This window comes from Microtus oregoni, unplaced genomic scaffold (assembly GCF_018167655.1).
Source record: "Microtus oregoni isolate MIOR12 unplaced genomic scaffold, Mior012 000020F_ref0000438, whole genome shotgun sequence".
NCBI lineage: Eukaryota > Metazoa > Chordata > Mammalia > Rodentia > Cricetidae > Microtus > Microtus oregoni.
This window is the reverse complement of record NW_024543079.1, coordinates 10,005,726-10,077,814: the sequence shown is the minus strand read 5'-3', so window position 1 is coordinate 10,077,814 and position 72,089 is coordinate 10,005,726.

Below are 72,089 nucleotides of genomic sequence, written 5' to 3'. Positions count from 1 at the left end.
TGGCTCTTTAAGCAAGGCACTCCTAAGGTCAAGCCCTGTTGTACCTATGTATTTTTATATTAATCTCTTCTTCTCACCAAGAGAATCAGGAGTTGTTCATTTGCCATCTTTTCATCCTTCAGAGTATGTTGGATTCTGAAGAAACTTGCGCTTACTACTAGATGAGGAAAGAGAGGGGAGCAGGAAAATGGGTAAAGAACAAGAAAGAAGCAGAATTCCTACTAAACATCCAGTGTGCTACTGAAGCCAGCCCTGCCTATTAAGGAATAGGGCGGGTGAAGAGGGCCTGATTGCCAAGGCGGGGATGCCAAGGATGACAGTCTATGCTTACCAGTTACAACAAACACCAGCCGGCCATCGGCTATGTTTTTGTTTTTGATCTGTATCTGATAAATGTGGAGTACATATTTACTGGAAGTATAAATGAAGCATTCACCAAGTAGACCAGCTGCTGCATTTCAGAAAAAAAAAAAAAAGGTTTCAGTAAATTGCCAAGACCTGGGATCCTATCAAGTATGTTCTCTGACTAGGAGAATTAAGCTGGAAATCAGTTTTTAAGAGAAGATAAACAAAAATCCCAGAATTCTTGGGAAGGAAATATTTATATTTTAAATATACTTTGCACACAAAATGAAAGCTACCTGTTTAAGTTTATAAGTATTGACAAATACATACACTCCAGCACCTCCCAACAAGCACTTTTCCCTAGAAATTTAGCCAGTGCTTCAGTTGACCTGGTTGCTGAGACTGAGCATGCAATATAGCATCCATAAGCCTGGTGTAATGTTACATTACATTGGTCCTATTGAGGGTCATTGGAACTAATTAGTCAGTAGTCTGAGCCTTTGTTTTGTTGAGTCCTATGCCTCTGCGTGAGTGTGTCAGCTTGTTCACCCATTCAGCAGATAAGTGAGATTTAGTTTATCTCCAGTATTTTGTAATTATGAATAAATTCAAGAGCAGGATCATAACTAAAGTTGTGTGTCTAAGTGTGGATTCAACTTAATAAACTGTGATTTGTTTCACAATGTAGCTGGTGCTATTTTTGATTCTTATCATGATGTATGGAAATCACCTTAAGTTTATACCCCCATTTCCTGCACTTAAAAAAGACCATTTTTTTTCTTTCTGCTCTGTTTTCCATTCGCCTTCTAATTTTCATTTAATTTGGTTTCAGGATTCAGAATATAAAAGTTTGTCATATGTCCATGCACATGTGTGAGAATGTAGAAGTGTCTCATTGCTTATCCTACTTGGTGCTCTCTGAGGATCCAGGATTTCTGGATAGTGTCTTCTGTGATTTCATTAAATCAATTACACATGTTAATAATACACTGTCTCGATCCTTAGATAATCTATTTTCTTATTTTTCACTCTTATTATCTTTTCTCCTCATTGAATTTTCATTTTGATAACTTTCAGAAACTATTAGGTCCAGTTTTGTTATGTTCAACTTCATTTTTTTCATTTTTAAGATTTATTGCTTTCTGATTATATATAGCATTGGAAATTGAACCCAGAGCCTTGTGCATACTAGGAAAGCATTCATTTTTAATAATTTCTTCTAATTTACTGTCTTTATATAGCTGTCAAGTGTACTCATAAACTTATTAAAGATGTTATTGATTTATGATCTCCCAACTTTTACTTTGTAGCATTTTTAGTTTTTTTGCATCATATTCATCTTTGTCTCGAAACATTGGTTCCAAGTGTTCAGATGTGTTCCCCATTGTTAGCATAAGACTCTTTGATACATCAGTAGTGTTTGTTTTATATTTTGGAGCTGTTTTAATATCTGAATGATATTTTAGTCTGCTGTTGTAATATCTGAATGATATTTTAGTCTGCTTCTCTTGATTATGTATTGCATAAACAAAAGTAAATTAAGTGATGTGAGATTCCCTTCTGTATGCTGTGAATACTATGGGTTAATAAAGAACTGTCTTGGTCTGTATAGGGCAAAAGAGTAGAACTAGGTGGGGGAAACTAAACTGAATGCTGGGAGAAAGGAGGTCTGCCAGAGTCAGTGAGAAGCCATGTAGGACCATTGTAGCTGGACAAAACTTTACCTGGTAAGCTACAGCCACATGGCGATAAACAGATTACTAGAAATGGGTTAAATTAAGATATGAGTTAGCCAGTAAGAAGCTATAGCTAATGGGCCAAGCAGTGACTTAAATAATATAGTTTCTGTGTGATTATTTTGGATCTGAGCATCTGGGAACCAATAAGTGGCCTCCCACAACAATTAAGTAGTATAAGAATTTCATAGATGAGGCTACAAGGGTTGGTATGCTCAAGGCCAGACAGCTGAGGAGTGATAGAATGAAGTCTAGTGAATTTCAGATGCTGATTTCTGTCCATTCAACTGTGGTTCCATTTAATAATAAACACAATGAAACACTGATGGACAGATAATCAAAAGACTTGGAGCTCTCAAGTTCTCAACTGTCCAGTCTTCCAGGAGATACGGCTCGGGAGAACCAAGTCTTGGGACACAGCTTTGTTGGAAGCCATTTGAGAACTCCCATGTTCTGGTGATAGTGAACTTATTACAAAACAAGATAAGATAATAAAGATTCAGACAGTCACTGTTACTGTGATCAGACTTGCTCACCTGGGCCAAGTCGCACAGAACAAGGAGCAGTGAGAGGCTCTGTAACCTTTGCTACAATTCACAGAGACCCCTACTTCACCCTGACTCTTTGATGGAGGAAGGTCATTGGTTAATTAATAAAGAAACTGCTTGGCCTTATAGATTAGAACATAGGTGGGTGGAGTAAACAGAACAGAATGCTGGGAGGAAGAGGAAGTGAGCTCAGACGCCTTAGCTCTGCTCTCTGAGGCAGACGTGATGAAGCTCCGACCCAGGATGGATGTAGGCTAGAATCTTCCTGGTAAGCACACCTCGTGGTTCTACATACATTAATAGAAATGGGCCAAACAGTGTTTAAATGAATACAGTTTGTGTGTTGTTATTTCGGGGCATAAGCTAGCCAGGTGGCTGGGAGCTGTGCGGCAGGAATGCAGCCTGCAGCTCATACAACAACTCTTCACTGGGAAAACATTTGCTTTTTTTGTTGTTTGTTTTTTCTCATGGAATAATCCTTTGTAACTTATGAAATAAGTTCTTTTATTTGTCTCTTTCTTTATTAAAATGAACAAAATTCATAATTCTGTTCTAATGCACAGGCAAGGATAGGCTGGCTGGCAGCCAGCATCCCAGCTCTGTAGGCTCAGGCTGTGGAAGGAGCTGGGATATAGACTGGACTCCTTGAGCTGCAAAGGCTCAGTCTGCTGTCTAAAGATTCCTCATAGATCATGGAATTTGAAAAGAGGCTCCACATAGCCAATGATCAGACACTTTTCCTGCACAACAACTCAAGTAGAGAAGAGAGAGAGTTGGACTCATGGTGTCTCCATAACACATAACTTGTCCTGACCAGGGTAAGACTGCCTCTCCAAGGGGCATTGTCTTTGTAGCTGTGGACAGACGCAGTCCCCACACTCCAGAGCATCTTCTGTTTGAAAGAAGGTCAGCAAAGAAGACTCCCCTGTTAGATGTTAAAGGTCTCAAACAAATCTGTATAAAATCCTCCCTGTTTCAATTCAATAATATTGTTCCTTAGGAAATAATTCAAAATAAGAATCCACATGGAAAGATGTTACTGATGACAACCTGGGTTTATCATATTAGGGTCCTGTAGATTCTCCTGAATAAAGTGTCCCATGGCAATTAATAAAATCAAGCCCTATATGGAGAGTACAGAAAAAGGAGAAAAGAGGAGTGAAAATACCAAGGTTATAACAGATGAATATTTCCCAGGAAATGAAGGTCATAAGCATTCATATTGCAAAGGTAGACTAAGCATCAAATAAGATAAGACACAAATGACCAAACGTAAGTCATTCTGCAACATTTCAAGAATTAAGAGTGAAGAGGAAGCCTGAAGCTTTCCAAGGTGTGGAATAAGCAGGTAAGAAAGGACAAAAATAAACAGACCTCATCCCTCAAACCGGTGACACGCTGTGAGATCAGATTTTCATACTTCACATAGGCACAGTGCATCAGAGATTCTTAAGTTATAGGAAAATCTTTATAGAAATAAAACCTAGCTGGGCCTGTGGCACATGTCTTTTTATCCCTGCCCATGGGAGGCAGAGGCAGGCTGATCTCAGAGTTCAAGGCCAGCCAGGTCTACATTCCGAGTTCCAAGTCAGTCAGACCTATACAGCAAGACTCTGTCTCAAAAAAGGTGGTAGGTATCTGCTTATAACATAAATAGAATGAATTTAGGATTCTCTACATAATATAATAGATGATACCATTCAGAGATATATAATATGTGGCTGTGGTATAATCAACAAATAAAGGGAGGGACTGAAAAAAATGACTCCATTGCTGCAGTTCTTGCTTTACAAGCAGAAGAATCTGAACCCACTTGCCTGTAATCTCAGTGTTGGCTAGGTGGGCACTATCAAATCCCAGGTCTCACTGGCCAGCCAGTCTGGCCTAATTGGTGGACTCTGGACCAACGAAAAAACCAGTCTCAAAGGAGGTTGATGATGTACTTGAAGACAACACCTGTGATTGCCTTCCAGACCTTCATGTGCACACTCATGTACTCCTACATATGCACACACATGTGCATGCACACACCAGATACAAACATAGATAGGCTGGAAAACACATGTAATTTTCTGATCTACAGAAGTGACAAGAGTGTCTTTTTTTCTTCTGTTTACCTTTGCCTCTAGTTTCTGCTGCATATCTTGCCAAACCTTTGGACTCTGCACAGTGGAAGCATTTCAAGCGCATAATAAAGACCTACACAGTGCCTGAGGAGTTCCTTGAGTGCTTCTGGATAGAGGCTGGATGTCTTTATGGTTAGAAGGGTGGCTCTTTTAGTGCCCTCCCTCAACCTCTGGGAACGGCATTAGAAACAGAGGAGACAGCAGATGGGTAAGAATTTGCCTAACTATTTCTGTGGTGTAAGTCTCCCCACAAAGTCTTGTGAGTGACAGGGTTCATATTCTTCAGTTTGTGCATTATTTACCCCGAGAAGGTGGCAACTCCAGGGGTATAGTGCAGAATCTTATACACTTATTCGGACCTTTTGTTAAGAACCTCTATCTCTGGCTATTCACCTGTAAGTTCCTCATAATAAGCATGTGAACACAAATGGGAAGTTCTGTGAGATATTATATCCAATTATAGGTTTAAAGGAAAAAGTTTCAGAGTACCTAGCTGAACAGAAGGATAAGCAGCAGGCTGGGATTTGCAACTGTTGTTGGAGAGAGGCCATTCTGGAGGGACTAAGCCTCGATTCTGTGTGCTCTGTGCTAGTTATGGGCTCTTAGTTGTCAAACTGCTAGATGGTGTTGGAGATTTGGTAGCTGGTGTGGAAAACAACATATACATTTAGCGTCATAAGTATGGGCTCAGGATAATATAACCTATGAATATGCTAAATCCACACCTAGTTTTAATTTCTGTGTGTGTATATACACATACAGAGAAAGATAGGGAGTCAGAATTTAAAAGATTAAACTGCAAAATAGAAGTCGAGACATTATTAAATGAAGGTGTAGAGTGAGCTATTGTATGACTATGTGGTGGTGACCTGTGGAATGTTTCATAGGAGGAGAGCTGTGACTCCAACAACAAGAGTACCAGAATCTCCAAGTCATGCACGGTTTCAACCTCTGGGTCCCATAACCTCATGATTACAAGGGAATCATCCCACTCTTCAAACAAACCATCAGTAAGCACTGGAATGTAGTAAAGATATTTTTAGATGTGACAGGCCTTGGGAATTTTAGGTATTTTAAGTCACTATTGTGATTTGAACGGTACAAATTAAAAGAACTTTCCACCTAACCCCCAAACTGGTACCCAATTAAGAAACAGATCAAAGAAGCTGGACGAATAAAGTTGTCTTTATTGCTGACAGAACTGAGCTGAATCTTTACTAAACTCCAGATGGGCCCCAAATCTGGCGCTGTGAAGAGCCTTAGAGCTGGGGAGTAAGTAATACTACTAGAATCACAACATGGGTTGTCTCTAGGTCTACAGGACTCTAGCTGTCTCTTCAAGGTGGGTTTGGTCATGAACCATGTGTGTTTCAGGTCTGAAATGATGCAGAATGCCAACAGCTATTGTCAGCCAATTAAAAACAGAAATCCCCAAAGTGCTGGAACCAAAGGGGCTGAAAAGTTCCTTTTTTCTGTGTTATTCACTACAAAGATGGAACCTTCTTCACTGGGAAGCAGGGAGGAAGAAGGAAGGGTAGAGCAGAAGCATTTCCCCTAGTCTTTCTCCTTCCCAAGTGTGCTTCATGAACCTGCAGCATCACCAGGAACTTGACAGGAGTACAAACTATGGGGCCGCCCAACTTAGAAGCCTGTCAATCAGAAAAGCAAGGGTGACTCAAACACCTGAGTTTTCATCAGCCCTCCGTGTTTTCAAGCAACAACCACTGTGCTAAGCTATGTGGTGACAATTTATTTTCTTTTCTGGATATTTGAGACTAAAGAAAGCTTGTTCTACCTACCAGCCACCATCCCATTCTGAGAGTGATTTGAGATTTACTAAACACAGTCAGGACTCAGGATAGTAAGGGCTAAAGTTCCACGGGGATGGATGTTCCATAGTGAGCCCAGGGATCAGCCTGCTTAGAACAGAGTCTGGAGACTTGGAGACATAGAAGGAATGGTTTGATAGTGGGGTTAACACAGCTGAGAACAGTTTGTGAACTTCCAGTAAAGCACAGAGGGAGGAAAGGGAGGAATGGGAAGAGAACGAATGACCAAGAATGAAATAGAGGGTTAACAGGATGTCTCGTGGGTAAAGATGCTTATCTCCAAGCTAGACAGCTTGGGTTCCCTTCCTGGGACTCACATTTTCCCCCTTTCCCTCTCCTTCCCTCTCTCCCTACCTCTGTCCTTCTCTCTCTTCTTCTCTTGCAACATTCACATTTATCATTTAAAAAACTGTAAAGGAAAATTCATTTCTTTGTGAATAGCATTTGATGTTTGGAGAGATCATTGGTACTGCTTTGTGAATTTTCACAAAATCTTCCATGCCTTGGGGCACAGAAGGTAGTGTTCTGAACACCCACAAATTTTGTTCCAGCTGGGGGTACATGTGACGTTCCAGACACTCTACAGTTTCTTTGTTGAACAATAATGTCTTCTGGTTATTGAGGGGAAAAGATACCAATTCTATACTTCAACACCATCCCCAGACTAACTGCAACCAATCTTCATGTAGAACTTGGAACTTCCTTAGAATTTCAGGCAATTCAGAGCAAAGATCAGAGAAGCAACCCCACCAGTCACTAGTCTTTGATGGAAGATAGAACAAAGGGAGCTATTAGATATCCTCATATTTAGTGTTTTGGTTAACTCTTATTTTTATTATTTCCATTTGTTTTTTACAGAGCTCAAGGATAGAATCTAGGATCTCTTGCTTGCTAGACAGTCTATCACCCAGTTACACTCCTAACCTCTATCTGTGGAGAATAGTTGCCACCGAACTCAAGTCTAAAGACCTGCTCCACTCATGTGCCCAGAACACATTTCGTAAGTTTATCCCTAAGTTCTATTTGGATTCCTCATATAGCCAGAGTTGATATTCAAATACTTGCATCTTGCCTTTTTTTTCACTTGTCCATTTCTTTTCCACATCGACAGTTTAAGTAACAATGTGTCGAGATCTGATCTGACATGAAGAAGGTATTCCTTATATTCTCTTAGGTTCTGTTGACTCTAGTCTTTGTTCTACTCCCTGAGTGGTAAAGGTTTGGGGTGATTGGAAGCAGTTTTAAGATATGGGTTCAGATCCACCTCTCCATTCAGGTACTGAGGGCAAATTATTCTCTCTTCTGCCCTCTTCTAAAGTTTAATATAAGCTTAGGCAGATTGACCTTCTTGGTTTAGATTGATTTTTAAAAATGGGAACACTCTGCCCTGTGAGACACAGACCCACTTTCTGTCTTCATGGCACAAAAGCTCAGGTGCTGAGATGCATGCTTGGAGTTACTAATAGCTTGAAGAAGTTTGTCCAGGTAAAGAGAGGAAGCGAAGAGCCCAAAGAGGCTAAGTGTACAGAGAACAGAGAGGGTACGTGATTGCACACAGAGAACAGAGCAAACATTGGTTAGAAAATAGAAAAGAGACTACTCAAAGCTATTGAGTTACACTCTTACAAACAAGTAAATGTTATGGCAGAGAAATTACATCTCAATATGGCTGCTTAAAACAGAACAGATGGGCTGGGTCAAGAGGAACCGGTTTGTGCAAAAGGATTAAGGCATCAACCTCAATAAACCTTGGAACAAGTATCAGCTGCAATCAACATAGTTTTTATATCAGTAATTTCGAGAGTACCGAAAGCACATGCATTGTGTTATTATCTGGGATTATTAAATTTTGGAACGGGGAAACTGTGTTTCTCCTTCATGAAGCCCTTATCTAGCACCACGGATCGAGGACTTTATCAAGGGGGAACATAATTGCTGAAGGTTTTTGGAAAACTCGGTCAATGCTGATCCTTAAATTAGTTCCATAAAAGAGAACTGAAGGCAGATGTTTACTTTAGCAAAGAACATAGATGCTTTGCCATTGTTGAGCGGGACTCAACCTTCTCGGCCTAACTAACTAAATTGGAATGATTATCTGATGTCTTCTCAGGAATTCCCAAAACAGTATTTTCAGGGCAGGCACCTGCCTTCCATGCGGGAAAAATTATAGGATGGAATAAATCAGAGCCCTCAGGGGCAGGAGATGCACAGAGAACAGTGAGTTGCCAGCTGGCCCAATGTAGCCACAGCTTGTTAAGGTTGGAAGAAAGCGGCTCAAGGGTAGGAAATCATCACCTCTCTTCTGAAAGAAGGCTAGCAGGAGGGTGAGGATTCGCAGCCTCATTTGGAGGGAAACATATTTCGAAAACGGCATTCCAGGAGGAGGTGTGGCATTGGACACCAGGAAGCTGTTTCACAAAGTTTTCCAACTGCTAGGTCACAAGCCAGCCTCTCGTTTCCTGAGAAATTTTATGGCTTTGCTGTGTCCTCAAGGGTTCATTGCTAGAGACTTAATCCCTGGCTGTTGGTGCTATTGAAGTGGCAGGGACCATGAGGACTCCAACCTAATCTATGGGTTATTCCCCTGATGAATTCATACTGAAGGGGCTATAGGAGGTGAGGCCTAGTTGGAGGAGGTGGATCCTTAAAGGAATGTCTTTGAAGGATCTCTGTTTCTGATCTTCTCTCTCTCTCTCTCTCTTTCTCTCTCTCTCTCTCTCTCTCTCTCTCTCTCTCTCTCTCTCTCTCCCTGTGTGTGTGTGTGTGTCTTTCTCCCTCCCTTTTTCTTATTCACCACACTGTGAGCAGTTTTCTTCTCCCAGAGTCGTGTCTAATCAAGTCCCCAGTAACAAAGCTTTCACAGTCCTCTGTAACTGTGAGCAGAACTCCTTGAAGTTGCTTTTCCTCAGAGATTCCCATCACAACAACAAAAAGTTCATGAGGGAAGGCCATGTTCTCAGGTGTGACTCCAGACAGCAGAGGGAAACCTTATCCTAGGATTGTCCTATTCGGGAAAAATATTAACAGCTCAAATATTTGGTAATTCCCCAGGAATAATGAAGGTGCTACCATCAAATCTTTACTCTAAATCAACCCTATACACACAATTCCAAATACTCAGAGACACATTTTAATACACACACACACGTGCACACACACACATACACACACACGCACGTGCACACACACACACACACAAGAGAGAAAGAGAGAGAGACAGAGAGAGAGACAGAGAGAGAGAAGAGACAATAGGGGGTGTTCAGTGGGTGCATAGTTACATCATTTTTTAAAAAATTTAAGTTTGATGGAAACTCTGAAAGCAAAACCACAACCTTGTGTGACATGTATACAGTCCCTACCTCCTGCCCCCCGCCCCACAGACCCTCTCTTCTTTCAGAGGTAACCCTTTTCCATCTGGTGGGCATCTCCCTTACCGTTTATATATATTCATATATATAAACATATATAGCAATGTAGAGTTCTCTGTGTCCGAACAGTTTTTCATAAACAGTAGATTAGAGAACACATTGTCATGTACATTGCTTTTAAAGGTTAAAAACAATTCGTAAATCTTTTGGCCAAGTAGTGAACTTATCCTCACCGTGGGTATGTCACAATTTATGTTACCATTCCCTTAATCATAAAGAAATCTGCCCATCCCATTTTACTATCCATTTACAATAAACAACTCTAAAGTGAAAATTCTTGGACAAACCCTTGGGCATATAGTTTTTCTAGGGAACAAATTAAGCTGTCCAGTTTCTGGGTTATAGAATAAGCACACTCTTGATTTTAATAAATACTGTTAAAATGCCATGCTTAAAGACTGTGTCAAATTAGACACCCACCACAGCCTTAACCTATTCTGGGAAAACTGTTTTGGATGGTAGGAAATTTGAAACCTCTACATCAGAGTTCTTGGCTTCGGAGGCTTTGTGCCACAGGCGCTCAAATGTCCACAGAAACCTTCCTCCCAGGGGGCAGGGAGTCCAGACTCAACCACACTCAATGCAGGTCAGCAAAGACCATATGGAGGACCTGATTCTCTCGCAGGACCCAAGGGAAGGAATCCTTATCCCAAGCCGTTCTTTTTCTTCTTCCTCTGAACATTATAACCAAAGTAAAACTAAAACTTCCACTCTTGATTCTAGAACTTAAAGGTGGGGTACTAAAACCATAAGGAGGGAAATCCATCGAGATTTATTTATTTTGTGTGGATGCCCTTGCTTGTCTGCGTGTGTCTGAAGGCAGACAAGGGCATCAGATCCCCGGGAACTGAAGTTGCAAGGTCATCGTGAGCCCCCTAATGTGGGTGCTGACAGCCGCCCTGGGTTGTCCCTTGCAAGCGCGGTGTTCACCAGCCGCTTTATGGGAAAACAATAAATTCTTAGCTGGTGAGAAACTTCAGCTAGACATCCAGATGGTGATCTTTCTTCCCATGTACCAGAAATTTTCTCTAGCTTTCTTTCTATCTTAATGACTTCCCTTCAGCCCAACCTAGTCTCACTTTTTTTTTTTATGTCCCCAAAGCAAACAAGCAGGGAACAACCACAAGCAGGGAACAACCACAACAAAACCTTTTAAGTCACATGACTGTTTTAACTCTGGGGTCATGGGGAAGATGTGTAGACACTAGTTCCTGAGTCCTGACACTGTCAGTACTGTTTGTTTGTTTGTTTGTTTTATAGCTTTCTAGATAATTCTACAGTGCATAGCCCAGGCAGAGAGCATTGTTTGTCTGGCCTGTGTGACATTGTCAGTGAACTTGCTACAGGAGCAGATCGACAGACTCTTTCCAAGAGTTACTGAGTGGAATGTTCTGGGCAGGTCCAGCAGTCTGTCTCAGCAGAGCTTCTATTAATATTGATGCATATTCTGGCACAGGTTCTGGGATCTATACATATAATTTGATACCCTTTACCACTAAATACTGTTCTACCATTGTGGGACACTGACTACCACGGAAGAAGAAATGAAGGAAACTTCTCACTGGGAAAGACTAGGGGAGCTGATGATACATTTCCTACTGCCTGGCGGGATGAGAGTAGGAAATAAAATCTACCTCTATGCACGTCTATTTCAAGAAAGTCCCTCTGCCCTTCTCAGAAGGAAACTGAACATCCACCCAACAAGGGTGTCGCTGAGAACGCAGAGATGTGAAAAGAAGTTCGTGGCAGCAGTGGGGACTCTGGGGGAGACACACCTTGGCAGACACAAGACGTGAGGGCTCTGTGGCAGCATTAGAGGGTGTGTGCAGTGGTATCTGACAGACAAAGAGAATTCTGAAGAACTTCCCCATACTGATGTGGATTAGAATCTGTGTAGATGTAAGAGAGATGTTGGTGTCGTTGTGATATGACTCAACGTGGTGCTTTTTATCATTTTCAGATTCAGGGCATCATGTCAGGTGTAAAGAAGGTGAGGTGGCTGTCACGTGGATAAAGGTTAAGCATTGATGTCAAGTTTACCTGGGCTTACATCCTACTTCCACTACAGAATATCTATAAATATTGCAAATTTACAGAACTTGCTCTCTGGAAAGTCAATTCTCCCATCTATAAATTACAAGGTAGCAGAACCTGCCTGGTTGATTTGTCTGACGAACACAAACAGGGCTTGGCACATGAACGGGCAAGCACTGGGGCTTTCATAAACAGGAGCCTCTAGATTGTACATAGTACCATTATTTAGCCAGCTACTTAACAAATAGTTATTGGGTACTTACTCTAACCCAGACACTGGTGGGCAATCCCAAAACTAGACTGGTGGAAAAATTATTTGCTTAGGAGCTAAGTGTCCTATCCAGGAGACAGGCATTATAGTTATCACACAAATAAATACAGCCTCTCGGTAGTAAATGGCATATAAAAGGAGCACAAAGACGGACGAGAGAAAGCAGGGTGTAATTCAGGAGGAGACATGGCACAGATTTCCGGAGAAGGTGTCATTTACACAGGTGTCTTGATGGGTAAATTAAAGTTGAGGAGCCCAGGGAAAGCAAAGTCAAAACGGTTTCAAATAGCTTGTCTAAAAGTCCTGTGGCAAGCAGGGACACACACATGCACGTGCATGCACACACACATACACACACACACACACACAGGAAATGGTCGATGAGCACTGAGCTCAGAAAGCAAAGGGGGGAGGTGTGATTCAAGATTCATTTGCAAAGAGGAAAGAGGCAGACCTACCCATGGCCTCATCTCCTCGCCTCCTTGGTTGTGCACAGCAAAGCTGTTGCTAGTGGGCTGCTGCTGTGCTTTTGTATTTACTGAGTATTCCACTCCGAGTCCTCAAGATGAGTGGCCTGCACATAACTCAATAATGCAGTGAGCATAAGGCCTTGGTTTGTTCTGATGATTGTAGTGCTGGAGACTCAGTATGGTCTTGGAGTAAGGGGTTGCCCCTTTGGGGTTGGAGCCCACAGCCATGAAACCATTCACCTCTTTCCTTGGTTCCCCCATTTGGGGTTTCAACAATGTACAGAGGTGGTTACCATAGAATTTTTCTGGCCATTGTCATGTTCTGGAAAGTTCTGAGTCTAGTAGAAAGATGAAATGAACCATCATTGTTTTCCATATACATTTCGCCATATTCTTACTTAGCTGGCTACTAGTTAGTCCTGCGTCAGCAGCCATTAGTACAGGCTGGCATGTTTTATCTTTATTTCCAGGGCCCACTGTTGTTGGAAGACTTTCCAGCACCTGGGGTGAACACGGCTTTTGATGGAAAAATGTCTCCCTCGGTCCATCCTTGTAGGAACCATATATTTCACAACTCAGCTCCCAGTCAAACATGCATAAACGTCCAAGAGAGGAAAGAATCGTGTAGAAGGACTATAGCTCTTAATAAAATCTTGAAAGATGTTCCATTTTATTTCCAATAAATCCTCTGTGAGTGTCACGGTATCCTTTCTTGAGACTCACAATTGCCTCCAACTCTTTTCCTTGATTGTGACTGCAAAATAATAGTAACCAACACATCCCAATCCATCTTTGTCTTGACAGTATGAGGCATAACTTTTATTTCATTCATTATATTATTCAAGCTAGTGTTTAATAAATAGCCTTTCACTGAACAGCTTCTTCATATTAAAGTCTGATAAAGTTTAGCATAAAATGTCATAACTTGCCTTACAGTATGTTTGTTTGAACAGTTGGTGTTCTACAGTTTTAGACTCTAGATAGAGCCAAAATTTGGGGTGTGGGTGACTTGACACAGAACTATGAGTAAAATGTAAATTTTAGAACTAGGCCCTCTGAATGTGGGTGGCAGTTTCGCGGCTTGGGTAGTTTGTGGGGCTACTAGCAGTGGAACCAGGATTTATCCTTAGCATGTGAACTGGTTCTTTGGAGCCCATTCACTATGGAGGAAGATGTCACTCATCCTAGATAAAAGGAGAGGGCCTTGGTCCTGCCTCAAGTGATGTGAAAGTCTTTGTTGACTCCCCATGCGAGTCCTCATCCTCTCTGAGAAGTGGATGGCGGGTGAGTTGGGGGGATGATGGGAGGAGCAGGAGGACAGGAGGGAGAGGGAACTGAGCCTGGTATATAAAATAAGATTGTTTTTAAAATATAATTTTAAAAAATTCCAAAAAAAATTAAATAGCTGTCCCTGTTTCAGGCCCACCCCTTCCTGTGTTACCTAGAGGAAGTGGCTTTCCCTCTCTGAGCATGTTCTTGTTTGCACATCGTCACATGAGTAACTACAGATAATTGCACACTTCAAAAAGAATCAGGCCCACAAGCTTAATGCAGTGCCTAACCAGTCATATACGCCCATCCAGTCGTTTTAGTGTTTCCTCCGGGTTTCTAATCTAATAATGGCCTCAGGTCCTTCTCTCCACTGACAGCAATATTGCCATTGTTATGTACTGTGCACTGCTGAGGACTTCATATGAATTATCTCCTTAAACATTTCCAATAAATCTCTAAAATTGTTGAGGAAATCAAGAGACAGAGACATTCATTTCCTGGTGCAAGGTCCCACGGCTTGTGTGCTGTGGACTGACTGTGGGAATTTTGTCTTCTTTACTGTAACCCTGTGGGCAACTGACTGAATCACAGCCACAGGCCAGGGCCTGGACAGAATGGGGGCAGAAGAGCGCCTCTTTGCTCTGTGGGCCTCTTCAAAAAAGCAAGCAACCCATCTCAGACACTGGTCCTCGAGGCTTGGCCACTAGACCAGGGCTGCCCCTCGAGAGTCATGTTTATCATCTAGGGAAATATTAGAAGCTGCCTGGAATTCGGGCTCTAGCAACTCTCGTTCCAGTAGGCTGAAGAAGTGAGTGACCTTCCTTAATTGTTGTTAAGTGTTCTGACATTTAGTTTATTTATACTAACTGGCCCCGGGGATCTTCTGGAGGCTCCTCTATGGCACTCCCTAAGCCTGCAGGTTTTGAAATCCGTCTGTGTGAGTGGTTCGTGATGTGACCTTGGGGAAACCACTTGGCTTTCCAGTTCACTTATGTCAGCATCTCTGTTACTCTCACCAGTAACATACAACAACATTGGCCAAAGAACAAGACTGGAACAAGACATGTTTGCATGACTTTTCTTTTTACAAAGAATCTTTTACCATAGCCCACTTACATATTAGTACTTTGAGAGAATTTTACTTAGGTGATCAAAGTATATTAGCTCCGGGAGCCCTCAAGGAAAATAATTATGTCATCTAAGGTCGCTCATGTCACAGGATAGGGTGCACTGGAGTAGGGTTTCAGGTTCACAAACACATATTGGCCCCCAGCATTAGGGAAACAAGAGCCTTAGGTGCTCCCTTGGTCAGGAGTCTCCAGCTCTTCCTGTAGAGGTAGCTCCTGACCTCACAAGCCAAAAGCCAGTGTCTTCAACAAATCCAATGACTATTCTTAAAAAAGGACCTTTTATATCTTACAGTTAAAATGTTTTATAAAGTCTTTTTTTTTCTTTATTTATCCTTCCTAACAAAAGAAAGGAACAGCTAGCTTTGGTTATAGCTTCCTTTCTTGTCTAGGGCCAGAGGGTTGAGGCATGAATTCTGGAGCCAGACCACCTGGATTTACGTTATATTTGTCATATTGCAATGCCATCACCTTAGGCCAATTTCTCAGACTCTCTGTGGCTTAGTTTTCTCATCTGTGTGAAGGGGGTAAAGATGTCACAGGATGCACCTGTCAACTGACTGAAACATGGTTCCCAGACAGTAAGAGCCAGTTATTGTCATTATTATCACCCCTCCTACATTTTCTTCTTTCTCCTTATTTAGGGGAACATGTCCAGTAAGTACCACCATTCCTCAGATCCTAGTAGCGTGAGTCTCTGCAAGGATGCCTTTCTATGGTTTTCCTGAGACTTAGCTACTCGCTGATTATCTAAGGGTCTTATCACAAATACAGATTCCTAGGACCTTCTCCCACTTTGCTGACTTATGCCCTGAGAGTAAGCATTCAATATGTTTTGCCAATAGTTTCCTGGCCCATGAAGTTTAGGGTTCACTGCCTAAAGACTTCCCCACATCCTCCCATGGGATCCAGATCTCCAGGCTGGAAAAGGGATGGTAAGGGCAGATACCAAGTACTGAACCAACCGAAAGTCTAGTCCACCCTCAATCCTGTGGATGGTTTAAACTCCAGTGGTTAAACACACATCCCAGATTCCCCCAAGACCTGAGGAGGAGGGTTGACCGATGGCCGAGCAAACATGGTGTTCTAGTGATCCAGGGCATGCGGTTGGATTCAGAGAGGATAATTAATTCGACGCAGAGAATGAACTGGGGTGAACTTTGTGGATTTGGAAATGAGCGTGGAAAGGCTGACCTGACAGTGGGCAGGGCTTTCATCCAGCGCAGTTCAGTTTGGGGGATTTACAAGCTCCTAAACCCTCACAGTGAACAGCGAGCACCCCAGGGTGCAGCCGCTCAGGAAATCCTTAGATTTTCCTTTCCTTCAGCACACCGGGCTCCGTGTTCCCTTTCTGATAGATGCACTAAGAGCAAATATGTGAGATAGAAATAACGGCCTAAGATGACCACTTCCAAATAGTACCGATTTATGAGGTAAAATTTAAAAGCACTTTCTCTACTGAATCCATTTCACCAAAGATAAACACAATTGTTATTTTCTTTGATGTCCTTTGAGAAGCGTCTTAAAAATATATATTAAAAATGTCTGGATGTGGGAGCTAGAAATACATTTCGTTCGCATGAATAGAGTCTACAGTATTTACTTTGGGCAGCCACCTCACTGAGATAAATCATACCCTGAACCAAATGCTCTCTTTTAATTCCTAATGCACACTCCTATCATTTTATTATGTCTAAGCTGTCAAGCCCTTTTCCTTTCCATTCTGTAATGTCATCCTCTAAACCTAGAAATTAGCAATGAATGATGTGTCACTCTCATCCGATAAGGAAGGATACTTATAGATATAAATATCTCCCTTGTGAGCCAGGGAGATGGCTCGGTGAGCCCAGATATCTGCCTCCGAGTCTGATGATCTGATTTGATCCCCGTGGTCCACGTGGTGAAAGGAGAGGAGTGGTTCCTGGAAGTTGTCCCCTGACCTCTGAGTGCACACTGTGGCATATGTATACCCACACACGTACACAGACATAGTCAAACTAAATAATCAAGAGAGGAATATTTTTTAAAAAGGAATATATTTCTTAACGCACATTCAGTGTAAAGGCAATGCCTTCCACCTGCTCCCTAAACCGGTCTGATGTATCTGTAGACCTGATCAGTACACTGCATCATTGTTTCCTACCCCAACTCCCCCTTAATCTATGGAAATCTTCTAGAATAGGTGACACAGAAACCAAACTAAAACAGGGCAACATGATTGCTAGAAGATGCATCGAGCATCCTGCTGTCTGGGGCTACCCCAACTCACAGCTGGATGCTCATAAGAAGGTTGGAGAACTTGTTTTGGTCACATAGCCAAGCCTCAGTTTGCTCCCCAAATCTGCTCCATCCTAGATGTCACTGCTCATTTTGAGAGCATTCGGGAGATGTCTCCAGGGGCGAGCAGGAGGGCATCCAGAAGACTGAGGGCAGGCAATGATGTCTGGGTTTATAGGAAAATGGTTAGATAGGCTCTCCAACCATAGACTTGGAGACCTGCTATCATGTGTCAGAGAATTTGACAGTGGGGGAGTGCAATGAAGCCTCCTGAGTGCTTAGTGACATGGAGCCAACATGAGGTCACCGAGGCGACGCCATCGCTCAATAACCACATTTCCTTTCCCTGTGCCATTACCAGACTGGCAGACCAGGAAAATACCATAAACACAGGGGATCGTGAATTCAGAAGAATATTTTGCAAAAAAATCTCTTATGAACACAGGGTGGTGTTTCATTTAGTTGAGCTCATACTTAGAGGGTGCCAACAAACACATGTATGTCTGGCCCTAAGTGGGACACCTCAAGTGGCATCAGGATACTTTCATGAAGCTGATTTCAGAAAGCTGATTCTCAGGGAGAAAACATCAGAGAATTTTAGTCCTGAGGAATACAGCGGTCCAAAGAAGTCTGGACCCGGGTTGCTGGAACTGCACACTGATATTAGAACAAACCAGAAATCAATACATACGGTCCATGGTTAGTGATAGAGAGACATGGGGAGTGTCATAAAAGGAAAGGAGGAGAGAGCTCTATGCTGGTCATGTGGCATTACAGGCCATTTCTCTCAGGGGTGACAGCACCATCCCTATGACTACAGTTTGCAGTGAGCTTTATGGGGTAGAAAGGAACACTTACAGCCACTACAGAATAGCATCACTGTGTTTTAGACATAAAGCCTGTTCAATTGGAAGGAAGAGATTAGAATACTCCTCAGCAATCCCCAAAGATCATTCATTAATAATTAATTCAGTAAAGATAACCGTCCCTGTAAATTCAGGGACACTTTGGTGTGTTCGGGATACTTGACCAACTTCCTTGCTTTAAAAAGTAACTGGATGAGAGACTGAATGACAGTGATATTCGTTTAACCCACTCTGACCAGATGTCCGTTTACCCTGGATGTAGCCATGTGACCTGACCTGGGACAAATGAATTATATTAAGAGCCCCTTCTGATCTTTAAGAACCCCACAATGAAGACAATGTTTCACAAGAGGTGTGCATTTTTGTAGTCAGGATTGGATGATGGCGGCCGTGTGAAAAATGCACATTCCTGATGTACACTCTTAATTCAATAACAGCTTAACGATTCCCACATTCCTGAATCTGAACAGAAAATTCAATTTTCAGAAAGGGATGTAATAACCCTAACCTTGAGGAGGGAAGTACTTGCATGTATGTTTGTCGGCAGTGTTGGGTGAGGGCCTGTGTTCATGTGACTTGTCCAGCCTAAGGGCCTGCTGTGTGGTCCTGAGTGTACACTGTGTCACACAGAGTGCTATGTTGGACTTGGTTACTCCATCATCAGAAGGAAAGGTGGAGAACAGAGTTTCTCTGACACTGAAAATGTTCGCAGCCCAACCAGAGCAAGCTCAAGGATCAGACAGAGGTAAGAAGCAACTGCCATGATTGCTTTGTCTGTGATGCAGATGATACAAAAGAAACATCGATGTCTTCAGCACATATTAATCATACATAGCAATGGCTTTCAGGAGGACACTTTCATACATATTATGCTTAATGTCTTTCGTATATATATATATATATATATATATATATATATATATCCCATATAACCCTCTTCTGCTCCCTTCCCCATCTACTACTCTCTTTTTGTCCTACCTTCTCCTTCTTATCTCTATCTATCTATCTATCTATCTATCTATCTATCTATCTATCCAATTAACTAACTACTTTGATGGCCTAGTGAGTTTCACTAGAGTTGTTTAGAGTCTTTGATGATGGATTATTTACAGGAACATATGCTCCCTCCTAGTGGCTATACCACTCAAGAAAATCTTGCTGTCCTAGTGAGCATTAATTGCCCATAGATCCTCCAGGGAGGGCTGAGTCTTGCCTACTCTCTGTTATTATCATCTTTTGTGTCCTCAAGAAGGTAGGCTTCATGACTTCTTCCCTCCTAGTGAAGGAAGTAGCATTTTTGAGACTCAATAAGTTGGTCGGAAACAACAGTATTTGGAGTCAATAAGATATGATTTATACTTGTATCTGGGCTGCAATTCTTACAACTTTGTGATCTTGGTCTATAAACATGTCTATTGAGTCCAGGTGTCTTTATCTGAAAAATGGAAGAGTCAATAACTGTCCTCTAAATACTGGAATGTTGCCTCTGATATAACTGATATGTTCCATCAAATAGATAACAAATACTTGGGAGAGATAAAGGTGCTGGAAGATAAGTGTGGGATGCAGAAGTGTGAGGGTTGCCCTCTTTCTGGGTGGTACACCATATCTCAGTTATACACTAGTGGACTCCCGGTGAAGTCAACTCATCTATGCTCCTTCCTGTGATGGCAGCTTTAGTTTGCTCCTTACAAAACTGATTTCTCACGTCATGACTCACCACAGAGATGTTGCCCTTTCAATCAGTAGATGTGGTCAAACATAAGGTTACCATGGAGACGCTGAGCCCGAGAGGTAGCAAGATTTCAAGCTGAAACAACCATTGACTCTCAAAACTGGTATCCTTAGTTCTGAGGGCTGAATTTCTCGAGCTTCTCTAGTCTCCCAGGTTTTATTTATCAGTGGAGTCATGAGGATAGGCCTGCCTTCCCAGTGGGGTCTTAATCTCACTCACTTGCACCACTAAGAATAGCTTTTTGGAGTCATTCAGAGGTTGCCAGGAGAAGGTCAGACATCCCAGCATGGGTTTTCACCCAGTTCCCTTTCCTTGTGAGTGTGTCACATCAGTTTGAAAAAGACACAGTCTCACAACAGGGCCTCCCCCAAATGCACCCCAGAACATGATGAGTACCGTATTCAGCTCAACTTCACGTGTTCCAATGACTCCCGACCTACCAGGTGGCCATATGTTCAGGGTACTTCCATTGCCAGATGTATGTCAAAGTTTTCCTTTTTAAAATGTAATTTTCTCCAGAATTTATTGGCACCCCACAATGCTGCTTCTTGGCTGCAGAAGAGGCTTTTCTGCCATTTGGGCCTAAAATAGAATCCACACACAACCTTGACAATAATCAAAACCAAGGAGAGAATATAGAGCTATTTATAAGATCCCTCAAGGTGAGCTCTTCTCTGCGCTCCTGCTTTGATAAGCCAATCCACAGAGCTAGAGAGCGCGGTGTTTACAGTGCGCAACTTCCTTAAAAAGCTGGCGAAAACTGAGAGTGTGTGAAATGGTTGGTCATACCGATGAAGTTGATCACATAGAGTATCAAAGTTCCAGATAAAAATCACATATTGGAATTGTGTTTGCAAGTCACGTGGTGTCCTTGCTGTAATAGCCTTTATTTCTTGCTGATAGCACAGTTGACAGACACACAGCCTCTCCTGACTCCATGGTTGCTATGCCATGGAGACAGCAGTCCATATGAGAGCTGATGCTGCCTGGCATGGAGACGGAATCTCAAGAACTTATTCAACAAAAGCACAATGACTCCATAATATGGTGTTGGCACCCAGGATTACTCTGGGGGATTAGAATCATGTTAATTTTCTAAAATTTGAAACATCTTCATTGGGAGAGTTGGGACAATCAATTAACATCTGTTTCCTTCTCATATCCCGGAAGACAGGACAACAGCTCTGATAAGCCAGACAGAGCCAGTCAATCCCACTCTGAGGAGGAGAATGTCCACGGACTCTAGAAATCTGATGTCTGTTTCCATCCCACGGCTCCTCAAGGCTGATCTCGTCCTCCTTTTCCCTCTGATAGGCCACTCTAAGGCTGTTTCTCTACTATCTGCTACATGTGTTACTTGTTCAAGGGGTGCTGGACAGAAAAGCACTCTGCCTGTTCAGATCTGTCACTGGAAAATTGAACACGTTGAGACGAGTGCCCAAGTGAAGCTGACTGAAGAAAGTACTCGCATGCAGCCATGATTTGGACCTTAAGATAATGTCAGTTTGTACGCACGTTGTCTCTGCTGAGGACTGCACTGGAGATAAATTTAGGGGACTCTAGGGCAGGTCTGGTTGCCAGCTGGTGTTAGGATGGAGTTTTCCCTCCAGAGTAATCAATTATAGTTTCCCAAGACGAGCTCATGGACTGCTGCCAGCACAGTGGGTTGAAGAATCTGGAAGTTGGAACTCTTCCCCAGATGCAGGGGTCATTCAATGTACGTGTGGAGAAGGCAAGTCAGCCACACAAAAGAAACAGTGGCTTGATTTTATAATATCGTGGAAAAGATAGCAAAGATCATATACATAAATGTTTGCTTGCTGGGTACTGTGGAAAAATTAGGAATCAGTTAAGGATGTGGGTCCCAGCTATAAGCCTTCCTAATCGGTGATTAATAAGCAGAAGTTTTAATGGAAAAATATTTGTGTTCCAAGCACGATACCACTCAAGAGTGGTCCAGAGGTTGCAATCCAGACTCTTGCTTTGAGGAGTCTGCAGATCTAAAGCCACAGTCTAAAGAAATACAGAATATTAACTGATGGGGGAGTGTCATATATCAATCTGTTGATTTCATTGGTTAAGCAATAAAGAAACTGCTTTGGTCCATTTTATTGGTTAGAACATAGGTGGGTAGAGGAAACAGAACAGAATGCTGGGAGAAAGAAGCTGAGTCAAGGAGTCACCATGATTCTCCCACTCCAGGCAGATGCAGGTTAAGATCATTCCTGGTAAGCCAGCTCATGGGCTACAGCAGATTATTAGAAATGGGCTAGTCCAGGTGCGAGAGTTAGCCTAGAAGAGGCTAGATAGAAATGGGCCAAGCAGTGTTTAAAAGAATACAGTTTCCATGTAATTATTTCGGGGCATAAGCTAGAGCTAGCCATGTGGGCGTCCAGGTGCCAGGGACGCAGCCCCACCGCCCCTATTCAACAATTAACTATAATAACAAATGAAGCATACATGAGAATGATAATAGTTTTTTTTTTCTATGCAGTGGGTCAGGTATTTGGTACACATAGTTTTTTTTTTTCATTTTTATCCGTATAATTTTCTTTAATTGTTTTAAAACTGCCAAGTGGATAATAAGACACCCATCTCTCCACACACACTTATGAAGAAATAGTAATGGTAGAACTGTGTGATAAGTCACATACTGATTTAAAGGCAAATTTTAGGAAATACCAGCCAAGTCTCCAATGAAGATTAAAAAATAAAACATAATGTGAAAATAGCACACTGAAAAATATTACAAGAATTTTCAATTAAGACAGAATCACGATTCCCGAGTTTTCCATTTCTCCTCAAGCTCCTGTCTGGCTTGGTGTGGTTATAGTTCTAGTTGGCAAAAAGGCTTTCCAAAACTCAGACGTCAGTCCATGGTTTATTTGGCCTGAGAGATATGATTTTTTTGCGGTTAGGGTCAGTGATTGACCCTTGCTGATGTGGGTCTCCGGCAGGAGTTGTCAGGAGAAGCATCTCTTGCCTAGATCTGTAAGTGGGTTAAGGCAGAGTAGATGTGTGTAGCCAGGAGAACAGCAGCAGGGGGCCAAGTCTCAGATTCTGAACAGGAAAACCCAACTGGTCTCTGGGAGCTGGTTGTGAAACTCCGAGCTTGGAAGACCATTGCAGAGAGAGAGAAAACAGCAGCTGGATAGTGAGGCCGGATTCAGGATTGGCTGCATCCCTGCCTTCGGAAAGGGCTTGTATGAATTCTATGAATAATGATGTTCAGATGAGCAAGCTCCTCCATGACAGGAGCACAGAGTAGAAAGAGATGTCCTGGACTGCAGACCTTTGGCTAACAAGCATTCCAGATTGACAACCAGTATAGCCAGGACTTGGAACTCACAATGACACTTTTCTATCGCCAGAGGAAGGACAGTTGCCTTGCTCACTTATGTAATTCTGCCCAGAGTCCTAACCCCCTAAATATCTGACAGGGTGGGTTGTCAGCTCTCTGAGGGAAGGATGGACTTTGGCTTCTAGACACAGAAAGATTTCCTTCTCCTGGATCTCTGGAGGCTTGGCAAGAGGGCTTCACTAATTAAACCTTCATACATCCCCTTTTGTATCTAAGTCCCAGCCATTCACCTGTGCTCAATGGATGGGTCTTGTCTGCAGGAGGGCAACGACAGAGCACAAGAGTTTTCAGGGAGTGGAGGGTGAACGTAGATTTTCATTGGGTAAAATATAGAATTCCACTTACAACTGAGGGAATGCAAAAGCTGTCCAAATGCCATACTGGAAAGTATCCCAGTGGGTCCACCCCGAATGTCTCAACCTTACAGCCTGTTACAGTGATAGCCACATAATGCAGGGGATGTTTCTCCAGATACCGAGGTAATATAGAAAACATTCTTCCAGCCTCGGGAACATTCAAATGACAAGCCTGGAGATTTGAGGCTTGAATGGTCTCCTACTCTCACTAGCCCATTGACCTTTACACAAGAGATGGCATGGGGGGAGGGGTGACAGCTTGTCTCTCTTGGTCCCACCACATTCACAATCCCTACCACTTTCCCAAATACTGGTGGCCTCCCTTGCTCCAGCTCCACTCCCCACACGTAAAGGCTTAGGCACGGAGCCAGCTAACTTGCTTGACTATTGGCACCTTGAAATGGAAGTAAATCCCCTTCTTTCTGATTTATTATTTCCTGTTCTTCAAAGTAAAGGGAAAGCAGCAATGCTTGAAATATTTAAGCAGTTATTCACTCTACAAATCCATCTCTTGTCTCACCCCCAATTCAGGGGAATAATATTTTTTTCCCCGAGTTACATAAGGCATGATAGAAAGCTTTTCAGAACCTTGTCTACCTTAGAACCAATTTCTTGTGGTAAATTTCGAGAAAATCCTTCACAGCTTCCAAAGTAAGTGCCTGGGCTGTGGGAATAGGACTTAGAGTGTGAACAACTGCCTCTTTACTCCTGTGTGGATCTTACTAACCCCTCCTCTCTGCCCATCATATCTCAGTCTTCAGCTACAATTCCATCCCATCCAGTGCACTGTGAACTGGTAAAAGCTGAGCCATGTTTCAAACCTTGGGATTTTTAACTATAAAATCTCAGTGTTAAATCAAAAATTAGAAATGCTGTGGGAATAAGATTCTGTTTAGTAGGAACTGGGCAACTCCATGATCAGACAAACTGCGGATCTCTGGGATTTCTGCAATGGGCACCGACTAGCTGAACAAAGCCGGTGGTGATGATGCTACCATTCTAAGGTTTGTTCATGTCTTTGGGAACGAGTGTTTTGCTGTCACTAACTGACCCAAAGATACACATAGGAACTAATATAATATGCATATGTGTAACTCTGCTCTTATTGTGTGTCATAAGACCAAGGCAGTCTTTCTTCTTGCAAATGGCTGGAAGCTCTGGGTCTCCATCAGATATCTGGAACATGAAACTTTAGACTATGACTCTGGAACAAGATTGCTGAAATTAGGCTTTTATCCTCATTTTTGCCCTGTATGCTTCCTTAATGTGTCCCTTTAACAATTTGGTACCCATATCTGACATTAATCTGTTTCCTAACGCCTCATCCTTGACTTGGGTCTAGTCTCTGATCTTAGATCCCAAACCACAACACACAGCTAGTGATTCACAGCTTAGTTTCTGCCCTCTAACCTAAATATGACCAACTGTCAGCTACATGTGGCCTCCACTCAGAGCTACATTTTGTTTCTGAGGATGTTGATTCCACCCTAATCATGTCTCTTCATTTTATTAGTCCTTCTCTTCTCTCCCTTACACTCCCCTCCCCTTTACCCTTCTCTTTTTTTCCCTATCCTCCCTCCAACTTTTCCTTCCCTTCCCCTCCCTCTCCTCCCCTCCCCCTTTCCCTTCCCTTCCTTTTCCCTTCCTTTCCTTCCCTTCCCTTCTCATTCCTTCCTTTTCCTCTCCATTCTTTCCCTCCTCCTTTTCCTATTGACCATTCTCCCTTCCTTTTAATCAATAAAACTAATATATTAACTATGCACATTGTAGGATTTTGCTACTGTGATCAAAAGGAACTCATATGCCCACTCTCTGCTATGCACAAGATGTTAAATAAATATAACATTAAGCATCAAAATGAATGATACAATTAAAAATAATAGTTTCCATGAACGTAATAAAAATGATCAATCTTAGAATTAAAATTAATAACACTAGCTCTTTCGGCACATAACGTCACCCAGCCCAGACTGTCTGGGCACTGGGTCCGAATCCTTGGGGCACCCAAGCGGGCGGGAGTCCCTTTGTTTCTATCGCCTGCCTGCACCAAGCAGGGTAGGCGCTTTGTTTGTGACCTGCCCACCAGCACGGAGGCCGGATCTCTTGGCGCCAGGAGAGACAGCATTGGGGTGAGTTTCTGGCCCCGCGGTGCCAGCCTGGGAAGGGGAGCTCAGAGGTTCCTTGGCCCCCTATCCTTCTTGGGCTCTCTGCAGGGCCTCCACTCCCTGCATACCGCCTCTTTCTTCCTAGCCCACCCAGCTCCCATCCAGAACCCTCCCCACTTCGGCCCCACCGCCCTCTTTCGGCACATAACATCACTCAGCCCAGCCTGTCTGGGCACTGGGTCCGAATCCTCTGGGCACCCAAGTGGGTGGGAGTCCCTTTGTTTCTATTGCCTACCTGCACCAAGCAGGGTAGGCGCTTTCTTTGCGACCTGCCCAACCAGCACAGAGACCTGATCTCTCGGCGCCAGGAGAGCCAACGTTGGGGAGAGCCAGCGTTGGGTAGGTAAGGAGACCTGATCCGGTAAAAGAAGATCCATAAGGGAACATTTGGAAGAAGAGATGGGCAGACGCCAATGATGGAGGAAGGTCATTGGCTAATAAAGGAACTGCCTTGGCCCATTTTATTGGTTAGGACGTAGGTAGGTGGAGTAAACAGAACAGAATACTGGGAGGAAGAGGAAGGGAGGACATGAACACCTTAATCAAGAAGAAGTAGAAAAGATTGACTTCATGAAAGTGATTGATGCCCTTAAACAGCATGTAAAAAACGCCCTTATAGAAATGGATGAGAAATATAACAGAAAGTTTGAAGAATTGAATAAATCAGTGAATGATACCCTAGAAAACCAAGGAAAAACAATCAAACAGATAATGGAAACAGTTCAAGACTTGAAAACTGAAATGGAGGCAAAGAAGAAAACACAAACAGAGGGCCGGCTGGACATGGAAAATTTAAGTAAACAAACAGAGTCTACAGAAACAAGCATAACCAACAGAATACAAGAGTTAGAAGAAAGAATCTCAGATTCTGAAGATACCATAGAGAAAATAAACACACTGATCAAAGAAAACAGCAAGTCCAACAAACTCATCACAAAATATTCAGGAAATATGGGACACAATAAAAAGACCAAACCTAAGAATAATAGGAGTAGAGGAAGGAGAAGAAGTGCAGCTCAATGGTCCAGAAAATATATTTAATAAAATTATAGAAGAAAACTTTCCCAACCTAAAGAAAGATATACCTATGAAGGTTCAAGAAGCATACAGAACACCGAATAGGCTGGATCAAAAAAAAACATCCCCTCGCCATATAATTATCAAGACACAAAGCATACAGAATAAGTAAAGAATATTAAGAGCTGTAAAGGAAAAAAGCCAAATTACTTATAAAGGTAAACCTATCAGACTTACACCTGACTTCTCCATGGAAACCATGAAAGCCAGAAGGTCCTGGATAGATGTACTGCAGAAACTGAGAGACCATGGATGCAAGCCCAGATTACTATACCCAGCCAAGCTTTCATTCACTATAAATGGAGAAAATAAAATTTTCCAGGATAAAAACAAATTTAAACAATACGCAGCCACAAATCCAGCCTTACAGAAAGTAATAGAAGGAAAATCACTAACCAAGGAGTCCAACAATGACCACAATAACTCAGACATCTAGAGACCCTTCACATACACAAAACAAAGAAGGGAAACACACAAACTCTACGACAAAAAAAAAATGACCGGAGTTAACAACCACTGGTCATTAATATCACTTAATGTCAATGGACTCAACTCACCTATTAAAAGGCACAGGCTAAGAGATTGGATACGAAAACAGGATCCAACATTCTGCTGTTTACAAGAAACACACCTCAACCACAAAGACAGGCACCTACTCAGAGTAAAGGGCTGGGAAAAGGCTTATCAAGCAAATGGACCTAAGAAACAAGCAGGTGTGGCCATACTAATCTCTAACAAAGTAGACTTCAAACTTAAATCAATCAGAAGAGATGGAGAGGGGCATTTTATACTCATAACAGGAACAGTTTATCAGGATGAAGTCTCAATCCTGAACATCTATGCACCTAATATAAAAGCACCCACGTACATAAAAGAAACATTGCTAAAACTCAAGGCAGCCATCAAACTGCACACACTAATAGTAGGAGACTTCAACACTCCTCTCTCACCCATGGACAGGTCAATCAGACAGAAACCTAACAGAGAAATAAGAGAATTAATGGAAGTAATGAATCAAATGGACTTAACAGACATCTATAGAACATTCCACCCAAATAGGAAAGAATATACCTTCTTCTCTGCAGCTCATGGAACCTTCTCAAAAATCGACCACATAGTCGGTAACAAAGCAAACATCCACAGTTACAAAAAAATATTAGTAACCACCTGTGTCTTATCAGATCACCATGGATTAAAGTTAGAATTCAACAACAATCCTACCCGCAGAAAGCCTACAAATTCATGGAAACTGAACAGTCAATTACTGAACCATACCTGGAATAAGGAAGAAATTAAGAAAGAAATTAAAGTCTTCCTGGAATTCAATGAAAATAAAGAAACAACATACTTAAACTTATGGGACACTATGAAAGCAGTCCTAAGAGGAAAGTTCATAGCACTAAGTGCCCACTTAAAGAAAACAGAGAAAGCTCACATTGGAGACTTAACAGCCCACTTGAAAGCTCTAGAAAAAAAAAGAAGCAGACTCACCTAGGAGGAGTAGAAGACTGGAAATAATCAAACTGAGGGCTGAAATCAACAAAATAGAAACACAGAAAACAATACAAAGAATCAATGAAACAAAAAGCTGGTTCCTGGAGAAAATCAACAAGATAGATAAACCCCTATCCAAACTAATCAAACGGCAGAGAGAGAATTTGCAAATTAATAAGATCAGAAATGAAAAGGGGGACATAACCACGGACACAGAGGAAATTCAGAGAATCATTAGATCTTACTACAAAAGCCTATATGCCACAAAACTGGAAAATGAAAAGGAAATGGACACTTTTTTAGATAAATACCATATACCAAAGTTAAACCAGGACCAGGTGAACAACCTAAATAGACCTGTTAGTCGCAAAGAATTAGAAGAGGTTATCAAAAACCTCCCTACCAAAAAAATCCCAGGATCAGATGGCTTCAATGTGGAATTCTTCCAGAACTTCGAAAAAGAACTAATACCTATAATCCTTAATGTATTTCACAATATAGAAACAGAAAAGGCATTGCCAAGTTCCTTTTATGAAGCTACAGTTACCCTGATACCAAAACCGCACAAAGACTCAACCAAGAAAGAAAATTATAGATCAATGTCACTCATGAACATCGATGCAAAAATCCTCAACAAAATCCTGGCAAACCGTATCCAAGAACACATTAGAAAAATTATCCATTATGATCAAGTAGGCTTCATCCCAGGGATGCAGGGCTGGTTCAACATACGAAAATCTATCAATGTAATCCATCATATAAATAAACTGAAAGAAAAAAACCATATGATCATTTCATTAGATGCTGAAAAAGCATTTGACAAAATTCAACATCCCTTTATGATAAAAGTATTGGAGAGAATAGGGATACAAGGGTCATACCTAAATATAATAAAAGCTATATACAGCAAGCCGACAGCTAACATCAAATTAAATGGAGAGAAATTTAAAGCCATCCCACTAAACTCAGGAACATGACAAGGCTGTCCACTCTCACCATACCTCTTCAATATAGTGCTTGAAGTTCTAGCAATAGCAATAAGACAACATAAGGGGATCAAGGGGATTTGAATTGGAAAGGAAGAAGTGAAACTATCGTTATTTGCAGATGATATGATAGTGTACATAAGCGACCCCCAAAACTCCACCAAAGAACTTTTACAGCTGATAAACAGCTTTAGTAATGTGGCAGGATACAAGATCAACTCCAAAAAATCAGTCGCCCTCTTATACACAAAGGATATGGAAGCAGAGAGGGAAATCAGAGAAGCTTCACCTTTCACGATAGCCACAAACAGCATAAAATATCTTGAGGTAAATCTAACCAAGGAAGTAAAAGATCTATTTGACAAAAACTTTAAGGCATTGAAGAAAGAAACTGAGGAGTATACCAGAAAATGGAAGGACCTCCCTTGCTCTTGGATTGGGAGGATCAACATAGTAAAAATGGCAATTCTACCAAAGGCAATTTATAGATTCAATGCAATCCCCATCAAGGTCCCATCAAAATTCTTCACAGATCTTGAGAGGACAATAATCAACTTTTTATGGAAAAACAAAAAACCCAGGATAGCCAAAACAATAATATACAATATTACAATAAAGGATCTTCTGGAGGCATTACCATCCCTGACTTCAAACTCTATTACAGAGCTACAGTAATGAAAACAGTGTGGTACTGGCATAAAAACAGAGAAGTCGACCAATGGAATCGTATAGAAGACCCAAATTTTGACCCACAAACCTATGAACACCTCATTTTTGATAAAGAAGCCAAAAGTATACAATGGAAGAAAGAAAGCATCTTCAACAAATGGTGCTGGCATAACTGGATGTCAACCTGTAGAAGAATGAAAATAGACCCATATCTATCACCATGCACAAAACTCAAGTCCAAATGGATTAAAGACCTCACTATCAGTCACAACACATTGAACCTGACAGAAGAGAAAGTGGGAAGTACCCTACAACAGATGGGCACAGGAGATCGCTTCCTATGTGTAACCCCAACAGCACAGACATTAAGGGCAACATTGAATGAATGGGACCTACTAAAACTGAGAAGCTTCTGTAAAGCAAAGGACACTGTCACCAAGACAAAAAGGCAACCTACTGACTGGGAGAAGATCTTCACCAACCCCGCAACAGACAAAGGTCTGATCTCCAAAATATATAGAGAACTCAGGAAACTAGACTTTAAAATGCTAATTAACCCAATTAAAAAAGGGGGCACTGAACTGAATAGAGAATTCTCAGCAGAGGAAGTTCAAATGGCCAAAAGACACTTAAGGTCATGCTCAACCTCCTTAGCGATCAGGGAAATGCAAATCAAAACAACTTTGAGATATCATCTTACACCTGTCAGAATGGCTAAAATAAAAAACTCCAATGATAGCCTTTGCTGGAGAGGCTGTGGAGGAAGGGGTACCCTCATCCATTGCTGGTGGGAATGCAATCTTGTGCAACCACTTTGGAAATCGGTGTTTCGGTTTCTCAGGAAATTCGGGATCAACCTACCCCTGGACCCAGCAATACCACTCCTGGGAATATACCCAAGAGATGCCCTATCATATGACAAGAGCATTTGTTCAACTATGTTCATAGCAGTATTATTTGTAATAGCCAGAACCTGGAAACAACCTAGATGCCCTTCAATGGAAGAATGGATGTAGAAAGTGTGGAATATCTACACATTAGAGTACTACGCTGCGGTAAAAAACAATGACTTCTCAAATTTTGCATGCAAATGGATGGAAATAGAAAACACTATCCTGAGTGAGGTAACCCAGACCCAAAAAGATGAATATGGGATGTACTCACTCATAATTGGTTTCTAGCCATAAACAAGGGTCACGGAGTCTACAACTGGTGATCCCAAAGAAGCTAAGTAAGAAGGTGAACCCAAGGAAAAACATATAGTTGTCCTCTTGGCTATGGGAAGTAGACAAAATTGCCGGGGAGAAAATTGAGATCGTGGGGGTGAGGTGGGATGGGGGTAAGGGGAGATGGGGAGAGAAAAGGGAGAAGGGGAGAATGGGGGGAACTTGGGGAAAAAGGAGGATTGGGATAAAGGAAGGTTAGATAGGGGAGCCCAGAAGCACAATTCTTGGTTAAGGGAGCCACCTTTGAGTTGGCAAGAGACTTGAACCTAGAGTGGCTCCCAGATGCCCAAGCCAAGGTCCCCAGTTAGTTCCTTGGGCAGCTGAGGTTAGGGAACCTGAAATGACCCTATCCTATAGCAATAATGACGAATATCTTGCATATCACCATAGAACCTTCATCTGGTGATGGATGGAGATAGAGACAGAGACCCACACTGGAGCACTGGACTGAGCTCCCAAGGTCCCAATGAGGAGCAGAAGGAGGGAGAACATGAACAAAGAAGTCGGGACCACGAGGGGTTCACCCACCCACTGAGACAGTGGAGCTGATCTATTGGGAGTTCACCAAGGCCAGCTGGACTGTGACTGAAAAAGCATGGGATAAAACTGGACTCTCTGAGCATGGCGAACAATGAGGGCTGATGAGAAGCCAAGGACAATGGCACGGGGTTTTGAACCTACGTAATGTGCTGGCCTTGTGGGAGCCTAGCCAGTTTGGATGTTCACCTTCCTAGGAATGGACCGAGAGGGGAGGACCTAGGACTTACCACAGGGCAGGGAACCCTGACTGCTCTTTGGACTGGAGAGGGAGGGGGAGAGGAGTGGGGGGAGGGGGAGAAGGGTGGGAGGAGGGGGAGAAGGGTGGGAGGAGGGGGAGGGAAATGGGAGGCTGGGAGGAGGTGGAAACTTGTTTTTTTTTTCCTTTTCTCAATAAAAAAATGGGAAAAAATTAATAACACTAAGAGAGACATACTTAGATCTAATCTACATGGGAAGTAGAAAAAGATAAGATCTCCTGAGTAAATTGGGAACATGGGGACCTTAGGGGAGGGTTAAAGGGGAGGGGAGAGACAGGGAGAGGGGCAGAGAAAAATGTAGAGTTCAATAAAAATAATAACAAATAATATCTACTAATTATCAGGTGCTTCATTATTCCTACAAAATCATAAAACAAAGTGTGCTTCTACATTGCTGCCTCGGGAATGTTTAAATTATGATTTTGTCAAACCCCTTGTGTGTTAGTGTTTGTGTGCACACGCAAGTGCCTGGCGGGACTTCTTTTAGGACTTCCAAACCTCTGAAATCACTGTATGTTGTCATTCTAAATGTGTGACATTTAAAATGTATTAGTTTGAAGAGCTGCATGCTCAGGGAGGTCAAGGAACTTCTTATGTAGCTAGAGAGGTAATGCAGGGCTGATTTCACCCAAGGCTAACAGCTCTCAACCAAGATTTCTACGCCTTAAACCTGACCATGCAAGAGAGCAAGAACTGAACTTGGCGGGAGACAAAGGAAACAGAAAGCAATGGATTTAAACCTGAAATTAATACAAATCATGAGAGTAAGAAGGATCTATGTGAAGCACGTGGAAAAGAAAGCAGGGAAGAGCCTCATGCACAGTAACAAGGTAGTTCAGAAGCCGCATGTGGAAGTTCATGAATGCGAAATGAAAAATTTGAGCTGTAATCAAAGGCAATAAGGACCTATAGACAGTGTTTAGCATGCAATTAATCCTATCACCTCAAGTTTGAAGATGAACCAGTCACCTGGTAGAAGAAGATGTATTGTGATAGAGAAACCACACATAAATGCAGCAACTGACAAACAGCATCCATTCTGCATTCTGCTATGATCCAGCCTCTATCATTTTCAATTTTTAGCATCAGAGAACATGATTTTACCTGCCAAGGTTGGTCCCTCTGAACCAGCACGTCTAAGAAAATCTGTTTTCCACTTATGTAAAATTAAGTCAGTGCTCTGTGGTATGTTGCTACCTCCTATTTTAACCACCAATGGATCCAATGCCACACACAAAGTAGAGAGAGGGAGGGAGGGAGGGAGGGAGGGAGGGAGGGAGGGAGGGAGGGAAGGAGGGAGGGAGGGAAGGAGGGAGGGAGAATTGTGGTACTCTTCTGTTCTCACCCCATGGCTGAGCAATAGGAGTACCATGGTACTGGTTAAGGTATCATACACTAACACACCATCAACCTCTGAAGGTGGACAGGAACTGATAAATCTCAGTTAATGTGCCTTAGCTCTTAATTCTTTTATGGAGAGAGTTCCAGAAAGGTTTCAACTGAACTTTCCAAAAGCCCTCCTTCTGCCCAGACTTTGTCTGAGGTCCCAGGATAGCGTGTCCAACAACAAAGGATGAGTGGGCTTCAAGATAGGAGAGAGAAGGAGTCAGGGACGGAAGCACATGCTGATGAATCTATAAAATCAGTGCCCCAGAGGGGCAGAAGTTGAAATCATTTTTTTATAATTAGAGATTCAATGGACTGTGTGACTTGGAAATTTCACGATTCAATGTTCTCAGTGAAAAATACTCAATAAAAATTAAGAAAACAACCAAAAGCTTGGGAGAGATATATTTGAATAAATGGCAGATACTTTCTTCCAAAAGAGCAATGCTACTCTCCTCATGGGTATACTTTCAGAATTGAAGCTAAACTTAGCTTTCTAAACCCTCTTCTGGAGATTCTACCAGCGCTTGTGTGGGAAGCTAAGGCAGGGAGCAAAATGGAAGGTCATGCTTCCCATGGCCTGCTCTGAGGACTGAGATTTGTGGCACAGACACTTCATAGGAATTCTAGAGTCTGAAAACAAAATCTCTTTCTCTACAAGAAGAATTAGAAACTCACACAGTCTGTCATGAGGAAACATTCTCATGTTTGGAGGTGTTGGCACACACCTTTAGTCCCAGCACTTGGGGGAGGCAGAGGCAGGAAGATTTCTATGAGTTCGAGGCCAGCCTGGTCTACAGCACTAGCTCCAGGATAACTAGGTCTGTTACACAGAGAAATCCTGTTTCAAAAAAGGTAATTATCTCAAGAGAATGAATTCACTCAGTGCCCACCTATGCTAGCACTGTGTGTTAGAAGTAGCTGAAGGAGTTTGTGGATGTTTTCTTCCTGTGAGGTCTGGTGTCAGTTAGAGTTTTCTAACTAACAAGATCATGGTCATTTTCAGTCCTTATTTGATGTTTCCTGAAGTTAATTTTGGAATGTCAAAGAAGTCCTCAGTAGAACGTCCAAGTTCCCTGGCAAATATCTTCTCTGAACTCCAAAACCATTCACACTGAGGATCAGGTATTAAACAAAATTAAATATTTTATTCTTCGCTGCCTTCTCCAGAGGCCAAATGTCCCTTAAGACAGCTGTCAACAAGGAAAAGGAGTACAGAACTTGTTATTAGCAGAGAATTTCCTGTTGCTGGGCCCTGTACCAGAGAAGGTTGTAGCCCACTGAGGATGTGCATAAAAAGACAATTCTGGATATGATCAAGCCCTCTGGTCATCCAGGAACATGGTTATGAGTTCAGTCAGTTTCTTCATTCTGATTCCTTATGTGGGAATCTGAGATATGAATTCCAAATAGAAACACCAAACATCATTAAGTTAACATGTATTTATTAATCATCACTGTATTTCATGACCTTAAGATACAATTTCATCTCCTTGATTGCTTCACATTGAAATGCCCCTGGCTTCCGGTGTGCAGGGAAGCCAGAGCATAGATATTGACATTATTACTTATGCATGGTCTTCTGAATTCCCAGATAGAATGTCGGTGGTTGGGGGAATCCTAGATTAGTGCTGAGCCTCCTTTGGAAATACTGTTTGGTCAGAACACTTGAAAGCTTAGTGGCCAATACTCTGTGAGAACACTGAGCAACGGAGACTTTCAGTCACTGAATGAAACTTAGAATTAGTACAAAATGTCTTAAGAACACTTTGACAACCTAATTATGCTATTATTTTCTTCTGTACATGTACACAAACTTGAGCTGTGGCAAAGACTAACGACTAACTGAACCTAAAAGTACTGTTAACACCTAATTTACCAATGCAATAAATACAAGTAACTGTTTCTAAATATGAGCAAGGGTTTTAAGAGAAAGAAATGGATCCAGAATAGCATTGCTTCCATGATTCTGCAATGAAATAAATATACTCTCTTCTCAGAGTTAAGGAGTTCCCAATCCAGGACTACAGAAGGAAAAAACAATGGGCATGCTTGGTTCATTATCTGAAGGCAACGGCTTAGGCAGTAAAGAGTGTCTTCAATAATAGACCATTCACCATCATGAACTAACGCTGTATTTACTCAAGAAAATCAAAGGCGGATCAGGAAAGGATCACGTTTGTGAACTACACAGGGATTGCACTTAGTATTTTACATGCATTCATTTATTCCATCTTAATAGGAAATCTGTGAGGCAGATATAAATATCCTTAAATTGCAGATTCAAATGTTGGCCAGAAGATGCTTCTGCTTGATCCAAGTCACACAAAAGCAAAGCACAGATATGGGGTTTGAACTCCAAACACTGAGCACTTTATATTTTTAATACAAAGTATTGAATTATCCCTTAATCAATCTTTGCCAAGAACCATCCCACACACAAACACACAAACCAAATTGCCAACCCCGCAAACTAAGAGCCAGTAATGAAATGTTTATATAAGTCAAAAGAAATATTGAGCCAAGTAATCACTTATTTCATCACAGAATGCATTTAAAACATAAAATGATTGATGATGATGTAAAAGAAAGTGATCAGTGGACCCCAGGATCTTGACATTGTGTGATACATGAGCCAAACTTGTTATGGAAAGTCCTGAAATTGTTTAACCTGGTGTGAGTGAGGGCTGGGAGGTCATGCTTTTCAGGTTGGTGACAAATTTTTCCATTTAATAAAAGAAAAAGGAACACTTCCATATATGTTATACTTCCATTCCCAATGTAAGCACAAGATTCATGGGGAGGGAAGCACATTCGTGGTGTTGCCTTTAGTTCAGGGGAATTCATTCTGACTGCAAAGTTTCCAGACTTAAATAGGAATTCTGTAGAACAGCTCAATCTTTAAACACCTGGTACAGTTGCTGTGCCGTGAGAAGCTGATCTACACAGTAATGTGGAACCTAAGAGCCAAGATAAAATCATTCAATTTTAAAATGTTATTTTAGGAGAAAAATTAAACAGGGTTTGATCTGGAAAGCCATTAGTTAAGAAACTGGATTAGGGAAAAAAAGAAGTTACTAAAACATACTAAAACGTGGTGTGGCTTATAAGCATTATTTTGAATTAGAGCAAACATCATATTTTGTTTTACAAACAGTGTTTGAGTTGTGATCTAGACTTTTTAGTGTTATGCCTTCATCATAGCATCATATTGTCTCTCTAAAGAACCTTCTCCTGCACATGTACCATACACAAGAATTTACTATGTATTTTTAAAAAAGAGTTAATATATTCAGGCTTCTTACTGATATGAATTCTGTGTTTGGAGAAGACAAGTACAGAACAAAGGAAGTAAAAAGGATAAAGGTTGATGAATATGGTTGACATTAGCTTTTAAGAAGTCTGAGCAAGATCAGTAGATAGATCCAGGGAGACAGGATATCTTTCTGTGCTGAGCATATAAGTAAACTTGTGAGAGGCCCCACGAATGTTAAGAACCAGGTAAAGAACTAGGGTAGCTAAATAGGACTAGCCTCCGTATCTTGGAAGGGCAATAGAATCCTGACCAGGAAACCTAATCTGAAGTCCAACTGAAGTGTTCATCCCCAAATGAGGGAGTGTTTCAGGAAAGGGTCATACAAGCCTGTGTGTCAACTCACTCAGCACATATGGCCTTGGTACAACCATCGCCTCAGCCAGGCACTTGGTGGTGCATGCTGAGGCAGGAAGATTGTGAGTTTAAAGTCAGCCTGGACTACATAGTAAGAATCCATCACAAGCCGGGTGGTGGTGGCACACGCTTTTAATCCCAGCACTTGGGAGGCAGAGGCAGGCGGATCTCTGTGAGTTCGAGACCAGCCTGGACAGGCTCCAAAACCACAGAGAATCCCTGTCTAGAAAAACCAAAAAAAAAAAAAAAGAATCCATCACAAAACATATTCAAAGATGAATACCTTCCAGTCTGTTGCTGGCGTAGGGCCCTCAACTATCCAAAAGACCCCTATCCAAAATGGCCCCTTTGTCCATCTGTTCTCAGTTTATCTCTGACACACTGAAGGATGACAAAAAAAACTATTATGAAAGATTACCTGTGCCATGTATTAATGAAGGAAAGACTTTTCCATAGAGGCCCAAAAATGACATAGAAGACTTAAGTGGCAATGAAGAGAACAGACCTGACCTTTAGCCCCAGAAACCACTTCCTTTGGCTCCTTTTAAATGGGAGGGACTGACATGTTTATTTATGCCTTTTAATTTATGTACCTTGATTTTTAAAAAAATTTCTTTTGGTGTTGTGACTTTCTGATCAAGTTTTACATATGTTTTATCTATTGCTGTGCCTACTTTAATTCCTGTCAAATCTATCATGTTAAAAAGATCATCATTTTTGCAAATTCATGCAATGGTCACCTTCCACAGAGATCACAACACATAGGGATAAATAGAACACATGGGACCTAGAGTGTTGTTTTTGTTTTTATGAGAAAGTATGAGCATTTACTGTGCAATAGAGAGGGAGTCTAAGAGCACTGTTGTTATCCGCACTGCTTGGAGAAGTCTTAGAAATAATAAAAAAGTCAGAGCAGGCTCTGCCCTCTGGCTTGGCTACCATTTATCAAGTAGCTATTACACTAGGTTCTGGGCATTGTGCCATATGCTTTACATGTAGCATTTCGTGAACAACTCTCTCAAAACCACAATTTTTCTGCATTTTGAAGACAAGAGAAGTGAGAATTCAAAAGCCTAACTAGTTCCCTGGGTTAGCTGGAAAGAAAGGTTCTAAACCGGGTCTCCCCATTCTGCTCCAGCACTCTTTCTCTCTCCTTTATCTTGATCTTTCTTGTAAATGTCTCTGAAGAGCTCTCTGCTTGCTGGATTCTCAAATGACAGCAGAACAATAATTTATACTGTCCACTGTTGGTCCCTCCCATTGGAGCCCAGAGAGGTGATTTTTGAGGTGGGGAAAGCCAGGTGCACTCTTTTCATTGTCATTTCAAAGTCTTCTATGCCCTTATTGGGCCTAAATCAGTACAACTGAGAAACACCTGGAAGGCCCATCTGGCTTTTGCACGCCCTCCTTCTCCTATGTTCTGCATAGATTAAACTGTCAGTTTGGTGACATTGCCTTCAAATATTTTCTAATAAATTTCTTTGACATCTTCCCCCAATTGCACTCATTGGCAGAAAATTATCATTTTCTAATTGTCTTTGATTTTTCTCCTTATGCAATGCTCAATAAATGTTGATACGTAAAACAAATAACCACCCAAGAGCTGTACTATCCAGAAATTGGGCTCGACATGCCTCTGATGCAGTTGTCTCACGTTCTCGCTACTCAGTATTCCTGGAATCAATAAGTTAGTCATTTTCAACTTTAAAAATTTGCTCATAAGTGCCCTGAATATGTTTACTGAGGAAAATTTAAATAAAAATCATTGTTCAAATGTCATTCATATCAATCATTTTCTGCAATAACAGGAGAGGAGAAATAATTGCAATCACATGGTCTGTACTGAGGGATGTAAGAAGAAGAAAACAAAATAGATTCATAGAGATCCAAGAATGTCCAGTTTTTCTAAAAAGCATTTTTTCCCACCCAAGAAATATCAATGACTCTTCCTCCAAAGGTGCTTCCCATTAACACCAACAGCACAGGCAAGTTCGTCTTCATGCCATCAGTATAAACATCCCCATACAGCCCCAATCACAGATCATTGTTCTAGTTCTGTTCTTAGGCCAGACACTGCTAGGTGGAAGGAACAGCTTAGAGGTGGTACCAAAATAAACAAATTCTGAGCATCATCAAGGACATGAAACATGAGGGGTTGACTTTGCACGACCCTGTCATATTTACAAGGGTCAGCCTCTGGCTTCTCCATGCAAAGACTTTGCCCGTATATGCAATAAGGTTTATGAGAAAAAAGTGACAGTAACTAAGTGGAAAATGGGTTTTATGGGAGAAAGTCATGGAGGCTAGCTGTCAGCCTCCTAGAAGGATGCGCTGAGAACCTGTGTTAATGTTGGTACCTGTAACCCTGTATTACCCAGGAGTATGGATGCTAACTATACTGACTACCATGCCGTGATTCTAATCCATTTTCTGCTGTGCTATTAACTATCAACTCAAGCCTCCAGGCACACCTGTGAAGAGTTGCTTTGATAAGATTTAGCATCTAGAATGTATCAGGGATTATCTTGATAACTAACTGGTTCAAGAGAATGATTTTTAGCTGCTGGGGACAAGTCCCTGGGTGAGAGAACTTGGACTGTATATGATAAAGAATGAAATAGAGAACACATGTGTCTATTGCTCTTCTCTGGAACTCAACAAAGCTCTTCTGCCTATTAGCCCAGTTGTTGAGACTGGAAGTCTGGGTTTTGGTTGCTGCATCAGTTTGGTCTACAGGGCTGGGTCACAAGGAGGCAGACGACATCGTATCAGAAGCAAATGGGAGAGAGAAGAAGCAATAGGCAGGGGAAGGGCCAGTTTTTCCTGCATTAATAACATCAGAACAGTTGGAATTAAGAGCCACATTAATCCCTGCTGAATGGACACTCCATTGCCTAGTCACATCGAGCTAGAACCTTCCTGAAGGTTCCCTCAATATTGCTGTACTGGAAACCATATTTCCAGAATGTAGACATATAGAGGACATGCTTAAACCGGAGGTCATTTTCCTGAAACATCTGATTCACTTCTAGTACCCCTTCCTCTATCTACTAGCAGCATGAAACTCAGATCTTTTTCCTTGTTATTGTGCCTCTGAAGGTTGAGGCATGGTGCATGGTATCTAAATAAGGATTTGGGAAACTTGGTGTCTGATTTCGCCTTAGAATTCACTTTTATGTTTTATGACGTCCACTGGGGCAAGGTGATGTACCTGCAAAGCGATGTGATTGTCTCAGTTCACTGCTTCCAGAGCTGGAACAAGTACCAGACAGAGAATTTTCATAAATACAGTTTTCATAACACTCCATTTTATGAATGAAGATGTTGTTTAGAAAACTTCTCAAGTCTTGCATAAAGCCTTTATCACCCCCTTCTTTGATGCTGATTATAGACATGAAAGGACTCCATCCAAATCCCACTTCAAGGAAACCCTCTATTTGACTGCGGAGAATTCAGACAGTGGAGAGTGTCTACTGTCCAGGGTCAGTCTCAGCTGCAGCCAGAAGCTCTGCACAAGGTCACTCTTCCCCAGGGCAGCCTCACTCAACAGCCATTGAATAGCTATGCAGGGTTCAGCAGTAAAGACTTAGCCATTGAGTCCTATACACCGTAGTAGTTTGACTTCTCCCTCTTCCTACCCTACTTCTTTCACAAGCGCTGGCCTCCAATAGCCTCGATTTTAATGATGTCTACTTCTGAATACAAAACCATGATATCAGCTCCACCATTCTTTGCTTTATTCAGGCCTGTCCTGGACTCTATGACTCCGGTCACAAGGGACAAATACTACATAGATAGATCTTTATTATACCCAGCTGCAGAGGTACTACAGCTGCGGCTCGAGCTTTTCAGCTCTGGAGCACGGCTTCCATCTCAATGAGCAGATGATGCTTCTTTCAGATTTCAAGTGATTATGCTTTACCAAATTTCTTACTCCTAAACTCAGGTTTTCTCCTAAATTAGTCCCTAATATCTACTCAAAATTGTAATTCAAAATGTTCATTTTACATTATCAAAGTCTCAAACTCAAATGCCCGCTAAGATTGCATAATGAAATTTATTATTATTAGCTTTGTCCAAGACAAAGGCTACTTACTGTTTGCTTTGCAGCTAAGCTCCTCCTCCAGGTACCGAGCTCTGAGCCTTCAGTACTCCTCCATCTCTGCTTTCGTTCTCCATTTCCTCACTCAGTCCTCTGCAGGGACAACTGTTTCTCAAGCAAGCCAGTGCCTTTCTGACTTTGATGCCTTTGGGCTTGTTTCTGTCTCTATACTGGATGTTCTTTCCCTGGTTATTATCCATCAATCTTAAACACACTCCTGCAAGATGCACCTCTAGCCATCCTGCCTACAGTAGACCACTTACCTCCTCCTCTTGATGTCCTTTACTGCATGTCTGCTGAGTGTTTTAACTTGGTGGTTATAAATGTAAAGGTAACTTAATTTATGTCTCTTGTACTAGGCTGTGAGTCCCAGTAGGGCAGGCAGCTTTCTTTCTACCATATGACCTAGGCTCTAGCACAATGGCTTGCCTGCACCTTTTTGAATGGATGAATTTCCTCTTTAAACCCATTTCTTTCTGCTGCTTCCTTCTGTGTTGCATGGTACCACAACTGTGTTCATTCCACTCTCCCAGTCAAAGAGATTCCTCCTTGTCTTTTTTCTTTTCTCTTTCCTCCTCTTCCCCTTCTTTTTCTTCTCTTCTTCCACCTTTTCTTTCTTTTTAAGGCAGGTTGTTGCTATGTAGTCTATGGTAGTCTAAAATTTCTAGTCCCCCTGCATCTGACTCACCAGTGCTAGAATTATGGGTGTGTACCTCCAGGTTCATCATTGCAGCATAGCTGCATGCAGTCACTTCTTCCCAACTCCTCATCTACTGTGTCAATAATGACACCCAGCATCCCACACTTAGACATACCGCATCCTCCCAGCAAGCTGTGCTCCCTGACTCTATCTCCTGTTCCATCCTGCATCCTCTGTCAGAGTGACCTTTCCAATATGCAAATCTCTGTTAGGTTAATGGCTCCCTGTTGCCTCCAGGATTAAATTCAACCTCTTCAGCATGACATGCAAGGTGGTCTGTGATTTCATCCCATCTTCCTTTTGGTTTGATCTCTGTCTTTGCCAGTAAAACCCTGTTTCTGTGACCACAAAGCATCTGACTCCTCTCCCTACTATAGTGACCATAGTGTCCATATCTATAGTCACCAATTGCTCGGTTTGTTCAGCAACAAGTGAGGTTTCACACTCCCAGATTAAACCAAGGAAACGCATGAATTTTCCTCTTGCTTAAAATCCCACTATTAATAGAGGTTAAGATATCTTCATGATCTTTACTCTTCTGGGTACACTTACCAATTTCTAGGCATCTTCTCTTCCCAGGTACATTGCCTAATATTCTCTAGCATCTAAAATCCCCAAGAACACCTTCTCCCTATGAATTTCCATCTAATTGTCTCACAGCACGATTTTTCCCTAGGATAGACCAAGAGCTCCTGGATGTCTTTGCGTGGCTCATGGCTCTTGTCTTAGAACCTCTCCACCTCACTGTGGAGATAAAAGCACAGAACAAAGGAGCATACTTTCCAGAAGGACAAACTGATATTTGGACCACAGTTTCTGGGAAAGGAAAGTAAGGGTCATTGTATTCAGGCATCTGGCAGTTGTCTTTGTCTGTTCTCTATTCCTTAACTTGTAACACTGAGTATAAGCATCATTGTTTTTCTGATAACTTTAGGGTATTTAACACAACAGAGAAAGCTTGTGCTGCCCAATTTAAATTATGGAAATAATTTGATTCATCAAGCTTAGGGTTCATATTTTGTTTTAGGGTTAAATTTTGGGGGTAATAGTCTCCTCTTTCTTTCTCTTTTTTCTAAGTATGTGCGTGCGTGTGTGTGTGTGTGTGTGTGTGTGTGTGTGTGTGTGGTTCTGTTAACCAAATAGATTTCTGTTACCATCCCTTACTTCCTCATCGATTCAATTCCTTGCAAACACTCATCAGATGCCATCTCTTCTCTTGAGGGGGGCCAAGAAAACATTTCAAGATTATAGGTAAATTATGTTCTGAAGAGGTTCAGATGAAGTAAAACCTGTATCCACATTCTTCAAAAAGAAGCAGAAGCAAGTGAAGGTTGGTGCTTTAGAACCTGGTAAACAGACCCCAAAGAGACAAATCTGACAGGAAAGGCAGAGATAGCTAATAAGTAGACAAGACCAAGAGCACCATAGCAGAGCCACGAAATCAGGGAAGAGCACTGTGTAACTACTGCCACTGTGTTTATCATTATAAAATATATTTCTGAGAGCCTGGCAGAGTCATGTGAGCACAGGTGTGACAGCCAGTCTCACTACTTAGTGGCATTTGATTCCAGATGAATGCTCTATTTCCGGTTGAACCAAGGAGAGTAACCAAGAGTATCAGGACTGGGTCAAGTCTAAAGGAGAACATGGGAAGGGCTACACGAACAGTTAGCATCCCTGTTCACTTTCGGCTATGCAAAAACCCTAGAGTGGCTGACAGAAATATTGGGGCAGTTTCTCAACCCTTTGGATTTAACTAGCCAGACTTCCGACTACCATTGCTATCCATCACTTGCCCCTGACTGTATTATTATCCATTCACCTAAATCTCAAGCAAGCAAGCCGGTACTGTGGGTCGGATAGTTGGCTCCATCTGAACCAAGGCTGGGAGGTGGGCAGGAAAGTGAGGGAATAAGCTTTGAGACGCTCTACCACTTCCTCACTCTCTTGCCTCCCTCAGGAACGCACAGGGGCTGGAAAGTCGTCCGTGTGAATCAGGGTCTCCTGACTCAATTTGTTAAGGGCTTCCCTCTGTCCTTTCTAAATATCACTGTTAAGACCCCCTTGCGGTTCCGCCTCAGTTCCTTACCCTTTCATGCAGATATTATTAAAAACTAGTGTCAAAAATGGAATTCTCCAAAGACCTTGTAAAAGTCAGCTGTGAGGCCATGTTACAGAGGAATTCAGCCATATCGCTAGGAGCCACGTCCTGGGCTTTGATTTCTCCATCTAAAACTTTGGCTTTTCAAATCCATGATAGAAATCCCAGTGTTTTCTTCCTTCCACCTTCACGCTTCATCCATCCTGGGCTGGAAACCATTCTTGGAGAAGCATTCCATGAGCTCCAAAATCACTCTGTCTATATTTTTGTGTAACAAATCCCTCTACCTCAACCCTGCAGAATACTCCTTTTCCACCTACATTTTTGGAACCTCAGGGATGTGGCTGTGCCCTGAGATGCTGACAAGCGGCCCTTTAAAGTCTCACCAAAGGATTCTGGTGCACAAGTCAACAATATTTTGAAGGAGCAGTTTTAATTCAGAAGTTTTGATGTAGGAGCAAAATAAACAAAATGGTGTTAAGACAGGCATGCACGTATGCATACACACACACATTAATTTTTTCATACTAAATAACATTTACTTCCATATGGTCACAAAACAAAATAACTTTCATTATATTCAATGACCCCTTCATCTCTTTGAAGTCCTAATGTTAAAAAAAATTATTATCATCCCATAATAGTGGCTTTGTTTCAGATAATACTCGTGTTTCATATTTATAAACTTACTTATCACAGTAATCTTATAAATTAAGAGTTATTATTTTATCCATTTTGCTGATGAAAACATTGAGCTGTAGAAATCTTCAGCCCCAATTCCCAGAGTAAATGGAGAAAGTCTTGCTTCACGTCCTGTATTCTTAACTACAGCAAACAGAAACCTCTGCACTTAGAGGCAATGTAGGAAAAGAGAAATAGAGAAATGTGGCCCCATTCTTCTAGTTTTTCAATTAAAACATGATTACATCACTTCCCCCTTCCCTTTCAATTCCCAGGCTCCCCCCATGCATACACACCCGTTTTTCTTTCTTCAATTCTTAATCCGAGCTATCTGCCATTGTTAAGTAGAATCAGTTGTTCAGAGTGGGTGGTAATTCTGACTGAATTGATTGTCTTTTTTTTTTTTTTTTTGGCTCATGATACTGGGATTTCCCTCCTTTTCATAAGCCCCACTTTAATGTCTAAACCTTTTTTCCCAAAGCTGTAGGTCTTGGTGTCCAAGGTTCCTCTTGCTTCACTGTGTTCTCTAGTCCAGAGCACTGAACTCACAGATAGAACCAAATCTCGTGGACACTCCTAGGGATCTGCATTTCCCATGTCTACAATCTAGGGCTCAACAACCATCCTCAACTCAAAGCAGAGCCTCACGTTTCTCCCTCAGTGATAATCCAAAACAACCCCCTCCCCAGAGAGCCTGGACCACAGACCATTTCCTTCCTTGTGACTGTGGAGCAGGATAATGAGATTTTCCTCCCTGTTTGCAGTGAGGAAAATACCTGATACAGCTAGTGTGTGGGAAATCACCATGCTCCGTGTCATCTCCAGCTTCCCGGATGTGGAGGACTGCTGTAGCCGGAAAGCTGGTGCGGTAGTGAGGAGCACACACTGCTTTAGAGGACTCACATTCAGTTCCCAGTATCTGAATCAGGCTGTCCTCAACCACCTGAGACTCCAGCTCCAGTGGTTCCCTGGCGTGCATGGGCACCTGAACTCATGCATATGTATAAGGTTGAGAGTGACTAAGAAAGACTATAGATGTCCAACTCTGACCTCCACAAAGTGTATGTGTGTATGCATATGAACATGCATGAACACACGGATGGGGGCCTAGTATGTGTTCAGGCTCCAGTGACATTTCGTCTTGTGAGTTTCTGGTGCCTCTTCGGCATTGAATTTGTCATTGAAGTCTTGTCTTCCCACATTGCAGCTAAAATTGGGAGCATTTCCTTATCTCCACTGGAATATAACCTGGAGATTCACTCCAAGACAGCGGTATAATTCAGAAAGGCCCAAAGAAAGTTCCTACTTAGCTTGATCCTGGCGTGTATAGCATACAGAGTTCAGACCAGATTGAAGATTTCTAGTTAGTGTCTATCAGTGTGTGTGTGTGTGTGTGTGTGTGTGAGAGAGAGAGAGAGAGAGAGAGAGAGAGAGACTAAAGAGCTTCAGTAATATGTTTAAGTCTCTCTCTCTCTCTCTCTCTCTCTCTCTCTCACACACACACACACACACACACACTTTTAATTCTTAATCAGTGTGCCACTCTGTGCAGATCTTAAAACCCCTCTCTATCTTCCCATATGAATGGATGTTTAGAGATATCCACACCGTAGTCCTGGTAACTGAATGTTACTCTACAAGGTGAAGAGGCACTGAAGATATGGTTAAGAATCTGGAGATGGCGAACAATGAGGGCTGATGAGAACCCAAGGACAATGGCACGGGGTTTTGAACCTACGTAATGTGCTGGCTTTGTGGGAGCCTAGCCAGTTTGGATGTTCACCTTCCTAGAAATGGACGGAGAGGGGAGGACCTAGGACTTACCACAGGGCAGGGAACCCTGACTGCTCTTTGGGCTGGAGAGGGAGGGGGAGAGGAGTGGGGGGAGGGGGAGAAGGGTGGGAGGAGGGGGAGAAGGGTGGGAGGAGGGGGAGGGAAATGGGAGGCTGGGAGGAGGAGGAAATTTGTTTTTTTTTTTCCTTTTCTCAATAAAAAAAAAAGTTAAAAAAAAAAAAAAAGAATCTGGAGATGGGGACTAGAGAAATAGTTCAGTGAAGGAAGCCAAGCAAGTAAAACAGGGTTTGGATCCACAGTGCCCACTTAAAAGCTGGGCAGGCTTGGAGACTACCTCGAAGGAGGAGGAGGAAAACCTTGAGGTGGGATTATCTAGATGTGCCCAATCCAATCATGTGATTTCCTAAACCAAGACAGCTCTCATGTCATGGCTGCCACCAGAGAGAGATGCACGGCTGTGGGCTGCAAAGATGGAGGAAATGACCTGCGTCCAGAACACATGGGCAGTTTCTAAACACTGCAAAAGTCCAGAAAAGAGCCTCACCCGAAAGTCTGCAGAAGATTGCACCCTGCTCACTACAGGATTTCAGCCCAGTGGCTGCTGCCATTCAACCTCCAAGAAAATCAGTGAATTAACCCATGCTGCTTTCAGCCAGCCCAGCACGTGGAGTGCCGTTCCTCTTCCCCTCTATTCTTTCTGCCTACAGGTGGCTCTTGTTTCATTCTCTTGCCTCCTAGGAATTCTCTCTTGTCTTTGTGTCAGGTGTGGGATAAGGACCTTCCTCCATCACATGACCCACTCCACAGAACTGGAAAGTGTCTCCCACAGACAAAGTTTGCTCAGACTCCAGTTTAATTTGATATAAAACCTTCATACTAAACCCTGTTGACAAAATCAGTTTTTATTCAGGAGAATGTACTCAAAATCGCTAATAAGTTTAAAGGTTCAGTCTCAAAATTTACGTTTTTTTCCATGTGTGTATAATGGTAACTTGATTAACCTCTCTGAGCCATTATCACTTGTCCCAGAACATACAAGGAACACATTTTTATTCCCTTGACAATGAATTTTATAAACATACCCATCAACTCAGTAAAAATAAACACATTATAAGAGCCTAAATTTAAACATATTTTGATATTTCTTCTTTTTCCACCCCTTGCTTGATTACTCTGTCTTAAGTGTGCCTGTGAGTTCTGTGTAGACGCTAATAGGGAGTAACTAGGGTCACCTACTACTTAGTGAGCCTCTTTTTCCTAGGAGCTCTGAGTTAGATCTAATTAAAGTTTGACACCTCGCAGTGGCGGTGACCTGAGAGTTAGAGAATGGTGTGTCTGTCACCTGGTTGGTTGTAAAAATAAATGAGATCACCCACGGGAACGACAGGGTCTGCGCTACATCTTCATAGTGACAGAATTAGAAGCCAAGGGATAAGTAGATCGTTTCTTTTTTCTTTTTCAGAAACTTGGGCATATTTAAATATTTACAAAGTAACCCCCTTGCTTTCGCATTGGCAAACTCAATTATCTGAGTCTTCTTAGCGGACACTCTAAATGAGAGGCTGTATATAAAAGCACTCTGGGAAGGTAAGAAATGCTCCATGTTACCGTAAATTCAATTTTTAAATTATGCATTCATTTTTGTAAATCCTTCATTCCCAGAAGAGAAGCGCCGTATTAGTAGAATGTGACAAGACATGATGTGGCGTGTTAAGAAGATATATGTTCATCTTTGCTAACCAGCCCCTCCCCGTACCAACTGAAGTCACTCGAGGGTGCTTGGAGAGCTTCAGAGAAAAGCGCAACCAAAATTGGCTCCCATCTTTTTTCTCCTAAATGAAAAGGATTCAGACAAGTGTGTGTGTGTGTGTGTGTGTGTGTGTGTGCGCGCGCGCGCACGCGCGCGATATTCACTGAAGCATCACTGACTGTTAAGGAGTTATTATAGGTAATTGTAGCTCTTGACTTCAAACCAACTTAAAATCACACCCTGGACATACCTCTTCAAAGACATGAGAATACAAACTCATGATGTTAGCCTTAAAATTGCTTTAATTAAAAAAAAAAAAGGCAGTCACATACAGAGATCTCAAACACTCTTGTGAAGCTAACAGGAAATAACTTTAAGATTTATTTTTCTTTTAATTTTTCTTCATGCGTGTGCATGTGTGTGTGAAAATTTATTCCACATGTGAACAATGTCCAAGAGGTCAGAGGAAGCTAGTGGATCTCCTGGAGGTAGAGTTACAGCATTCTGGTCCTCCGGAAGAGTTGCTGAGCCATCTCCTGTTTCAGGAGGAGAAAGGTAGTGAAGTAGGTCATGGATATACTTTCTTCTTTATCTTTTAAAATTATCTCCTGTGTATGTGTGTGTGATGTTGTGTATGTGTGTGATATGTGCCTGTGGGCATACCAGTAGGCTGGGATGACTTGTCACTGTACTCAGGATCCACCATCTCCACATCCCCAGTACTGGGGTTACAAGCACATGCCACCATACCCAAGTTCTCTATGTGGGTCAGATCAAACTCAGGTCCTGCTGCTTACAAGACAAGCATTTCCCTGATGGCGGCACTCCCCAGGCACCCTGTCTCTTTATTGTTTGTGAATCTTTTCCCATACAAAACTAACCTAAAACGAAGTTGTGCTATTGCTTCTAAAAGCGAGAACATAATTGACGGATTTTTCTTTCCAGCACTTTCCCTCACAGGCACCATTCACACTGTTGAATGAGAAAGAATCTCTCATTGGCCTGGCTTTTGTAAACCAGGCCACTCCAGCTGGCCAGCTAGGCCCTGGGATCCACCTCTTCTCTCCCATGTGCCACCACACCTACGATGGAACTCACATCCTCAAGTTTGTTCAGCAGGGACTAAGCTGCCTGAGCTAGCCTCGAAGCCCCAAAGCCCCTATCTGGATATTTTTCATAAGTTTCATAATGAATAAGTTATAAAAGATAGAGGAATAACTTTATCTTTTCCTGTTTTCTGACCTTTTTCAATTTATGAATTTTGTATGCTTCTTCTTCAATTTCTTCTTCAAATGACCCAAGCTGCCTTCAAATTCAATTTGTAGCCACGGATGACCACGAATTTCAAAAATTTTAAGCTCCCGAGGGCTGGGATGACCGCATTCTACCAATCAAATCCAGTTTCTGCAACCCGAGGAGCTAAGCAGGGACTCAGTGTGTAAACTAGACAAGCACTCTGCCAACGGAACTCTCATCTTAAAATAAAACTAGATACATAAATAGATTTAATTTTCTTAATAGTAAAGTATCATTTATAGTGAGCCTTGTAATTAATAAAATGATCTTGCGGCTCACAGTTGATCCATTGTCCATCGGTTTCGAAGCTTTTCTGGTTTACTATTTAAACAAAATTAGATGTTGTCTTAAGAGTACTATCTAGATGTAATTAGTGTTTGTATTGATAGTCACACTTACCATTTTATTCATTTCCTATTGTCTTTGCAACCTGTCTTGAGACAGTTTTTTGCCTTAAACTCCATTGTTCCCCCACTTACCCCTTTAAGCAGTCTTCCTCCATTGTGTGGTAATATATATCTGTGCTTCTGAAATTGACTTTATTTCATATTCAGTAGTGACTGGAGGAAATGTAAACACACACTCAAACTCTAAAAGGAAAAAGCAAGGCCGAACTTGATATTTAAACAGGAGAATAAGGTATAATAAAAATAACACAACTTTAAATAAGGAGACAAGGGTAAGTTGCAATTTCTCCCTTTGGCCTTGGATAAATTATTCAGTAATATTCATTAATTTATGTGTGAAATAAACATATGGTGTATATCTGCTAATTGCTTGGCTCTGTCCTAGGTGTTCGTGATTAAAAACATAAGGCACAGTTTCTGGCTTCAGTGAGTTCAGTCTACAAGGAGATTCAGATATATTAATCAGACAGTTAAAGAGATATGGAGTAGAAAGAGGATCTACTCATAGTGTCTCAAGAAGACACCCTGGGTTTAAGATGGAAAACATGGAAGCTTGACATCTTAGAGATTGTGTGAGCAGGAATGGGAAAAGATATTCCTAGAGAAAAAAATGAAAGGGGACAAAAGAAATAAATATGGGAGAAAAATAACAATAAGCAACACTGGAGTAGCATCATGTTCAATTAAATAGTACCGTGGGGGGAGCTATATGATGCTGGAGGTGAGTTGCTAACTGTCAGAGACAATGTTGGAGGTTTGCAGGTTCCCTAGGCCTTGAAGGGCCATAGCCGCTGTGCTGAGTGTTTGGACGTTACTGTGTGAGTCACGAAAACTCATCAAGAAGACAAGACGCTAATGACAAGGTCATCTTTGTGTTTCTGGTGATTGAGGCCAGTGAATGAGACTAGATGGGGGCTGGGAAGAAATGCTTGGTATTTTATCTGGCTCTAAAACCTTTTTCTAGTGCAAGCAAGAACAGGAATACACTTTAGAGGCTATTATACCAAAGAAGAAATGATGTAAAGGGAACTGGACAATATCTCAGTCAGTGAAGTGTTTGCCATGTAGGTGCAAAGGACTTCAGCTGGGTCCACTGAACCCATATTGAAAGGCTTGCCTGTAACACCAATGCTGGGAAAGTGGAGACTGGAAGACTCCAGCCAGCAAGCTACAAACCATCAAGAGACCCTGTCTCCAACAAACAAACAAATAAATAGTAGGTGACTCTTGAGAAATGACTCTGGAAGTTGAGGTTGACCTCTTGTCTCACAAGCACATGCTCACCCACACACACGTGCTCACACTGAAGAAATAAGGAAAAATAGTATTCTGAGAAATGATCTTTGAAGACACAATGGCCAAAGCTGTGTGTTCTGAGAACAGGAGGGGACAGCATGAAGAATAATTCATGCACCAGAAATTATCTAGACCCTTTTTTATATTAACCCTCTATATATCAGACTTAACCTAAAAGACTCCCCCAAACTAAAATTACTTCCTGTAGTATTATCTAGGAATAAAACTTAGGGTTCTTTTTCGTTGAAGAGAGGTGACTCCCATGTCCCTTGGCTGTTCTCTACTGCTTAAGCATTATTTCTGAAAAAAAAAATCTGTTTGTCCAAGTTCATGCATGGGAATGTTTTTGCTTTTGTTTTTAGTGTAGCTAGCTATGCCCTGCCCCAACCTGCTTAACACCAGGACAGTATAACAAAAATAAACATTTTGGTGCTGGCTTTGTGAAGGCAGCCTCCAAGCAAGTATTTATCCACTTAAATATTCTTCGATAAAAGTTCTTCTGAGAATTTATAAACACTGGAAACTTCACAGTGTACCTCATAAGACAATGCATAAAACACTTATTATCCAATGTTCCCACCAGCAGGGTCACTTAGGTAAACTAAACTAATACTGAAAACTTCTTACATCATCGATCAATAGTCCAAAGCAGCACATGATGCCAGCAGTCAGGACAACTTGGAGCAAATAGCAAGTCTTCACCCATCCCTGAAGATTAGTGATCACCTTTTTCCTATTAATCAAATCTTTAAACCGATAACCTGGGAATCAAGGATTTTCAGGTTTGCCTCTGTTTTGGACCCCAGTATGGAAACTGACTGGCAGGTGGAAATCCTCAGGTTCACCAATTGGTGAATACCAACAAGCCTGGGTTCACATTCTGTAAGTTCGCTCTCACCTCAGCCCTGCAGCGTGCCCGGTGTAGAAATGCTAACCGAAGCCTGATGTTTGACTGGACTCTGCTTCTTCTGTGTGGTGTTGATATTTATTGATGCACAGCTTTGACCCCAGCACGTAGGAGGCACAGGCAAGGAGATCTCTGTGAATTTGGGGCCAGCCTGGTATACAAAGCAAGTTTTAGGACAGATAGGACCTTGTCTCAACAAAACAAAGGGGGGAAAAAAAGAAGACATGTTAAATGTAAAGCAAGGTCAGAGTCCAGCAGGTGAAAGGGGCTAAATTGGTGGTTGCCAACCTGTGAGTCGCAACCCCTTGGGAACGACCCTTTCACGGGGATCACCTAAGACCATTATAGAACACAAGTATTTATGTTGTGATTCATAACAACGAAAAAGTTATAGTTACGAAAGAGCAGCAAGAATAATTTTGTGGCTGGGAATCATCACAACAGGAGGAACTGGGTTAAAGGATAATAATGTTTGAAAGGTTGAGAGCCATTGTGCTAAGTGGGGGTTACCTCCCCCAAAGAACCGCAGTTCTCGCTCCATGGCATGAGTGACTCAAGCGACACCTAATGTCTCTTCTTGAAGCTTTCACGTTGGAAGGCGCATGGAGAGGATTGCCTAAACATCTTTAACTTTGCTGAAAGGGAAAATTGCTGACATTAATACGATCTGAAGGAGACTCCAGGGATAGCTCATTACGCCTGGCCACTTCTCTTTCTGTAAAATTCCTGTAAAGCAAGAATACCAAGTATCCGGGATGGATTCAAAGTCAAAGCTCCCCAGACCCATAACCAGAGAAGAAAAACCAGAAAGGTCACACCCAGCCCAGTCACCATGCAGACAACACCGGGATTTGTTTCAGACACATCAGTTTTTGAGAATTAATCTCACAGTAGCATCACTTTTAAATAGCCAATTTTAATCCGGCTCTGCATTTGTATCAAGCATGGGGTTGAAAATGCCCAAATCTCATATCCTCTCTTCACAGGACAAAAAGTTAAGATAATTATGCCCTACCATGTACCCCCAAGATAGACGAACCAAGCCTCACAGAGGACAAACAACTCCTCCTTGATAATCTACGTCATGTTTATAACGGGATTTTAATTCATATTTCCATCATTATAGAGCCCATGCCCTCACCTTCATCTATGCCTTCCCAGGATGCAGTAGAACTTCCTCCTGGCACTGAGTCCTCTGATAACAATCGCATGCACTAGCCCCTGGGTACCATTTCCTTAGTCTCTGCAATCTGAGAATGCTAGCTGATGTTCAGTTATTCCTGATCCAGTTTGACTTATTTAAAAACAGAATTTATGGCATCCCCACTGTAAAACACTGCAAATAAGCTGTCATTCAAAGGCCCACTCTGTCATTCTCCCTCTCTGTGACACCTACTCAGCCTCTGTGAAGCCTGAGCCTTCCCAGAAAGCATCCTTGCTGGTTCTCTTTATATGAAAAACTCTAAGGGTTTTCTTCCTCCAAATGGATCTACTCTCCTGAGTCCCCAGTTCTCCCTCTTCCCTTCCCTCCCCTCCCCTCCATTTCTGGCCCAGCCCCTCTTGCAGCCCCACCTGCCTTCATTTGGGCTCCCATATTCCACATTCCCATTCCAGCTCAGCCTCTTTCCAGGCCTCACCACCTAAGCCTCCTGCACACTCAGGCTAGAGCTAAGCACTCCACCTAATGGACCTTCTTACTCAGCCTCAATATTTGCTTTCCGATACATTGGATTTATAGAGTGTTTGCCTGAATTAAAATGAGAAATTTTAGAGCAAACCAAGGCTTCTCAGCTGCTAAGCTCCACCATGTACTTTAAATAAGGAGAAGGGGGGAGTGTGTGTGGAGGGCTGCCCGATGCATCCACCCAGACCTGAATTACCATTTTGTTCCAGGCTGCTCACCTTCCAACCCAGCTGGTGCCACCCCTGCCCTGCTTACCTCCCCCAGCTAAGTTAACAAAGCAGTTACCGCTCATCTGCAGAGCGCTTCTAATCGACTCCCATGAAATAATATTTGCTTTCCATGCCTACTTTGAATCCCACTCACTTTGTTAAATGATTGCCTCTGGCCGCCTCCGCTGGCTAATCTAATAGTTTCTAGTTTGTACAAGCGAAGCGTTTTCAACCACCTATATAAATAACTTAAGCAGGAGAGGGCACTCAAGCAGCCCCAGCACAGGGCTATAGGACATGACAGGTCCCCAAATGACACTTTGACCAAGCTCCTGGAGGATCACCTCCCACAGAGTGGAGCATTTGCTATATTGAACCAGATTGAAATGACACTCTGTCTTCCAATGGTGAGACTGATGGTGTGTGTGTGTGTGTGTGTGTGTGTGTGTGTGTGTGTGTGTGTGGTGTGGTGTGAATGGTGGGGTGGAAGTGGGCTCTGTGTTAGGGGGGAAACCATCTCGGTGCCTCTCTGTCCTCTTTGCATCTCCAAGGTGTCTGTGCCCATAGTAGCAAAGGGAACTTGTATAAAGCAGGGATAAAGGAGCTAAATCAAGGTCCAACATTGTAATGAAAAAGTTAAACCAATCAACTTTAATGTTTTAATTATTAGATACCTATAACTTTAAAACTTACTATACAGGCTCCTTTCAGGACACAGCTAATATGCTAAGTATGTTTTTATTGTTCAACTATTGTATAGAACATTTTTTCCCTGAAACCTGAAGCTTTAATAGTAAGTAGCTTTAAACAAAGGCCACTTATTTCCCCTGACATGGTCCTTTGGTCAGCACCATTCTACTTCCTTTTTATGATCATATTTTGATAATGCTGGGCATCCTATAGAAACAAGGAACCCTGGAGTCACTCTTTGCAGAGCTACTGTATTTTATTTAGGGCAGTGTCCTTCCATCCCATCCATCCATCACCACACTGGCAGGCTTCTCTTCCTTTTTCACTTGTATTCTCTCTCCCTTCGTTCTCAAATCGATTAATATCCCATGGTACTGGGTCATCCATTGGGAGATAGATGCTCAGATGCTTGCATGCTTTAGCTATTAAGCATGCTGTGGGATAAACATGGCTATGCTTATGTTTCTTCGAGCCCCCTGCTGTGGTTTGAGTATAAATTTCTGCTCCCACTTCATCCCTAGCTGGTAGTGCTCTTTTGAGAGGTTGCAGAAACTGGAACATCATGCTTAGGTGGAGAATGTAAGCAAAGCCAGTGGAGGCCCTGGGGGTGGGGGTTTCATCACCCAGCCTGCCTCTGATTCTGATCTCCGATTCCTGATTCATCAAAATGCAGGGAACAATCACCTTCCACTCCCATGGACACTGATATGCCATCTCTGCCGTGACAGACTGAAACCATGGGCCAAAAGAAGCCTTTCTTCTCTTCAAGTTGTTGTTGCTAGCATTCTGTGACAGTCGTGACAGAGGGACCAACACACTCTGCTTTTGTTTGTTTCAGAGATATACTTGAAATTGGAATTTCTGGCCAGGCAGTGATGGCACATGCCTTTAATCCCAGCATTTTGGAGGCAGAGGGAGACAGATCTCTGATAGTTTGAGGCCAGCCTGGTCTACAGAGCGAGTTCTAGAACTGGATCCATAGCTACTGAGAAACACTGTCTTGAAACCCCTCAAAAAGTAGAATTTCTGGATCATGTGGTAATTGTCCCTCCAGGAGCTACTATACCGTTTCCATGGCACCGGCATCATTTCACCAACAACACACAGGGTTCCAGTTCCTCCATAATATCAGAAACCCTCTTTTTGCTCTTACTTTTTTGATAATACTTTTCCTAATAAACATATCTTTTTCTTATTTGATAAGTTTATTTGGGGATATAGTAAAACAAAATCAAAGGTTAGGATGGGGAATAAGGTTCTGATGAAAGAGAGGGAACCTTTGGTCAGGTCCTAAAATGAATTGGCCAATTTCTGACTGCAGCAGACCATTGGGAAAGCTATCATTTGGCTGTGGGCCCACCAGCTGAAAGAAGTAGACACACACCAGAAGTTATCTCCAACTGATAGCCACTTGCAAAAGAAAACTTAAGTTTTCTTCAATGGAATCTCAGTGGAGAAACAAACCACTCTTAAGGGCAAGACCCATGCCCAGCAGGAGATGGCTAGCACAAAAAAAAAAATGGGGCACTGAACTGAACAGAGAATTCTCAGCAGAAGAAGTTCAAATGGCCAAAAGACACTTAAGGTCATGCTCAACCTCCTTAGCAATCAGGGAAATGCAAATCAAAACAACTTTGAGATATCATCTTACACCTGTCAGAATGGCTAAAGTCAAAAACACCAAGGATAGCCTTTGCTGGAGAGGCTGTGGAGGAAGGGGTGCCCTCTTCCATTGCTGGTGGGAATGCAATCTTGTGCAACCACTGTGGAAATCAGTGTTTCAGTTTCTCAGGAAATTCGGGATCAACCTACCCCTGGACCCAGCAATACCACTCCTGGGAATATACCCAAGAGATGCCCGATCATATGACAAAAGCATTTGTTCAACTATGTTCATAGCAGCATTATTTGTAATAGCCAGAACCTGGAAACAACCTAGATGCCCTTCAATGGAAGAATGGATGAAGAAAGTATGGAATATATACACATTAGAGTACTACGCTGTGGTAAAAAACAATGACTTCTCAAATTTTGCATGCAAATGGATGGAAATAGAAAACACTATCCTGAGTGAGGTATCCCAGACCCAAAAAGATGAACATGGGATGTACTCACTCATAATTGGTTTCTAGCCATAAATAAGGGTCATGGAGACTACAATTGGTGAACCAAAAGAAGCTAAATAAGAAGGTGAACCCAAGGAAAAACATATAGTTATCCTCTTGGCTATGGGTAGTAGACAAAATAGCCGGGGAGAAAATTGGGATCTTGGGGATGGGGTGGGATGAGGGTAAGGGGATATGGGGAGAGAAAAGTGAGAAGGGAAGGAGGGGGGGAACTTGGGGAAACAGGATGACTGGGATAAAGGAAGGTTGGACAGGGGAGCACAGAAACACAATTCTTGGTTAAGGGATCCACCTTAGGGTTGGCAAGAGACTTGACCCTAGAGTGGCTCCCAGGAGCCCAGGGTGATGTCCCCAGATAGTCCCTTGGGCAGCTGAGGATAGGGAACCTGAAATGACCCTATCCTATAGCAATAATGACGAATATCTTGCATATCACCATAGAACCTTCATCTGGTGATGGATGGAGATAGAGACAGAGACCCACACTGGAGCACTGGACTGAGCTCCCAAGGTCCCAATGAGGAGCGGAAGGAGGGAGAAGATGAGCAAGGAAGTCAGGACCACGAGGGGTGCACCCACCCACTGAGACAATGGGGCTGATCTAATGGGAGCTCACCAAGGCCAGCTGGACTGTGACTGAAAAAGCATGGGATAAAACCGGACTCTCTGAACATGGCGAACAATGAGGACTGATGAGAAGCCAAGGACAATGGCACGGGGTTTTGATCCTACTTCATGTACTGGCTTTGTGGGAGCCTAGCCAGTTTGGATGTTCACCTTCCTAGACATGGACGGAGGGGGGCGGACCTTGGACTTTCCACAGGCAGGGAACCCTGGCTGCTCTTTGGACTGGAGAGGGAGGGGGAGAGGAGTTTGGGGGAAGGGGGAGAAGGGTGGGAGGAGGGGGAAGGAAATGGGAGGCTGGGAGGAGGCGGATACTTTTTTTTTCCTTTTCTCAAAAAAAAAAACAAAAAACAAAAAACCTTATCTTTAGAGGTCTTTTGTCTCATGATGTTAAGTCAGGGTATTTTTGTTTGTTTGGTCTGGTTGTTTACTTGCTTTATTTTGTTTATTTGTTGCTGTTGTTTTTTGTTTGTTTTTATTTTCTACCTTCTAGGTCCCATATACAGATATATACATATAATGGCTTCTGTTAATGAGATTCTGGAGTAGGCAATCCTATGTGTCTCAGCATCTACATATACATTGCACTTTTTCTTTGGTTCTTTTTCTGGTTTGGATATTTTTTTAATCTTCCAATTGGTTTGTTTTTGATTTATTTTATTTTATTTTTACTATCATTCCTTAGATGTTTGTTTGTCAGGAATGGTGTGGATCTGGATGGGAGAGGAGGGGAGGGGAAGAACTGAGAGGATTGGGGGAGGGTAAACTGTACAGTACATATTGTATGGGGAAAAATCCATTTTCAATTTTTTTTTAAAAAAAAGAACATAGATCCCGTGTTGCTTTTTTGCACTCTCTGTTGGAACTTGTACAGGCTTAGAGCAAATACTACTACATGGACTGGATGTGACCCTGGAAGCCTCAAGATTTAACAAATGATCCTTTACAAGAAAAATTTACCCTTTGTGTCTAAGGTCATGTCAAAGGTGCCTTTATAGGAACACCAGCTTCCTACTTCCAGACAACCAGGACTCAATGTAAGGAAGATGGAGCCCTCAAATTCACTCGTACATAGGCAGTGTGCAGTAAAGGAGGAGCATCACTCACCCTGTTGAGGATGACAGGACAGACTCAAAATCTCAAGAGCGTTCTTTCCAGGGGTGCTGGTAGAGTACTCAGGCACTAGGTCTCTGTGTGGGACTGGGGAGCAGTGTGGAGCTCAGCAGGGGTGACTGCACAAGCTGGGGAGAAAGGACAGAAGCACAGAGTCAGACTGCTGGGGGCAGAGGCTTCAGCGAGGTCTATTCGGTACCAGCACTTCAGGTGAACGCTTAGAAGCTCTTATGAGTCTTATGTGCACCTATTTCAGTCCCCATCATCCTACTTTGTAACAAGAAAAAAGTAGCTTGAACCCCTATAGATGAACGGACAAGAGACCCAAGGTCCCCTCCAGTGGTTGGGCGGTAAGAAGGTCTTGACTTTTCCCAGTGGTTTAGACCCTCAGTTCTTGCTTCTACTGAATTAGTTTTTTTCTTGTCATTTTTCTATCCTAGATGCTTAATCCAGTTTTTCATATGGCAATATTTCTTATAGTACTACCTATACCCCCTTTAATTCAGCCACTCCCCAAAAATAGCATGAGTCCAACCTAAGGACATGACAGAAGTTAAAGGTAATAATATCACTATTAATATTATTAATAGTAACAGTAAGTGCTAGGATCTGAGCATTTCACATTCTCAACAAACCTGGTGCTTATTGTACTTATTTTAGCTGCACTGAAAATTGGAAGTCGTCCAAATGCATTGTGTTTTCAAGGGGAAGTTTGCATGTCACACCTGGCAAGTTTCCAGACTTTTCTCTTCCCTTACACTCCCCTTGACCTGCTGCTTGGCCTCCGAAATTCCCAAGTTCAATTAGCTTCACGTCAAAGACGTATTAACTGATTTTTCTATTACGGCCTTTACAACATCTTGACTGAGATTTTACCTTCCACTTCTAACCCTGGATCTGCCAAGTTATCTATGCTTAATCTCCCAAAGCCTCCTCCAAAGGAAGACTCGGGGTCATCTGGGTGATGATAAGCATTTCTCTCCACTTCTTAAATAAATAATGAAAAAGGCGCTTTAGGAAGGAGTATTTTCCAGTGTGTGTAACGTGCATTCGAGGCTGGAGGGGGGATTGCATGAGTTTCAGGCTTCTCAATAGAAAGCAAGCGCTCTACATCTAACGGATGGAGAGAAATTGAGTAAGATAAGCCCAAGCCAATAGATATTGACTGCTTCCACTGGGTCCCAGGTAGGGCTGTGCGTTTCCCGATCATCTGTCTTCAAGGAAGCCCAGTGAGGTTGATATTGCTATTCAACCAGTACAGCTGAATAACAGTGAGGGTTCCACGATTAAGCAAGAGTCCCCCAAGCTACGCATTTAGTTAGTAACAGTTTGGGGATTTACGCCCTTCCTCTTTTTCTGTATCATGTTGCTCAGGCTAGGTATACAAGAAATAAAAGCTTGCCTAAAGGCTTAAAACGTGAGTCTGAATTTGGTGTTCCTGTCGCTTGTGACCTTTCGGTTGCAAATGCCAAGATGGCCTGTACTTTGTGTGACTCATGGTTCCGGGCACCCCCACTCCACAGGAGTGTGTACATCAACTCTCCAATGAGACTTAATAACAATAATTTGTAATATCTTTCTTTCTCTAATTTCCTCTCTGAAAATCAATAAATGGTTAGTGATGCTATTAATAGGGGGAAAGCAGATATTTCTCTCTATTATAAGAATTGATATTTGTAGCTCTTATAAGAGAGGGGAGAGAGCGGTTGTAATAAGCACCAAGCTTATTAAATGCTAACCTGAGGTTTCAGTGGAGAAAAGCATAGAGAAATCAAAAGCTCTCATCTGGGGGTTTCAGTGCCCTGAATTCAAGTTCCTGCACCCAGTATCTCTTTCCACACCCAAGGGCTGTTGTGGTGATTGGAGCTGCTGAGCACTTAATAGCACATGGCACAATGCCTCCTGGTGATGGAGGATGATGTTATAGTAGAACAGGTCAAAGAGCAGAGGCATCTCCTCTCTGACATTGCCCTACTGAAGTTTTCAGCATGCCTTGTTCCTTCTATACTCTCATTCTATGCCTGCCAATATAAGCTTCACCCCTCAGTAGCCAGGAGCCAGTTTTGGGCCCAGATTCTCCCCAGTTTGTTTTGCTTACCCTCAACCCACTGTGAGGTTTTAGGACAAGAAGTTAAACTCTCTACATTAATGGTCCTCTGTTTTTCATACTTATTATGTCATTGTCAAATGCATCCCAGAATGTAAGAGTACAGGTGAGGACAAGCCTGATCATCCCAAAACAATTGGTAACTGAATAAAGAAGGTTCTGGTTCCAATAATAAGCAAAGAAGAAGAGGTTGTCACAGGCTGATCCTAAGGGGTACATGATTCCCAGTGTGCCCTCAGATGTATTGAGTGCACACCAACATCAGGAGATTGTGAGGGACCACATCCTCTTGATCTTGAGAGCTCATTTGACCACACATAGAGAAGGTTGCATAGATGTCAAAATTAGGTCAACCACCAACATCGTTTACGGATGATTAGATCTTCAGGGATGCTAAGCAGGAAGAACCAGGTCAGAAGCTTTGAGGAATGCTGTCCAGTTTGGGGTAGAGAAATAAATAAGATAATGATGCTGGCTCTAGAGGAGAAAAGGGTGGGAGTGAGATAGCTGATAAATTTTCTACCTTGTTACAGTAAGGAAAACCTGATACTCTCTCTTCTTCTTAGTAATTTCTGTTTTCATATACTGAAAATCTGATAGAGTCCTAGGGGCAGATCTGAATCTGAATGGACCCCAGGGCAGTCTGAATTGATCACCTTTGTTGGCCTATACTCAAAAGGATGGGGCTTCAAAGTTAGCATTATGCTTCCAGTTGGAACAAAGAGTTGAAAAGATTACCTTCTTCCTCACCAGCTCTTCTGTTTTGTATAAATGGGGAAAGGAAACAAGAGCACCACCAAGGTCCTGCTGGAAGGAAGTCTGCATTTGCTGAACTCCTGGGCTGTGTGTGAAATAAGGTAGACTCCAGAAAAACACAACACGGAAGCTAGTAGCCCTCACACTTTCAGCAGCACCTGGTGTCAGCATTGCAGCTCCGATGGAAAGGTATCCTGGCAGTAGGGAGTCAAGGAATAGCACAGTCTTGGTAGGCGTTGGAGCTTACACTCCTGCCCCAGAGAAAGGCTTCCACAATGCACGTGTAACAGCTCTGCTTTGACAGGAGAGGCTTTCCCCAGAGAAGTTATTACAGCTCTGCTCCACTCTGCTCTGGAGAAGTGTTACAGTTCTGTTCTAATCTGGAAAAGTGTTACAACTCTGGACCACTAGGGGAAAGTTTCCCCAATGAAAATGCTACAGCTTTGCTCTGCTCTGCTCTGGATCCAGGCAAACTGTCACACTGCACAACAAACATCACACAAGAGATTTACTGGGAAGGAAAAATTCAGGAGAGTGGTTGCCTTGGATGAGAAACAGCAAACTGAATAGGGTATAGACCTTATATAGAATTTCTTGGAGGTGGGGAACAGAGCTTTTCAGGGTGTCTTGGGATTGATGAATTTTTGTGGTCTGACTCTGGGGCAAGTTCAGGGATTGGTGCAATTTCAGGGTCATGTCAGAGTGAGGATGTTTTTCTTTGGCCCATTTCACCCTACACCTTGTTCCTAGAACTTAAGAAGACCTCCTTATACTATATCTTGATGTTTTAGAGCAAAGCAACATCATCAAATATGGTGTCTTTGCTTGGTGAAGGAGATGTTCTGGGGAATGAACATAGTTAAGGCAGACCATGGAGTCAAGGAACGGGACCGGGTGCTGTGTGGAAGACAAAAGTGAGACAGAGAACTTCCACAGACAGCAGTGAGAGCGTTCCATATGCAAATGAAGTGGTTGCATCTGAAAACCAAGAGAACATTTAGAAGCATCTATGTGAGCTCTAAGGTACAAAAGGCATGTGCAGGGACCAAGGGAGAAGCTATGGTGTTGGGCAGAAGGGCATGGACAAAGGGGATCTGAAGAAGATACAATAAAAAAAAAAGATGAGAACAGAGGGTAGAGAGCTGAGCATGAGAGAGGGAGAGAGTCAGTTGTGATACCAAAGTTCTAGCTGAAGCAAAGGAGAAGTAGGGAAGGAATGGCTGAAGATCAAGCTGGGACAGCATGGAGCCACCATTAAAGTTCTGAGATTTCCAACTGCAGTTTCTTTCTTTCCTCTAATGACCATACCACACTCTGTCCAGAACTGTAGCCTAGATAAGGGATGCACATATTTGTCACTTACATAACTGATGCTGTCAGGTTAGAGAGAATGAGTAGCTGGGACCATTCCAGCAGTGACAAAGGACTGAGGAGACTCCCTGAGAGGGAGGAACATTAGTGATAGAAAAGGAGCACTGCACAGGGCTTCTGAGATTTTCCAAATTTTTTGACTCATAAGTCCCTCTTCAGGGACCTTAGCCTGGGAACAATCAAGAAGGAGCATGGAGGTCCCTAGATTTCCAGAATCACAGGAATGTCTGGTGAATAGCTCCCTAGAAGCTTGTGGGTTCTTAGGCGTTTGTTTCTTCTCTGAAAATAGGGTGTAACCCAACTCTTAAAGTTGGATCCAGAAGTTGGCTAATGGAAACAAGAACAGGGTGGAAGAAAATTCCTCACATCAAATGAACGTCACAGTGATAAGAATAAAAGTACAACAAAAAACTAAACCTTCCTTTCGGGCCCTAAAAAGCTCCCAGGACTGTAACATCTTGTTGGGAAAGAAGAAAAGGAGTGTGGTCCTTAAAAGTAAATGAGAAGAATGAGTTTACCTACATGTGTTGACCGAGGTTTCTGTCCCACCCAAAGAAACACACAGAAGCCTACATTAAGACAAGATCTCCTGAGTATATTGGGAGCATGGGGACCTTGAGAGAGAGTTGAAGGGGAAGGGAAAGCAGGGAGGGGAGCAGAGAAAAATGTAGAGCTCAATAAAAATCAATAAAAAAGAAAGAAAAATGATTGACCCATTAGCTCAGGATTCTTATTGACTCTTATAACTTATATTAGCCCATGATTCTTGTCTATGTTAGCCATGTGGTTTGGTACCTTTTTTGGTGAGGCAGTCACATCTTGGTCCTCTGCAACTGGGTCACAACTACAAACTGCAGAATTCACTTCCCAGAATTCTCCTGTTCTCATAATGCCACCTCTATCTCCTGCCTGGTCATCCCACCTATACTTCTTGTCTGGTTACTGGCCTATCAGCATTTTATTAAAAATAACACAAGTGACAGGATAAATGACCATTGTTTCACAGCACTTCCCCCCTTTTTATTTTATTCAGAACTCTGAATCTAGTATCCTTTGTTTAGCTTTTCTCCTGACCATTATTCATAACAACTTGTAAACAACAATTTGTTTACAGAGGAAAATAACCACAGTCCATTTTGGGGGGAATGTGGGTGTAGTGTTCCAGGCTACTTGTTCCTGAGTGGGGGCACTGATAATCTTATGGGACCCTAAAGAAAATTTAGAATTATTTTTAATAAGTCATGATTGGAATATTCTATGAGACTTGATCATCTCAGGCAGCAGTCTTGAATCTGTTCAGGATGTAAAAATCAGACACCTGGGCCATCTGCTCCTATCAGAGATTTCTCAGTGGGTTTTCCTTCATCAAACCTGATTTTTCTTAACCTAGGATAAATCCATAGTTTCTCATTTTCTGTGGAAACAAAAACAAAAGCTCTTCTCCAAAGTAACATACCTTTTTTACTTCAATTTTGAAGTCAAGGTATTTTTAAAATACCTATGTTGGATTAATTCAGCAGCATTTATAAACAAATATCTTTTAGCAGCTGTTGTCCCTTCCTCAGCATTCAAACAATTTCAAAAGAACATAATATCATACAGTATCCAGATTCTCTGTGTGTTTTACATCTTTATATGGCTTTGTTTTAAACTCTATTTCTTTTTATTTTTAATTTTTGGCTTTTTGAGGCAAAGTTTCTCTGTATATCTTTGGCTGGCCTGGAACTCCCTCGGTATATCAGGCTGTCCTTGAATTCACAGATATCTGCCTGCCTCTGCTTCTCAAGTGCTGGGATTAAAGGTATGTGCCATCACACCTTGAACTCACAGAGATCTGCCTGCCTCTGTCTCCCAACTGTTGGGATTAAAAGTGTGTGCCACCACACCCAACTACTCTCTTTCTTTCTTATTTTACGGACTTTATCCTCCCCCCCCCCCCCAAGCCTACATATATTTTTAAACACAGTGTAAAACATTTATACGTTTTCTTCATCTGAATCTATCTTTACTGTATATCTCTCTTTTTCTGACCACATGAGTCTTTAATTTGCTAAGTGATATAGTTAAGATTAAAGCCATGGCTTTGATGGCTAGATCTACCCCATTCCTTAGCTTTCTGAGGATTTAGCTTTATGGTGGAGGTACTGGCCAGAGCCATGTTTATTGCCACAACTCTATGGTATTTTAAGGTCCATGCCACCACCAAGAAGTACGCCATAGGCTATTCATAAACACCATTTAAGTGTTTTGTGGCAGAGCCTCTTAAAGGAGCTGCAAAGTTTTTGCTGCAAAAGCTGAGTTAGGAAGCCTCTCTTAAATGAGACCACCTGCCTCTAGCAAACAGAGCCTACCCAAGAAAGGGATGCTATCGAGAAACCATGCTTAACACTGTTATTTTCTATCTAGAATTACTTCCCAAGCTTTCTCAGGTTTTATGTGGATGCAGTTGTCAACACATTGGGCACCATTCTGTACCACAGCATACATGCACACTAAAATGTTCAGGTCAGCATGTCCAAGGGACGAGCAGTATCAAAGGATGGCAGAATGAGTTCACCCATGATGGGAAGTTTCATAAAATGGTCTGGTTGGATGGTCTACCGTCTTAAATTGGTCCTCACCTCTGAACTTCATTTCTTATCTGCAAAACGGTAGCAAGAGTAATTTCTATTTCATAGGTCAAAGTATGTGTGAAATGCTAATCAGTGCCTGGCCAAGAAAAAAAAATAGGTATTCAGTAATTATGCATGACAAATTTGCTTAACCTCCTATGTGCCAGACTCTAGTACTGGGAAACAAATCTGAGAATGAGCCTTGTGATCAGCTACCCAAAGCTGTAGTTTACAGTGTGTGTGTGTGTGTGTGTGTGTGTGTGTGTGTGTGTGTGTGTGTTTGTGTGTGTGTGTGAGGGGAATGTGGGTGCAGGCAATGATAAACAGCCTAATTGGTTAGAAAATTGTAGGTGTTGCGAATGAAGAAAAGGTAAAGCAGAGGAAAGCAGAGTACAGTCAGATGACCCAGAAAGGATTGTGTTCTTTGTCTGAGAGTTTTGCTTAATCTAGAAATTTGAGGCCAGACAGCTACTGCAAAGAAGTGTTGTATTTAACAAATGGCTACATATCACCAAGAATTGAATCTGTACCTTTGTAAATGCTCAGTAGTTATTCTTAGTCTTCATCGTCATCATCATTACGATTTTTAATCACTGCATCAAGACATGTAATACTCAGAAGTAGACATCTGAGCAAAGATTAGAAGAGGAAGATATTTTCTGAGTTAGAGTAAGAATGTTCAAGGCTCAGGAGCCACATGGAGACAGTCTGTAACGCAGGAGTCATGTCCTGTGGAGTCCTGTGCTCTTAGCATAGTTTTCTACTTAACGTCATTAAGGAGATTGAAAGGGATTCTTAAAATTAGCCACTTCAGAGGGAGCAGAGAGATGGGAAGAAATTGAAGTTGAAGGACCACAGGAAAATAGTACCAGGACACTTGGATACTGTATGACAAAGATATCCTGGAGTGGTGAATTTTCTCAGTTGTGAGGACTGAATGCTGGAACTTGCAGGCAGGCCATGTGCAACACAGCTGATAGGTGTTAATACATCCAGATTTATGCTTGGGTATGTATGAGTCCACATTTATTCATGACACATCTCTTTATCCATGCAATTATAAGACTGTGTAAGTGTATATACACAGTTTGTGTCAATGTGAATCACTATGCATAATGGCTACTGTGCGTTGCTAAATACTCAACACCCCTGAGTATTTGTAAAAATGGAACTCATGTATTGTGTGTGTGTGTGTGTGTGTGTAAATTGTGCTTGCCTTCCATGTACCTGGTCTTGGATACAATCCCCAGAATCACATAAACAGAAGATGATGATACACAGTCTTGTAATCACATCATTCAGTGGGTAGAAGCACGAGGATGGGAACTTCAAGATCATCCTTGGCGATATTGAGTTCAAGACTACTCTGGGTTTTATGAAATGTTATCTAAAAATAAAAATAAAATAGTTGGAGGCCTGGAGAGATGGTTCAGCCATTTACAGTATTTGCTGCTCTTGCCTAGAACCTGGGTTTGGTTCTCAGCCTCGACATGGTGGTTCACAACCATCCATAACTCCATTCTCAGGGTATCTGGTGTCCTCATTTGTCCTCCAGAGGTACGGCATATGCATGGTACACTTACATACATGTGAGTGAGACACTCATATGTATAAAAATAAATAAAAATGAATCAAAACAAGTGAGTGTCACCATGGTATATCATCATCAATGAACTTACGTTGGAGACTTTAGGCAGGCACTATTTTATAATACTCTCAGACATACAGTTCTGCAGAAATGCCTAGACACTTTACAGCTTTTTCTTCAGCAGAAATATAAATAATACTCTTACCCAGCATGCATGAGACATTAGGGATAATGAAATAAAACATACATACATGTATGCATGCATACATACATATGTATGTACATACAGGCAGACATGGTAATTTTAAGTGAGTACAATATCAGATGGGTAGATGCTGGAAACACGAAGACAAGGGCCCACTGAAGGCTTTAGGTTGGGAAGGCGGAGTGGAGTTTGGGTTCCTGCTAATGCCCTTCTGGCTGTATGATCTTGAGTAAGTCACTGTTTTAACAAAGGCTTTGCTCCATCTGCAGATAAGATTCGGCAATAGCTTCTGCTCAGGACGACTGTGAAGAATAAGTGACTGAGTGAGCTGACCCCTAACAGATACTCATGGATAACAACCCATACCTTCATCAGTGTTGTCAGCAGAAGCCTCCCCATTTCCTCTGACAGTGGCTTCTATCCTTACTGAGGGAGCACATTATAAGCAGAAGTTACATTGCTGTTTTCTGTGTTTATTTGCCTGTTTCCCAGTTTCATCCAATCCACTGTTTATAAAACTCTTTCAGTGAGGTTTTGTTGACCTTCCATCTTCTGCTTTCCTTTTAAATTGTCACTGAATTTATCATTTTATGGAACTATATCATATGCTTTTTGTTCTTCTGTATACTCCTATCTGCAGTTAATGTACACTCCCAAAGAGAACAATGACAAAATCATTTATTTTTTGCTCTGGAACCCTTGTGAGAATGCTATTCTCATGTCTGTAGGTGTGCCTGGCATGTATGTAAGTGTATGTTGAATCAAAGAACAAATGTGGTACATGACCTCATTGAGTCCTGAAAAACACAAGAAACTCTGCCAAAACTGAAGCCTTAATGCTGAAGAATTCACAAAGCAGGCAACATTTGATCAAGAAGGCTGACAAGGCTTTCCAGTCTTGTAATAAAAGAACGTGGATAGAATTCGTTCTTTTGATTCTATCTTATAAAACAAAGCAGGATTGGGGATTGTGTTCCCAGTGTTCCTAGTGGATGCTGATGGACTTCTCGTGCTTGTTCTAGTAGTGCACAGAATAGAATAAGTACCCCAAATTCAGGACTGAATAATCCTGCCCGGCCTCCAGGAGCTCAAAGACAGCCCTCATTTACATATAAATGCTCATAATTTTTAAATTATAGATTAGGGCCACTCTATGCCCTTGTACTTCTCTTGCTAGAGAAACAATACTGACTTACATTCATGAACCCCAGCAATGAAAACAGATAGATATATGTTATTTACTTCTTGAATTTCTTAAAACTCCTTCCTCCCCTAAGTGAAAAAAGTACTACTTTGGTAGAAGTTTAAGTTCCTACAGTTGATTTTAAAATGTGAGGTCCTTTGCTTACTGTCTGAGAAACTATAGTCAAGTCTCTCCACCTTTCTATTGCCATCGTGGTCATTTCTAACAATGGTCACAGAGAAGGTGACACATGCGGGTTGCAAGGAGGGGAGAGTATTCACTACCTAATGTATCAGCACGAGCCACGCTTTCAAAATAGAAGCCTTTGTCATCATTGTATTGTTATCATTCTATTGTGTCCTAATTTACCCGAGTGACCTCAATGATGAAAGACCAGAATTCCCAGGCATCCCTGCCTGCAGAGAGGAAAAGAGGGAAGCAGAGCTGGCTGCACCCACTGGGTGTAGACTGGATCTTGATGGTATTCTTAGTAACAGTTCATCCTTCACCTCCAAGAAGCCTTTATTTTGACAGCCCATGGGTCGGCAAAGAGCACACCTGGCTCCTGGATCTAGCTAATGTATGACATTAAAGACAGACCAGTGATAGAAAAATCAGGCCTTGGCTAGGGATCTATTTGACTCTTTTTGAAAAACAACTATGACAGTTTCTGGTTTAGATTCTTAGCCACCCAGAGAATTCTGCAGGAAGGAGGGGCAGGTGGAGTGAGTTGGGATTTAGAAAAAGATGCCACTTATTGGTAACCTTCCTGCAAATATTTTCTTGCTTTGTGTCGTCCATTTTTCTCATTGCCTTGTGGAACAATACTTATTATTCCAATTTGTAGATGAGGATTTGAGGCTTCCCAGAGCTGTGAGACTTGGTCACAGCCAATGAACAGCAGCCAAAGTTTCAAGCCAGATTGCTTGGATCTTGTCATTTGGTACTGTGGGTCTTGTTTTTCATGAAGACTGGAGATGTGGGACTTCGTGTGAGTCCTAAAATTGTGGTCACCTTTTGGCAGAAGTTACTTCATATGATTCTAGAAGCATTTTTTTCCACTGGATACTTCAATTTCTGTGACTCTGAGGCCCAATACTGTCATGAAATCAACACATTCTAACTAAAGTCAATATCTTACTTATTCCCACAACCCCTTAGCAAAGATCTGCTGCCTCCCTACAATGCATTGCTTACCATGCTAAGTCATCCTTTGATCCCCCTTCACTCACCTCCCAGCATCCCATAAGCCACACATTCACATGGCCAAGGTCAAGCACCAAGGAAATAGCTACAGTATATCTATCCCCACATAGGGAGGCTGGGAGAATGAATGGCTCAGTGTGTAAAGTGTCGCACAAGACCTGAGTCTGATCTTCAATATGCACATACAATCTGGGTATAGCAGCAGATAACTTTAACCTCAGCCCTGGGAAGGCAGAGACCAACGGATCCCTGGAGACAGCCAGTCTAGTTGAATCAGTAAGCTCCAGATTCAATGAGAGAAACTAACTCAAAATATAGGATGGAGAGTGATACAGGAGACATCATCCACTGATACTAAATTCTGGCTTCCAGGCAGGTGTACCCACACGCACATACACCTGTACATCATGTTTATACATGCACGCGTGAGAATGGACATACAATATATACATACAAGTAACTCAGCATGAGGATCCAATCTCATCTCACTTCTCATACTTTCAATAAATGTCTAATGATTTTTGTAGAACACTGCGGTGATTGAAAGAAAATGGTCCTCACAGGGAGTGGCACTATTAGAAGGTGTGAGTTTGTGGGAGCAGGCATGGCCTTGTTGGAGGAAATATGTCACTGTGGAGGTAGACTTTGAGGTCTCCTTTGCTCAAGTTATGCTTAGTGTGGTACTCAGTTCACTTCTGCTGCCTGTGGATCAAGACATAGAACTCTCAGCTCCTTCTCCAGCCCCCGTGTCTGCCTACGAGCTTCCATGTGGCACTATAATGATAATGGATTAAGCATTTAAAACTATAAGCCATCACAATTAAATGTTTTCCTTTATGACAGTTACCATGGTCATGGTGTCTCTTCACAACAATAGAAATCCTAAGACAAACACGATGTCTTCTCTTTCTCCTGCTTTTCCATTTAAGACTTATCTTTCCCCAATGTCTCAGCTTAATTAACCTTTCATCTCCAAAGTCACAGCGACTCTTGTGTCTGTGTAACCATCTCCTGCAGACAAACCCAGCCTTCCACATGTACGTCTTCATTGATCCTTCGGCCATGATTTTTGTCGTGCACCAACCACGCCAGCAGCATAAGCATCTTAGAAATCAATGTTTTTATTTTTAATTCTTCCTTTCTTTTCTTTTTAATCGTTCTCCTTCATCTCTTTTTAGCCCGGAGATTTTTTCACAGTGAGAATGAAGATGCAGGTACTCTTTGAGTGTTAGCGTAAACATGTCATAAACATACTCCATCGAGCTATGCAGTTTTCCTAATTATCCTTTTAATTGCTGCATAATATTTCTTCCTGTTGATGCTCTATAATTACTTAAACATTCAATTCAAGTCATTAAATTCAAGAAGCGTTTGCCAAGCATATTCTCACATCCATAAGGTACTATGCAAGAAGGCAGGTGTACAAAAAAGGAGGAAGACATACCTGCTGTCTTCCAAGAGCTTCTATTCTAGAGTATGTGGTCTCCTGTAATAGGTGCTATGATTAGTCATGTGTCATCAATGAGGAACAGTGCATAAGAAATAATTTTATTTTCCCTTAAGAGGTTAGAGAAAGTAAAAGCACAAGGAATATTTTGCTTGAGGTTTAAACATAAGAACCTAAGAGAAGGGGGGAATAGTAATAGCTAGGTTCTCATAGCTTGTGAGGCACCAGTTGGGGATAGTTTTCAACCCAGTGATTGGACTGTAAGTCTCATTGCCACCCCTATCTGCTGAAGAGTTCCTACTCACCCAGCAGTGCCTGTTGGACCCCTCCTCCCTCAGTCCTTCTTGCTGCAGCCCTCACACACGCATGGAGCTAAGAAGTACGGACAATTTTTCTGGAATCCACTAGTTTTGCAAAGTTATAGGATGTTCTGTTTTTGAGTTTAACAAAGTAAGTTCAGACACAGGATGCTTTTCACCCTCTGTTCCCCCTTTGTAAAAATTGCAATGTTACCAAGAAAATGGATTGCAGAGCAAATTGCTGGTAAATATGTGTCTCTCAAAAGTTATTAAGCAAATAAATGAGCAACCCAAAGTTAACTGCCTGAGTTTATCTATGTAGAGAATAAAAATGTATTATAACAATGAAAGGAGTCATGGGTAATATTATTATGTTTGCAAAAGAATTAAATTCAAATTAGTGTCTTGGTGCCTCATATAGGGCATTGCTGCTTGTGGAACCAGCAAGACTAAGAGCTGTGAAATCAATCCCACCCCATGACTCAATATTTAATCTACAAAACTCATCCAAATGAAGGGAAACAACAGATATTGTATGCACTATTTTTCATATTCGTGCAAGTCTGGAAACAATCAAAAATTCT